Source organism: Jaculus jaculus, chromosome 6 (genome assembly GCF_020740685.1).
Source record: "Jaculus jaculus isolate mJacJac1 chromosome 6, mJacJac1.mat.Y.cur, whole genome shotgun sequence".
In the NCBI taxonomy this organism is placed as follows: domain Eukaryota; kingdom Metazoa; phylum Chordata; class Mammalia; order Rodentia; family Dipodidae; genus Jaculus; species Jaculus jaculus.
In genome coordinates, this window is record NC_059107.1 from 10,553,647 (window position 1) to 10,623,423 (window position 69,777).

General features: G+C 52.8%; 2 protein-coding genes across 3 annotated transcripts; one reads left to right on the top strand and one right to left on the bottom strand.

The window, feature by feature from the left end:
• Positions 1 to 1,137: 1,137 nt before the first annotated feature.
• On the top strand, positions 1,138 to 30,771 carry Wnt9a (Wnt family member 9A). Of its 2 annotated transcripts, none has more exons than XM_004657447.2 (4): positions 1,138 to 1,232; positions 24,499 to 24,755; positions 25,298 to 25,560; positions 27,990 to 30,771. In XM_004657447.2, exons 1-4 carry the CDS (start codon positions 1,138 to 1,140, stop codon positions 28,470 to 28,472), a joined length of 1,098 nt encoding a protein of 365 aa, XP_004657504.1. In that variant the 3' UTR covers positions 28,473 to 30,771. The 2 variants fall into 2 exon arrangements, with proteins under 2 accessions (XP_004657504.1, XP_045008905.1); XM_045152970.1 differs by having other exon boundaries at positions 25,298 to 25,548.
• Positions 30,772 to 65,288: 34,517 nt separating this feature from the next.
• Prss38 (serine protease 38) lies at positions 65,289 to 69,156 on the bottom strand. The gene is made up of 5 exons (XM_004657282.2): positions 69,012 to 69,156; positions 68,757 to 68,919; positions 67,630 to 67,901; positions 65,969 to 66,111; positions 65,289 to 65,727 (listed from the first exon to the last, which is right to left on the bottom strand). The coding sequence occupies exons 1-5, from the start codon at positions 69,154 to 69,156 to the stop codon at positions 65,473 to 65,475; spliced, it is 978 nt and encodes a 325-aa protein (XP_004657339.1). The 3' UTR covers positions 65,289 to 65,472.
• Positions 69,157 to 69,777: the final 621 nt, after the last annotated feature.

Genomic DNA, 69,777 nt, shown 5'->3' on the forward strand with positions numbered 1-69,777 from the left:
CACCAGCTCTTCAGCCTGGGTCCTGTGTGTGTGTGTGTGGTGGGGGGGGGGGGGTTAGATCTCCCTTGTAGCAGATTGGCAGTCATGGGCAGCTACTTACCCACCTACCTACCTGAACCCAACAGTCCTGCCCTACATCCCTGTCTAAGGAACTTTTAAGTATTCTGGATGTCTCCTGGTATTTGTGTTTCTTTGCTTTTCAGTTCAAGTTGGACTTTTTTGAACCACGCGACAATCGCACGACGATGAGTCACTAGATAGCTCTGCTTCCAGTCACACCAGGATCGTCCTGGCCAGAAGCCCCCTTCATCCTCAAGAGACGTGAGCTGTGGGAACAGGGTCGATGCGTGTCAGTGATTTCAGCTGTCAGCTCTCCCTCAATTTAAAGAAATCCCCAAGCTACCAGATCGGCTCGTTCGGCTCACTCTCCTCTAGGGGTTCCCGCGTCCGTTTCCTCTTTTCGCCAAGTTTTCCCGTGGAGCAGCCGCAGCGCTCCCTCCAGCTTCAGGCAGAGGCCCCTGCGGGCGACACCCACGCGAGCTGGCCTCACGCCAATACCGCTGCGCTGCCCAGGACAACGTAGCCCCCCAGGCCACCCTGCCAACACTCTGCAACACAGTTGCACCCACTCCCGGGACGCTCAGACCTCTGCCGGATCCCCCGTCTCCCGCACTCTGGCGGGCAACACCCAGCCCGCCCCAGTTCTCCAAGAGACTCCCCCGGCAGTCGCGCTCCAGCCGGCTGCAGCAGACACCCCACCCCGGCGGGCGCCTACCCCGCTTGGGCTCTCAGCATTCCCCGCCACACCAGCCTCCGACCCCTCCGCCCGGCCCCGGTTCCCACCGCGCCCACCCGCCCGGCCCTCCCCACGGCCAGCCCTAGACCAGCCCCGCGAGCCGAGCGGTCCAGGCGGCGACGGTGGCGGCTGCGGCGGCGGCAGCAGCGGGCGCGCGGGTCGGGTTTCGGCCCGCCCCCGGCGCCGGCGTGACCCCTCCTCCCGGGAGCGGGCGGGCCCGGCTCAGCTGGCCCGCGCCCCGCCCCGCGGCCCCGGCTGCGGGGCGCTATAAGAGCGTGGCGGCCGCGGCGCGCCCTGCGCGGAGTCGGGAGCGCGATGGTCAGCCGCCGCGGCGCGGCAAGATGCTGGATGGGTCCCTGCTGGCGCGCTGGCTGTCCGCGGCCTTCGGGCTGACGCTGCTGCTCGCCGCGCTGCGCCCTTCGGCCGCCTACTTCGGGTAGGTGGTGCCCGCGGCGGGCGGCCGCGCGAGGGCGGGCGAGGGCGAGGGCGGGGGACACCCCGAGCCCGGGGTGTGTGTGTGTGTTGGGTGTGTGTGTGTGTGTGTGTGCGTGTGCGCGTGTGCGTGTGTGAAGGGGGAAGCAGCGTCCGCCAGGTGCTCGGCGGGGGCCGCCGGGTGGCCTGGAGCTGTTTGCGGCGCGCGCGGCGCCTCTGTCCGCCCGTCCGTGTGTCCCGCTGCGCCCCGGAGGTGGAGGGGCCGGCGTGCCCGACGGACTTGCGCGGGGCCGCGGTCCTCCGTGACTCCCGGAGCCGCCGCCGCCGCCTTAGGCCGCGGTGTTACTGCCAAAAGGCTGGAGTCTCCGCCGCCTCTGCCCACCCGCCCCCCTTTCTCTCCTGGAGAAGTTAATTTAACAACAACAAAAAAACACGTACAAAATCCAGATGTTCCTTGCACTGAGCCCCAAAGGGGGAAGAAAAAAAAAAAAAAAAAAACCCTCCTCCAAGCTGGAGAAATTTATTTTTCTTGCTCTTTGCTTCTGGCGCGCGCCCGGGCCCGAGCTCAGACCTCGGCCCAGGGGAGCGCTTCTGGGAGACCTGGCCCGAGCGCTGGACGCCGACGCGGTCCCACGGGGTCGCCTCCTGCGCTCGCCGGTCTCTGCGCTCGCCGTGTGCCGCGTTGTTGGCGTGTCTCTTCGCCTTTCCTTCCTTCCCTTCTTCCAGAAGCCCCCTTTCCCCTGCCCTGGGATGCCCGAAACCCAGCGACCTTTAAGGAGACCTTTCCTGAACTTTGACTTCGCCGAGGTCCAGGGTGGCACCTTGCGAGGCAGCGTCCCAAGCTTTCTCCGCTTTCCCTGAGTCTCTTCTCTGCACTGTCCCCGGTGGTCTTGGTCGTCCCCTTCGGGTAGCAGCCTCTCGCCCCCCCCATTTTCCACCCCCGTCCTGGACTCCCAAGAAATGCTCCCTGGGCCGCCGCCCTTCGCCCGTCACCTGTTCGCTCGCCCCTAGTCCGGGTTGCCCCCGCGCGCGGCGGCGTGGCCGGCAGAGGGCCCCGTTGGTCCAGGAATCTGGCACACATCAGGGCAGGGAGAGGCCGGCTGGGCCGAGAAGCCCTGCAGGTGTATCCTGTTCTCAAAGAAAATAAAATATTTTCATGGGAAATTTTCCCTTTGTGTTTTTCTTTCTCCTCCTTTCTTCTCTGTCCCTGACTCCCCGAGTCTTCTCCCAGGGTCAGTTCCGTGTCTCGGTTCCCGGCGGCGAGTGGGGCGGGGGTAGACTTTCACCCAGGCGCTCTCCTGGCTTCCACTGTGGGTCGGGCCCCAGGGCCTCGGCCTGGCACGCCCCTGCACACCATCTGTGCAGCCCCGAGCCTCCCCCGCGGGTAGGAGGGAGGGCCGAGGATGGCCGTCTGGCCACAGGTCCACGGTGAGTCACGACGGCCCCGACAGCCAGCTGTGCCTTCCTCGCTCTCCCGGGCCCAGCCAAGAGGCTCTGCTCACACCAGGCTTCTGACACGCCCTGGGCTTGCATGGGCGGCCACTTTGCTTTGCCTGGGATCCCTGTCTCTGGCTCCGTGGCCCCAGAATTCAGATCCTGCGAGAGATGAGGGGCTGCGCCGCTGGCCTCTTGTCTCAGAGCTGCCTCTGCGCTTTGTGTCTCCCAAGGTCGTTGCGCTTTGCTCTTGGAGGGGTGGTGTATGCATGCTTTATGTAGATTTTCAGGCTGGGAGCAAGTCCCTGCGGTGGGTTCCCTATACGTAGCGAGTGCATCAATACCATTGTGGCTCTGTCAGCGCCTCTCGGGCTCTCGGCCCCAAAGGACCCCACAAGGCAGATTGAGCAGGTCTCAAGTATGACTCCTGTAATCTGCCCTGGCTAGGGGCGCGGGGGACAGGAGACTGACAGAGGTAGACAGAGTGGGTACCTCTTTGAAATCAGGGTCTGGGAAAAACCTGGAGGGACTGTGTAGGCAACTTGGATCTCTCCGAAGTTGATTCCTGAGGGGTGTGTGTGTACATACGTAGGTACGTGCATTGGGGGCACAAGACATGCCTTAGGCTGTTCTGTGTGCAGAAGACCCAGCCCTGCCCCAGCCAAGGGAAGAGATGGGGGTCGCTAAATCCTGAAAGGCCAGGCAAGCTCAGAGTTGGTGGGGGAGTCTTCGGGTGCTCCTGTGGGTATGGGTATGCTGGAGTGTCCCTCCCCATCTTGATTAGAGAGAGAGAGAGAGCAGGGAGGAGCTGGAATCTGGGGCTCTCCTCTCCCTTCCCCCTCTCCAAAGCTCTGCCTGGCACGGAGGCTCCCAGGCAGGAACGCGGCTCCAGTTACAGCCCAGGAACCCAGAGAGGAGAGGCTGGCCCCGGGGATGGTCACGTGGTCTCGGGAGCTCTCCCCGCCCCCTCCCCGGAGCTGCAACCCAACCCTGCCCGCTCAGGCCGCCCTTCCCTTATTGAGGCCTCTGGCCACCCTGCCACCGGACCCTCTGGGCTGGCCACCAGCCATGGGGAAGGGGCTCCCCTCTCTTCCTCGCTTGGCTCAGCTCCTCATCCCAGCCCAGCTTGGCAGGTGGCAATTCCATTAGGTTCTCCCAGAGCTGCTGACGGGCCTGTGTTCCTGGGGCCAGCCTGAGGTCACATGCGGGCTGGGAACAGACGCAGGGAGTCTTCAAGAGTGGCTTTCAGACTTGGCATGCCCCACCTCCTGCCCCACTCTGGGAGTTGGAAGATGAGAGGGTGGGCCTGAGGGCTGCACAGTCTGTGATGTTTCCCCTGTGGGTCTTGGGGTTGTCTAGAGGGAGGCTCCAGGCTGGGCTGGGCTGGTTCCCCGGACTGCTCCTGGTGGGGGGCCTGCACACCTTACAGCTCTGTGCCAGGAATTTGTGCAGCAGTGAATGAGCCAGGCCCCTAGCAGAGCCCCTGGGGGAGCTTTGGGGGCTTCCTCCTTGGTTTCTTTAAGACTAGGAAGGCTCCTTGTAAACCTCACAGCTGGTTTTTGCCTCTGTGTTTTGGCCACGTGTGTCCCACATCCCTCCGGAGACACTTGTGGGACCTTTGGCATGGAGGTGGGAAAGACACTCTGGGCAGCTTGAACCACTGTGCACAGTTTGGGGCCAAGTGGCTTTGGGGGCCTGCTTTTGAGGCCCTTTCTGCTATTGGATACAACTCACATCCCTTGAAACTCCCCCTGCTCAGTGGTTTTGGGTATATTCACAAGACTGCGCAGCCATCACCACTGTCTTAATTCCAGAACATTTTCCTCACCCCAGAAACCTCAGACTCACTCAGCAGTCACTCCCTGTCTTCCCCACCCCCAGCCCCTGGCAACCACTAATCTTTCTGTCTCTATGGATTTTCCTATTCCACGTTTAGTAGAAATGGAATCATACACTGTGTGGCCTTTTGTGTCTGGCTTCTTTCACTCGGTGTCATGTTTTTGAGGTTCATCCACATTGTAGCATGAATCAGTGTCTCACTCTCCTCATGACTGAATTATACTCAGTTGGGTGATTATACAACAGCTCTTAAAAAAAAGCTGTTCATCGGTTGATGGATATTTGGTTTGTTTCCACTGTTTGGCTATTTCTAATGATGCTGCTGTCAGCATTTCTGCACAGTTTTTTCCCCCCTTGCGTATATCTATATTTCCGGTCTTTGGGAGTAGATATCTCGAGTGGAATTGCTGGTTCCTGTGATAATTAATTCTACATTCAGCTTTTTTTTTTTAAAGGAACTGCTAAAATGTTTTCCAGGGTGGCTGCAGTATTTTATATACCCATCAGCAATGTACAAGGCTCCAGTTTTTCCATATCATCATCAGCATTCTAGTTCTTCTAATTGTGTTTTCAGTTCTATTCCTCCTAGTGGATGTGACTTGTCTCACTGATTTGAAGTGTGTCTTGTTGAGGTTTTGATTTGCATTTCCCTCATGACTAATGACATTAAGCATCTTTGGCCATTTGTACATCTTCTTTGGAGAAGTATCTATTCAGTTCCTTTGCCCTACTTCTTTTAAAAATCAGGTTATGTTTTATTGTTGAGTTGTGAGAACCCTTTACATATTCTAGACCTCTCCTAGATGGAGAAGTTTTTCTCTCTTTTTTGTTTATTTTTATTTATTTATTTGAGAGTGACAGACAGACACAAAAAGAGGCAGGGGGAAAGAGAGAGAGAAAGAGGAGAGAGAGGGAGAGAATGGGCACATCAGGGCCTCCAGCCACGGCAAACAAACTCTAGATGCATGCGTCACCTTCTGCATCTGGCTTATGTGGGTACTGGGGAATCGAGCCTTGAACCAGTGTTCTTAGGCTTTACAGGCAAGTGCTTAACCACTAAGCCATCTCTTCAGCCCAAGTTTTTCTTTTAAAAAAATATTTATTTTATTTTATTTTATTTTTTGGTTTTTCGAGGTAGGGTCTCACTCTAGCCCAGGCTGACCTGGAATTCACTATGGAGTCTCAGGGTGGCCTTGAACTCACGGCGATCCTCCTACCTCTGCCTCCCAAGTGCTGGGATTAAAGGCATGCACCACCATGCCCGGCTTAAAAAAATATTTTTATTTATTTATTTGCAAGGAGGGAGGAAGGAGAGAGAGGGAGAGAGAATATGAGTGGGCCAGGGCCTCCAGCCACTGCAGACAAACTCCAGATGCATGCACCACTTTGTGCATGTGGCTTCATATGGGTACTGGGGAATCAAACCTGGGTCATTAGGCTTTGCAGGCTAGCGCCTTAACTGCTGAGCCATCATCTCTCTAGCCCTGAAGTTTGTGTTTGGATTGGTGAGCAGATGAGCTCCCTCATCCCTACACAGAAGGTGGTGACAGCCCCCTCCCTAAGTACTTTTCTTGTCTTACCTTTAGCTTTACTGTGAGGGTGTGGAGTGTTTCTGTGAGAGCCTTGAATGGGGCCTAATTCTGGGTGCTCAAGGTACTAGAAGAGGAAAGATTCCCCAGAGGTCAAAGTGGGCAGGAGACTGCCCTACCCCTAATTTCCACCTGGGCTCTGGCTGGGGAATACACGGAACCCATCTGCCCAGGTCTTACAACCTGGACAAGCTGGCCACTGGCAGGTTTAAAAGAAGGCTGGGAAAAGCCCCAGGGCAGGAAGCTGGGCCTGAGGGCAAAGCATTCCCTTTGGAGAGCTGTGTGGAGACAGGAAGTATGCGCTGGGGGGCATTTGGTGCCCAAGAGGGGCTGCAGAGTAGGAGAAATTATGGGCCTGGGTCTAGCTGTGAGCTGGGTGGACAGAAGTTGGGGAATCCAGACAGCAGGTGTGGGAAGGCCGGAAGGTCAGGCCTGGGTTCAAAGCGGTTCATGTAGTTGTCCATGGAACCTTTGTCAACTCACAACACCCTAGGAATCCCATGGGCCCTGGCAGGGTCAGAAAAGTGTGGGTGCTGAAGGACCCAGGCAATGGGGCAGGGCAGCAGAAGAAGCAGGCAGGCTGGCTGTGGAGGCCTCTGGCAACTTGGCAGGGGGCTGGGAGTGAACAGAGGCAGGTGAGGGGAGAACTCCCTGGGCAGCCTGCAGGGATGGAGGTGAAGCCAGTATTTCTGCACGGCTCTCCCAACAACTCCTCGAACGAGTGGTCATCAGAATGGCAGTGCACGGCTTCCCAAGCTAGGCTGCGTGGGTAGTGGGAGCTACACCGGGTGGAAACCCTTTAGATCCTTCGCCGCAGCCTGCTCCATTTACAAGCCGCTGAAAGGAGGGCTCTGCCTCGGTCCCCAGACCCACACCCCAGAGGGTGGGTTGCACGGGGTCCCTTGAGCCCCCTTGTGGGCATGGGGAGTGGTGCCTGGGAGCCATGTGGTGGGATTTGAGGTGAGGCGGACAGAGCGCCACCTGGCCCCCTCAGCTGTGTGAGCAGATGTCCTGCCCACAGCCGGCGGCCGTCTGGACGAGAGACAGCTGGCCTAATCTCACTCCTGTCCTCGACACACGCTCTGCCTCCTGCTGCTGCTGCTGCTGCTGCTGCTGCGGCTCGGGTGCCCGCCCTGGGCAAGACCCGGTGGGTGCCAGGCAGTGCTTGGGTGGCCCAAAGCCCAGGCACCTCCCGCCTGTGCTTGCCCCTTGCCAGCTCCTGGGTTTGGCCATCACGGGTGAGGCATCCGAGTAATTTGTACCCTAGGAAAGAATGCACAAGTATAGATTCCTCTCGGGGAGGCCCTGAACCCCAGGAGGACGATGAGCTGATAAGAGATAGGTGGAGGGGGCAGCTAGGCCTGCCTGGCTCCTTGCTGCTGGCTGCAGAAAAATGACACCTGTTGACAGCCCTCCTGCACTCGCCCTCTGAATCCCCAGCCTGCTGGGCACCGAATCCCAGCCTGCCGGGCACCGGCTGCCTTTGTGCATTGTGCTGGGTGAAGAGAGTGCCCTGCTGATGCCCAGCAGGCTTCAGTAGGCTCAAGACAAGGCACAGTTGTCTGCAGAGCTAGGGAGGCATCTGGCATGAGCCTCTGGGTGAACGTGGACGAAGCTCGAGGGTGTTCTTGCTGAGTCTAACTCTGATGCAGTCAGGGTGAAGTCGGAGTGACCTTTCCCAAACAGCTCAACTCTCGAGCGTCATACTGCATCCCCGAGCTGAAGTCTGCTGTCAGCTTGAGGCCTGTCGGGGACCCCTTGCTATTCTGTGATGCCCCGTGGTACTCATCTTGCAGCCTAGGCTGACTGGGGGTCCTGATTTCAGCCAGCTGTGCCCACACCTGCTGGTTATGGCTCAGTGGAAGTGTGGCCACGTGCTTTAAACTCCTAGCTGCCAGGCCATTCCACCTTCTGGCTTGTGGATCACAGGCTACATGCAGCAAGCCTGAGACCACCATGAGAAAGGGGCCTGTGTGTGTGGTTGGCAATGCATGGGCAGCCAGACAGTGTGCAGCCAGGCAGAGCAAAGCTGAAAGCACACCTGTGGCCTGCCACCCCTGGGGCAGGTGTCTAAGGACAGCCTCACCATACCCACCATTCTGGGTGGCACTAGACACCCTGTTCCATGACCCATGGGCCTGGCCCCTACCGGCGAGGTCCTTGCTGGCCCTGCACCGCTGCCCACAGAAGGAAACCCAGCCGCCCAGCTGGCAGCCCAGCACCTTGGGCCTGGCTGCCGGACGAGGCGATGGAAAAGGCAAGCCGCAAGCTGCGTTTGTTTTTCTTTTCGATACCTGAGGTCGGAACAGCCAGGGGAAGTGGGTTGGAGGTCTGGCTCAGGACGAGATGCTGCTGGAGGCTCCCAGAGCCTGATACGTCAAGACCAGCTGTGTCTTGGCAGATGGGACTAGAGAGGCTGAAACCCCCCAGTTACAGCCCCAACACGGGGCTGGGCATCTGGGGGAGAGCCAGCTGCTGGGAGGAACTGCCATGTGGGGCTGTGCTGATAGCTGCAGAGGCACCCATGGCTCTGCCCGCTACCAGCCTTGTGCGTGGGGCTGGTCTGTGGCCAGCTCTTTGTAAAGGCTGTAGTTGGTGGGGGGGGTAAGGTTGCCTGGCACAGAGGCAGTTCTACCAGGAGGTTTTTGCTTTCATCTTCCTCCTAGGAGACCAGTGCACAGCTGCAGCATCACGGCGCTCACTGCATTACGGATGGGGATGGATCCGCAGCCCTTTGGGTCTGAGGGTGGTGCTGTCTGTCCAGTAGCTCCCATGAGCCTGGCTGCTCCAGGCCAATGGACAGTGAGACAGGGAGGCTGGGCCATATACTGTCGTGACCAGTACTCCTAATGTGGCATGGACCCCTGGCCTTGGCCTTGAAGTATCTGGGCATGTTGCAACCCCGAGGGCCATGGATGTGGATGGGTTCAGGTTGGAGGCTGGGTCGCAGGAAGATGCAGGGTTAATCTCAGTCCCGTCTCTCAGTGCTGGAATTTGTTTTGATTTTGTTTCACACAGAAATTAAATGCTGTCTGGCGGGGCTGAGGTTTCCTTGGCTGGGTGCTGTGGCTTCTGGAACTGCACCCTTGGCTCCTTCCTCCCTGGCCCTGGGGAGAACTGGTTCCTCAGCAGGGTGGCCAAGGGGGTGGCCTGACTTGCTGGTGGGAGGGAGGACTATGGGGGCAGCTCAGAGGACCTGCCTTCTATTGTAGGGCTGCCCATCTGCCTGCCCTGTGTGTGAATGGAGCTTGGGCTCAGGGTCAGGCCACACTACCAGCCTGGGTTATTTGGTATTTGGGAATCCGGGACTCCCCAGCTCTCAGTCACCTGGCTGGTGCTCAGAGGAAGGGCCTCAGTTCACAAGCAACCACAGCCTAACAACCTCAGGCCTGTCCAGGAGTCAGGAACAGCCCGGCTCTGAGGGGATGGGAGAACACTGGGCTCCCTGTGGACTGGAGCGATTTCTGCTCAGCTCCTGCAATGGAAGTGGGGCTCTTTGTGGAGTACCTCTCAGCGTCCTTGGAGTGGGGGTGGTAGCCCTGACCACTCAGGCCAGCCACCAGGATTCAGGGCGGTGTTCCTGTGACCCCTTCCACAGGTTCGCTGCCAGAGCCATCTGTGGGACTTAGCAGGGTGGAGCTGTTCAGTGTGCTGCCTGTATGGCCTCCCAGGCCGCATGCGTCCCATTGTACTAGAACCTTCCTTCTTCCTTTCAGTTGGCCTCATGTCTTCTGAGGTGGCTGCAAATTGAATTTGAATGACAGGGAAGGGATAGAACCCAGCTCAGGGCTGCCTGGGTTACTCTAGGGGAGGACCACACTGGGATCTATACCAAGGAAGCAACCTGGAGTCAGGTCTGCTCATGGGTTGGGGTAGGGATGCCTCTGTGCTCTGTCCCACCTTGCATTGCAACTTCAGCCTCTGCATGTCAGTGTCCTGACTGTGTGTAGAGTGAAAACATCTATAGGTTAGGCAAGATGACATGATGATACATGAGAACGCTGCATGTGTGTGTGTGGGGGAGGGGCATTAACAGTAATGGAGCAGTTTCCTCTTGCTGGGAAAAACTTAAGTTGTGGGGCTGCAGAGATGGCTTAGCGGTTAAGGCGCTTGCCAGAAAAGTCAAGAGGACCAAGGTTTGATTCCCCAGTACCCATGTAAATATGGATACACAAGGTGGTGCATTCATCTGGAGTCCATTTGCAGTAGTGTATCCATTCTCTTTCTTAATTAACAACTTCTATGATATCCCGTGGTAATGCCCTCCCTTTCCCCACTTTCCCCTTTGAAACTCCACTCTCCATCATATCCCCTCCCTCTCTCAATCATTCTCTCTTTTATTCTGATGTCATGATTCCTGTCATGATGGTCTTGTGTAGGTAGTGTCAGGCACTATGAGGTCATGGATATCTAGGCCATTTTGTGTCTGGGGGGAGCATGTTGTAAGGAGTCCTACCCTTCCTTTGGTCATTCTTTCTCTCTCTCTTAAATAAATAGTAATAAAATAAAACTATGTGTGCAACACCTGTATGTATATACATGTGTGTGGAGGTGTGCCTACATTAACAGATGTGGGTATTGTGCACCTTTGTATATAGACTGTATGTGTGTGTGCATGCACATGTACCTGTGTGTTCATGTGCATGTGTGTGTCATGAATTTGTGTGATGAATGTGTGGATGCACATGTATGTATATGAGTGCATTTGTGTATGATATTGTACATGTGTACACATGAATACTTGTATGCAAATATGTGCTTGTGTGGAAGTCTACATTGACCTGTGTATGAGTGTATACACATGTGCTTTTCTTTTTTTCGAGGTAGGGTCTCACTGTAGCTTAGACTAACCTGAAATTCATTATATAGTTTCAGGGTGGCCTGGAACTCATGGCGATCTTCCTACCTCTGCCTCCCGAGGGCTGGGATTAAAAGCGTGTGCCACCGTGCCCGGCTTATACATGTGCTTTCCTTGTAGAAAAGTACACACGTTTGTCTATAAGGATGCACTTGGGTGTATGAACATTTATATGCATATGTGTGTATATGGGTATTGAACTTTGAATTATCAAAGAGCCAATGAAATGAAGGGTTGACCAAGCACATAGAATCATGAAAATGTGAATGTGGTTTGGAGCACTTCACAGGAGGGGACAGTGGAGGCCGTCACCTACTGCAGGTCAGGTGGAAACATTCAGAGCAGCCCTTCCCTCAGGCATCTGAACCCCCAAAGTCCAGGAGTGGTCACACGTGAGAGAATTTCTGAAATCTGTCACGAGGCTGCCACAAATGACCAGACACTGGATGTGTTAATGTGCCACGAATTTGTTCTCTCCTAATTCAGGAGGCTTGAAGTCCTAATTTAGGTATGCACTCCCGTAGTAGCCCCTGTGAGGTCCTTCCTGCCCCTTCCAGCTCCTGGGACCACTGATGTTCTCAGCTGGCGAGGCGTCTCCCTCCCCCTGCTGTCTTCTTGAGGCCATCTCTTCCCCCTGTGTCCTCACTTCTTTTCTTACTCAGCGATGTAGTAACCTTCACATTGCTTGTATAAACACCTGACCAAAAGCAGCTGATAGGAGGAAAGGATTGATTTTGGCTTACAGTCTTAAGGGAAAGCTTCATGATGGCAGAGAAAAGCATGGCATGAGCAGAGGCTGAACACCACCTCTGCCACAGCAGGTAAAAATCACAGCAGGAGGGTGAGCCAAGCTCTGGCAAAGATGAGCTGGCCATGACACCCCTAAGTCCACCTCCAGGAACACACTTCCCCCAGCAAGGCTCCACCTCCAAAATTGTCTCCAGCTGGGACAAACCATTCAAAACACATGAGTTTATGGGGGACATCTGATTCAAACCACCTCACTTGGACACCCTTCACTGACTTCAGCCCTAGGTCCTCTTCCCAAAGCAGCTCCTTTCTGATGCTCTGGGTGGATGTGCATTTTGTGGGGTCATCATTCAACCCATTGCAGCATTTTGTTCTTAGCTTCAAATTGTTCATGTCAAGTATAGCGTCCAGCACATAGTCAAGGGTAACCAGGCAGGCATGGCAAAGCAGCTATAAGAGGTGCACCAGACTCTGGAGAGCCATACTTACTGTGCTTAAAGGAGAGGGGCGTGGGGCTGGAGAGATGGCTTAGTGGTTAAGGCACTTGCCTGCAAAGGCATAGGACCCAGGTTTGAGACCCCAGGACCCACATAAGCCAGATATACAAGGTGGCACATGTGTCTGAAGTTTGTTTGCAGTGGCTGGAGGCCCTGGTATGCCTATTTTCTCCCTCTATCTGACCCCCCCCTCAGATAAATAAAAAATAAATTAAAAAAGAGAGGGATGAGGGAAATGAAAACTAAAGCAGATAAGGTAGGAATAATTATGAAGAAATAAATCTATAAAAACTGACTCACAGTTTGGAAAAACTAAACAGAAACAGAGGGAAAAAATTTCAGTAACAGACTGAGAAGCAGATTTGAAACAGCTGAAGGGAATTAGCACACTGGGAGATGGTCAGAAGACATTACTCACAGCATGGAGACAATGGGGTCAGAGGAACCGTCTCCCCCGAGGGACTGTCCCAGAGCAAAGGAGGGAGTGGGGTGGTAGAGATAGCACTCCAGGCAGAAGGACACTTTCTGAAATAAAACCATACATAAGATTCCAGAAGCCAGTGTCTTTCACAGAGAATAAGAGTGAATGTCACAGATTAGTCTGTCCAGTCACTTTAGAACTGTGAACATTGAAGGCAATCTTCAGAGAAGCCAGAGAAACAAAAAACAGATGGCAGTTCTGAGAGCCACGGGACGGACACTTCAGAAGGCAGCTGGACCCGCTGCATCCCCAGAAGTGCACGGCGAAGGGTCCCTGTGAAGGGACAGGAAAGACAGTGCTCACTGATGAAATGATGGAACTCAAGCACATTCTCTGGGCACGAGTGTCAGCAAATACCCATACTACTGTTGGACTCTGGTAAGTGACAACCTGTTACAGCATTGAGGGAAGCTGAGAAAACAAGGGGGAAAAACTACTAAAATTAAAATGAGCAGAGGTGGGAAAATCCTCACCCCTCAAAGAAGTAAAAAGGCAAAAATGACAGGTGTGGTCCACAGATTGGATGAAAGAAAGCAGTAAACCAAGAGCCTGGACCCGAGGTTGCAGGGCCCCGTGGAAGGCCAAGACGATGTGAGAACGCTATGCTGTAATATGATGGTTCCAGTGAGAGACCCATCAAGACACAGGCTGTGGAACTAGACAGAATGGGAGAGAACACACTGTTACGGTTGCAGTCAGGTTCATATTGCTGGCAGAAATCACCTGACCAAGAGCAGCTTTTGGGAAAACGATGGCATGAGCAGAGGGTGGACATGTAAGGTGGACAACAGCAACAGGAGAGTGTGCCACAAACACTGGCATGGGGAAACTGTCTATAACACCCATAAACCCGCCCCCCAAAATACACTGCCTCCAGGAGGTGTTAATTCCCAAATCTCCATCAGCTGGGAACCTAGCATTCCAAACACCTAAGTTTATGGGGGACACCTGAATCAAACCACCACATTCCAACCCTGGCTCCCATAAACTGGTAACCATTCATGATGTAATATGCAATGCTTCAGTCCAACTTTAAAAGTACCCATAGTAGGGCTGGAAAGATGGCTTAGCGGTTAAGCGCTTGCCTGTGAAGCCTAAGGACCCCGGTCCGAGGCTTGATTCCTCAGGTCCCACGTTAGCCAGATGCACAAGGGGTGCACGCATCTGGAATTTGTTTGCAGTGGCTGGAGGCCCTGGCACGCCCCTTCTCTATCTGCCTCTTTCTCTCTCTACCACTCTCAAATAAATAAAAATAAAAATAAATTTGAAAAAGTACCCATAGTTTTTACCAACCCTAATGATGTTTGAATATCCCCATAATCCAAGGTCTTTTAACTGGGCCATAATACCCAAAATCCTCCCCCCAAACCCATAATGGCACAGAATAAACAATCACTACAAAAGATGCCACTGAGCATAGCAAAGAAATATTCAACCAATACAAGATTTAAACAGAGCAAACAGCAAACTCTGTAGCTACAAGTCCAACAATTCTAGTCAGTGACAAGTCTCCCGTTAAGTCTAACTAGCAACAAGTCTCTAGAGTTCCAATTCCACCCTTCCAGCTAGGCTACCCACAGTCCTGGAAAACTTCATCCGGGTTCAGAAGCTGTACTTAGCAGCCATCTCATGGTCATGACATCTTCACTGGGTCTCCATTGCAACCCATGGTTCATCCTCACAGCTCCATCGGGTCTCCATCCAGCAAACCTGCTTCACACTGCCCATGGCCGTTTCCAAAACACAAGACCATGTTGCAAATTCAATGACCTCTTTTTCCTGCATTTCTTATACTCCACAATACCAGGTAGGGTGCCAATTTGTTAATCCAGGGGGGCATAAAGCAGACTTTGAAGAATAGGACATTCCTTGAACACTCAGGCCCCTTCTAAAGAGTCTGCATTCTTCCTGTTGCCCCAGTGCAGGTCATCTGACAAATCTCAAAGGTTTTAATCTTTCATATAATAGCAGCTGAACAGGCAGAAGCTTCAGCCCAAAGATTTTATTCTGTGCCATATCCCTCTGCACACACCAGTCCATTTTTACGCAATGCAACCCTGCATAAATTCTCAGGACATGGGCATAACAGCAAGCCTCTCACACAAACTGCTTATAGCCCAGTCCAGGTAAAGTTCTTTCTCACCTTCATAAGCTAAACCTCACAGTCCATAGTTTTTACAGCATTCAGGTCTTTTAACTCTGACCAAAATAGTCCATCAAGCTGTACTTATAGCACTGCAAGGTGTCTCTTAGGCCAAGGTTTCAAATCCTTCCACATTCCACTTGAAAATCAGCTCCAAAAGACCAAAGCCACACAGTCAGGTGTCTAGCAGAAATTCCACTGCTCTAGTACCAACTATTGTTGTTGCAGTCAGGTTCACATTGCTGGCAGAAATCACCCGACCATGAGCTGCTTTTGGGTTTATTTTGGCTTACAGACTCTAGGGAAAGCTCCGTGATGGCAGGGGGAAATGCTGGCATGAACAGAGGGTGCATATAACCCCCTCACAGTAGCTTGGAGGGCGGGGGAGTGTCCTCCAGCAAGCTGTATATGCTCTGAATCAGCATCCTATATACGGTACTATTTCTCCTATAGCCTGAATTCATGGGTCCAGGAATCAAGGGGTGGAAATGGGAATGGTACCACTTACCATCACCCCAAGTGACCCATTAGCTAAATTTTTGCTTCCTGTTCTCATAATCTTGTGCTCTGTTGGTCTAGAGGTCTTGGTGCCAGAGGGAGGAGTGCTTTGGTCAGGAGGCACAAAGAACATTCCATTGAACTGGAAGCTAAGACTTCCCTTGGCTACTTTGGGCTTCTGACACCCTCCAGTAAACAGGCTAAGAAAGGAGTTACCGTGGTAGCAGGGGTGATTGATTTAGACTACCAGGGGGAAATTGGACTGCTGTTCCACAATGGAGGTAAGGAAAAGTATGTCTGGAGTGTAGGAGATCCTTTAGGGCGTCTCTTAGTGTTACCATGTCCTGTTGTCAAAGTCAATGGACAACTGCAACAACCCAATAGAGGTAGTGTGATAAATGGCCCAGATGCTTCAGGAATAGAGGTGTGGGTCACCTCTTCAGGTAAAGAACCAAGACCTGGGCTGGAGAGATGGCTTAGCGGTTAAGCGCTTGCCTGTGAAGCCTAAGGACCCCGGTTTGAGGCTTGGTTCCCCAGGTCCCACGTTAGCCAGATGCACAAGGGGGCACACACATCTGGAGTTCATTTGCAGAGGCTGGAAGCCCTGGCGCACCCATTCTCTCTCTCTCTATATCTGTCTTTCTCTCTGTGTCTGTCGCGCTCAAATAAATAAATAAAAAATTTAAAAAAAAAAAAAAGAACCAAGACCTACTGAGGAGCTTGCTGAAGGTGGAGGGAATACAGAATGGATAATAAAAAAAGGTAGTTACAAATACCAATTAAGGCTACGTGACCAGTTACAAAAACAAGGACTGTAATTGCAATGTTCTTGTCCTACGTTGATACAGAGTATTTGAACATATCTACACCAATATTAAGATTATATCACTAGTGAACTGTTGTTGAATTTATATTAGACCTATTATATTAGCAACTAAGCCTTCCTCAAGGAACTTTGTGCTTTGTGTTGGGGGGAAGATTGTGCATTTCTGGTTGAACATGGGATAGTTATACCATGTTAGGCAGAATTATGAGCTTGTTACTGTTTTCATTTGGAAATTAAGTATGATGTAAGGAGATAAGGTTTGGTGTCAAGTTGACAAGGGTTGGACTTGTGATGGGTAAGGTGTTGTCAACTTGATCTGTTTAGTAATCCACAGAAATCCCTTTTGGGTGGGTCCCTGGAATTGCCTCCAGGAAGGATTAACTGAAGGAGGAAGTCAGTGAGCCCTTCCCCCAGAGCGGGGGGGGGGGGGGGGCCCTCTCAGAGGGGAACTTCATATAAGGAAGCTTTGGGTGCAAAGAGCCCCTTCCTTCCTTCTACTGACTGCCAGAGCTGCTCGCTGCCTTCCAGCGTGGATTGAAGACCAGCACCAGTGTCAACTGAAGACCCGCATGGATGGAAACCCAGCGGCTCCCTGGGAAGCCTCCAGGCCCTCAATGCCAGACTGCTGAGGCCTCTGGTCACATGGACTGAGCGGCTACCAGGTTCCTTGATTCTCAGGCAGTGACTGCTGTTGGACTACTGTAAGCTAATCCAGTAATTTCCATTTTTAATATAATTCATTCTAGCAGTTCTGTTCCTCTAGAGAACCCTGACTAATACAACACAATTCAGACTCAGGTGAAGGGCTCGGAAGACAAAGAGGGCTGAGTGGTGACTCAGGCTGGGCATGATTCTGAAGTTGGCAATCAGGCTGTGTGTGGTTTTCTGAGGCTGGACTCAGGCTCTGTATAGTTTCCTGGGGCTCTGACTCTGGTTCTGTGTGGTTTTCTGAGACTGGACCAACACTGCAGGTTATCAGTAACTGAAATAATGGCAGTTTTGATGCCTTAAGCACCGATTTTACAGGAGAAGTAAGGCTTGAAAGTACAGCGCAGACTTCCATCATGTGAATGCATGCACCTCAAGCTGGACACACAGACTCGGGAAGACAGTAGATCCAGTCACTTGCCTTCAAGTGTGAAGCAGAGAGAACAGCTCACCTTGAGGAAGGTCTAGGAAATACCTGAGAGAAATCCATGGAAAAGGAGCTGATGACATTTATCTCCTGAGGATGTGAGGCACAGCAGCTGCTTTGGGAAATAGGATGCTCCTCAAAGGTCCCCTTGACCAAGAATCCCTCCCTAGGGATAGGCCCACAACACGTGAGACACGTGTCTAAATATGGGTGGACGAATAGATGATCACTATAAACAATCCAAGTATCCTTCAACCATTGGATAGAGAAGCAAGATGTGATCCATCCGCACCAGGAGCCTTTCCAACATAAAGAGAAAGGAGTTGTGACATGGATGGACCTGGACAGCCTTAAAGGACAGCTGCCTCAGCTCCACTTATCTGACCACCCAGAGGAGACAAAGCCATGGGGACACGAAGCACAGTGCTGGCTGCCAGAGCCCACGGGGAGTGGGACATGCCTTTTTTCTTCTTCTTCGTCTTCGTCTTTTTTTTTTTTCTCTTTTTTAGCAAAGGGCCTGAGATTCTGCCTGAGGTAAAGGCAAAATGCTAAAGTTGTGATACAATTACACATATCTGTGGATGCATAGAAAAAGTGTTTAACTGGGTGAATTTTATGGTGTGTGGTTTATATCTCAATAAAAGTGTTGACAGCGAACAGAGAAGACATGATAGTGAGGAGGAAAGCATTCCTCCAGGGGAAGCGTGGGCAAGGTTGCCACACAGCGAAGACAAAGGGATTCGTACCCAACACCAGCTCTTCTAGGGACTTTTTCACAGCACGCTCAGCAAGGTAAGAACTCAAGTGGACGAGCACAGAGAAGAGGCAGGACACACATGAAAACCACAGGAAGGGGTTTCAGAGGACTCCAGCTGTGCGGAAGACAGAACTGTCCTGACCCAGTTCTTCCACCTTCACTCTTGAAGCATGCTCCCACTGGAGGGGGGAAGGGCTTTCCGCTCCCGCACTCAGTAAAGAACATGGCAGCGTCTTGTGTGTAAACCACAGACTATGAACCTTATAAAGGCATTTTATTTGGGGATGTTATCACTCCTGGAACCCCTGAGGAAAGTCTTGGGGTAAGATTTAGGAAGGGTCTCTAGTCCATGCGGAGCCACCGCGGGGACTGAGCGGCTGGTTGCTACAGACCACCAGCTCTCCTGCTGATGGCCGACCTGCCCCCAGAGGTGTCCTAGACAAGAGTCAGGTGCTGCTGGCCTTGGAAGGGCTCTGGGTCTGGGGGTGATGTAAGCAGCAAGGTGGGGGCTTCTGGCACACCACGCTGGGCCTTCCAGGTGTTCTCGTGACAGGTCTTGGCCTTCAACTACTGTTGCAGTCACAGAGGAATGCTGCCTGGCCCCCCAGGACAGAACTTGGGTAGTCCACATGCGCTGAAAACGAGGGTACGCTGGGCTTCCTCTTTCATTTTTCGGACAAGATTGGGTGCATTCAGGGTGGTATGGCCGTAGACTCTTTATTTTCAAAACTACTGCTTTTGAGCCAGGCATGGTGGTGCACGACTTAGTTTCCAGTGTTGAAGAGGCAGAGGTAGGAGGATCACTGGGAGTTTGAGGTCACCCAGAAACTGCATAGTAAATTCCAGGTCAGCCTTGGCTAGAGCCAGGCCCTACCTCAAAAATTGAAAAGCAACAACAGCAGCAACAACAACACACACACAGCACTCTAATACTGTTTTATTTATTTATTTTGTCTTTTCTTAGATGCAGGGTCTCACTCTCGCCCAGGCTGACCTGGAACTCACTCTGTAGCCCCAAGGCTGGCCTTAAATTCATGGAGATCCTCCTTCCTCAGTCTCCTGACTGCTGGGACTAAAGGCAGGTGCCACCAACCCAGCTAAAGCTACTATTTTAAAATGGATAGACAAAATTGTGGGAGTTCCTCATGCACCGGATAAGGTTTTGAAGCAGGTCTCCACGTGGCTGGTTGATGTCAAGCTGATTGTGGTGTGCTTATCTCACACGCTGTCACTCAAAGCCTGCACGTTCAGCAGTGTTCAGAAATGTCACACAGCTGGGTGTGGTGGTGCACACCTTTAGTCCCAGGACTCAGGAGGTCCAGGCAGGAGGATCACCAGGAGCTGGAGGCCAGCCTGAGAGTGACTACATAGTGAATTCCAGGTCAGCCTGGGCTACAATGAGACCATACCTCAACCTCCCCCAAAGTCATATATTGTTGATACTCACAAATTGCACAATAGATCTCTTGTATTTCTTCTATTTAATGAGAGTTTGTATATGCTTTTTAAAATTTACTTATTTATTTGAGAGAGAGATTTGAGAATATGAATGGTCATGCCAGGGCCTTTAGCCACTGCAAACAAACTCCAAATGTATGCACCACCTTATACATATGGCTTATGTGGGTACTGGGGAACTGAACCTGGGTCCTTAGGCTTTTCAGGTAAGCACCTTAACCACTAAATCATCTTTGTCCATCCACTCTCTACTTTGGAATTTCAGCTTTTGCCTGCAAGTGAGATCTGGTCCTACACGTCTTTCTGTGCTTTGCTTATTTCGCTTGTCAGAGTGATCTTTAGTTCCATAGAGATTGCCACAAATGATGGAGTCTCCTTCAGAAGCCTGTATAGTCTTCCATAGTGCATACACGCCGCACTTTCTTGATCTGCTTAATAGTCGATGGTCACCTAGGTTGCTTCCATTCCTGGATATTGTGACATTGCTGAAGTCACATAGGGACACAGGCATCCTTGACATGCTGATTTCATTTCCTCTGGAAATATGCCCAGGACTGAGATAGCTGGATCATGCGGTATTTTTGTTTTGAATTATTTGAGGTACCTCCCTACTGTTTTCCACAATGGCTGTATTAATTCTGTTCCCATTAGCAATGTACAAGGATTCTCTTTCATCCTCATCCTCACTAGCACTTGTTTAATTTACTGTTTTGTTGTTGTTTTGGTTTTTTGAGGTAGGGTTTCACTCTAGCTTAGGCTAGAAACTCATCCTGTAGTCCCAGGCTGGGTTTGAACTCATGATCCTCTGATCTCTGCCTCCCAAGTGCTGGGATTAAAGGCATGTACCACCACCAACAGATTACTTTTTAAAAAAAATATTTTTATTTATTTATTTGAGAGTGACAGACAGAGAAAGAGGCAGATAGAGAGAGGGAGAGAGAATGGGCGTGCCAGGGCCTTCAGCCACTGCAAACGAATTCCAGACGTGTGCACCTGGATAACATGGGTCCTGGGGAGTCAAGCCTCAAACCAGAGTCCTTAGGCTTCACAGGCAAGCGCTTAACCGCTAAGCCATCTCTCCAGCCCCAACAGATTAATTAATTTATTTGAGAGAGAGAAAGAGGCAGATAGGGGTGGGAGGGAGAGAGAATGGGCACTCCAGGGTCTCGAGCCACTGCAAATGAACTCCAAATGCATGTGCCACCTTATGCAGCTGGCTTACATGAGTACTGGGGAATCAAACCTGGGACCTTAGGCTTTGCAGGCAAGCACTTTAACCTCAAAGCCACCTCTCCAGCCCCCAGCTTACTGTTTTGATAGTAGACATTCCTACTGGTGTAAATTTCATTGTGGGTTTGATTTCCATTTCCCTGATGATTCGGGATGTTAAGTATTTTTTTCCATGTACCTATTGGCTATTCGTATGTCTGCTTTGGAGAAATATCTCTTTAAGTCCTTTGCCTGGTTCTTAATGGGGTTGTTTCTTGCTACTGAGTTGTTTTAATTCCTTACATATTTTGGATGCTATCCCCTTCTCGGAGGACTGCTTCGTTGATATTTTCTCATCTTCTGTCGGTTGTCTCTTCCCTCTGTGGGTTGTTTTCTCAGCTTTGCAGCTTCTTAGCTTGGCACGGTGCCACGATCTGTTTTTGCTTATGTTGTCTGTGCTTCTAGGAGTCCTGTCCAAAAAATCATTGTCAGGATTAGCAATTGTGTTCTAGTAGTTTAATTCTATTAGTTTCAGGGCTCACATCCTCCCTCCTCCTTTTTTTTTCTTTTTTTAAAAAAATATATATTTTATTTATTTATTTGAGAGAGAAAAAGAGTGAGAGAATGGGCGTGCCAGGGCATCCAGCCACTGCAAACAAACTCCAGATACATGCGCCCCCTTGTGCATCTGGCTTACATGGGTCCTGGAGAGTTGAACCAGGATCCTTTGGCTTTTCAGGCAAAAGCCTTAACCACTAAGCCATCTCTCTAGCCCTTCTTTTCTTTTTTTCAAGAAAAGCTCTCTTACAGCCCAGGATGGCCTGGAACTCTCAATCCTCTTGCCTCCGTCTCCTGAGTGCTGGGATCACAGGCATATGCCACCATGCCCAGTTTATGTGCTGCTGGTGTTCAGTGCCAGGGCCTTGTGCATACTAGACAAGCCCTCTACCAACTGAGCTACATCTCAGCCATTTTCAATCCATTTTGGTTTGTATATTCATTGCAAAATGAGGTTTCTGTGCTGTGAACTTCTAAAACAAGATAGAAACAGGAACTCATAGAGGAGAATGGGGAACATGGATGTGCAATCAAGTCATGAACTTTGGAAGCAAGCACCTTTGACCACCGAGCCATCTCCCCAGCCCATAAATTATGAACTTTGGTTGGTCAGAAGACATTGTGCACTGGGGACATGGCTCGGTGGTAAAGTGCTTGCTGCACAAGCATAAGGACTTGCGCTTTGATTCCCTAGGACCCATGTGAAATGCCAGGCATATTGTCACATGCCTGTAATCCCAGTGCTGAGAAGTCGGAGACAGGGAATCCCTGTAGCTTACTGATCTAGCTGATCTAACCAAACCAGTGAGCTCCAGGTTCAGTGAGTCTGTATCTCAAAGAATAAGGTGGAGAGTGTAGAGACACCCGACGTCCACCTCAGGCTTCCACATGCACACAAACATGTACACACACATGTGTATCCCCACACCTACAAACATGCATGTACACAAGTGTGTGTGCCACACACACACACATACACAGAATGGAGTGAGTGGGGGCTTCTGTCCTGCACAGGAATCCTCACTCTTGCCTGGAGGGGGAGGTTCATGCCCGGCTGGGTGTCTGTGCCAAGTTGTGGACTGGCTCTGTCTGCTCAGTGCCTGGACAGATGCCCACTGGGGGCTGAATGGCAGCTGCCTTGAGCCTGGCACCAGGTGCCCTGTGTGTGGTGGGCAACTGGTTCCTTGGGCGGGGCTTGTGCCATGCAATGTTAGGCCGCAGGGGTCACCATCTGGGCTGCAAGGCCATGACCTCAGGGTAGTATACCTTATGCATGGGCACTGGCTGCCCTAGGCTACTGTGCAGGGCTGTGGAGGGTGGGAGCTGGGCAGCTTGCCTGCGCCACTCGCTGCGTGTTTGCAGAGAAGACATCTGCGCACGGGGATATGCACAGCCACGGGCAGAGGTTACCTGTTGCCGGGCTTTCCCTGCGTCTTGTGCATCTGTGCACGCCCACAGCTTTGTCTCGCCAAGCCTGTCTTCAGGTTGTTGTTCAGGGCATTGCTGTCTGTGGGTGCATTGGATGGACTCGGTGCCAAGCCTCTCATGTGTGAGGACGGTGTGTCACAGTATTCCTAGACTTAAGATGAGCTTTGTCCTGAGTGACTCATAGCGTGTCATTAACCAAAAGTGCATCGAGTCCACCCAGCTTTCCAGCATCGTGCCTCGGTCCAGCTCACTGCTGTGTGAGGAAGGCTAATGTAATCTGTAGCCAGGCAGAGTCCATGCTGAGCCTGCTTCAGCATACGCTCCTCCTTGACATGACACCTGGCAGAGCATTGGTGTCCCCCCTCAGGATCCCAGGTCACTGCAGGCTGGTGGCCTCTGTATCCAGGAGAGCTTTGGGCTCCATGGTGCCTAACCAGCACAGGCAGAAAGCAAAGTTCACAGTTCTGTTTACACCATGGGAAAGTCAAACTAGTGTCAGCTGGGGACCATCTGTAGCTTCTTCTGGAAGTTCTGGGAAGTAATGCGGACAGTTTCCCCAATTTGTCTATTGGCTTTTTAACTGTGCCCTTCCTCCTGCAAAGCTTTTCAGTCCTTTCAAGCAGTCAGAAATATTCATCCTCCATCACCTCCTAGACCCTGTCACAGAATAAGAATCCCTCTGACCTCTCATCTTTTCTTCCAGCACTTGTATGGGTCTTGTGAGCCTTGGGCCCTAGAACTTCATGCTAAGTCCACCCAAAGTGAAAGGTCGTGAGATGGGTCAGCTCAGGCACACAGTGGGAGTACAGGCTGGCTGGACCCCTGACCTCCTCCCCTGCACGTGCCCAGGGGTCGTTCGAGGGGACAGTCATGGAAGGAGCATGACCACAGGCCGTGTCTTGGATGAAGAAGCTCCCTGGAGAAGGTGGAGATGGAGGCCCTTCGGGGTCCTCTGTTCTAAGCACAGCCGTGACATTCCTGTCTGGGGACAGATGTGTCCACCCTGCGAGCTGCCTTGGTTCTCAGACCTCCTCTGGCCCTGTTCTTGGTGAGAGCTGTCCTGTGGCCTCCGATGTCTGTGGCCAGAGGCTTGGAGCCCTGGACAAGGCCTGGACTTTCACAAAGCAGCCCTCGAAGCTCCTAGGGAGACCCTCTGTTCAGCTCCTTCTGAGCATCTCCAAGCCTTGGAGACAAGCCCTACCCTTTGGTGGGATTCAGGACTTAGGTGACTGGGCCTTATCCTGTCTACCCCATCACCTTCCTGTATAAACAAAAGCCTCTTTCCAATCTTAAAGCTCCCAGTGGACAGGTGCCTTCTCCCCAGAGGTCCTGCCCTTCCCCTCCTCTTTGCTGGAGAACTACAATAGCCAGGCCACGGTGGAGGGTCCAGTCTGTGGGAGAACCCCGAGAGGAGGGAGCCCTGGATACTCCCAGCTGGTTCTGGATCTACCCTTCCTCCCTGCCAGTAGTCCTGTGCTGTGCTCTTGGGGTGGGGGATAGCAGGGGTGTCGGTTAGCAAGGACAGTCACATGACTGCTGGAGGCCATGGCCAGGGATATTGGGTGCATGGGGGGGGGGGTCCCTGTGACATCTTGTACTGAGCGGGGCAGTGCAGGGGACTGAGAGCGGCAGCAAGCCCAGGGAGGAATCAGCAGTCCTCATGCCGGCTTCCCTGGGCTCAACTTCTTTCATGGTCACACCTCTCTCTGGCGCTGCTGCTCTGCCCGGTGCTGTGGTCCTGCTGAGCCTGCTGCCTTGACCCCTTTACCTTCCCGCCTTCCAAGGCTCATTCTTGCCTCTCTGTCACCAGGCTGACCGGCAGTGAGCCCCTGACCATCCTCCCTCTGACTCTGGAGACCGAGGCAGCAGCCCAGGCGCACTACAAGGCCTGCGACCGACTGAAGCTGGAACGCAAGCAGCGGCGCATGTGCCGTCGGGACCCGGGAGTGGCCGAGACGCTGGTGGAGGCCGTGAGCATGAGCGCGCTGGAGTGCCAGTACCAGTTCCGATTTGAGCGCTGGAACTGCACCCTGGAGGGTCGTTACCGCGCCAGCCTGCTGAAACGAGGTGAGCGCCCAGCCTCGCGGCGGCCACGCCCGCTGGCCACGCCCTCCCCTCGGGCTGCTGGGGTGGCTGGTGACACCAGCTGCGTTCGCCAGGGCCGTGACTCAAGGTCCTCTGGCGCAAGGACAGATCATCCTCTCTTGGCCCTCCTTCCACCGAAGGCACAAGATCTCAGGGGAGTTTCCCCCGTAATGTTGTTTAAAAATTGGGACACGGGTAGCTTGGGGTACAACTCAGCGGCAGAATGCATCCCAGCACGAGTGAAAGAATAGACAAACAAGAACCTGAAGTCTGAGGCTGGGCTTGCCAAAGGGTGCTGCGGACAGGCTGGTAGGCGGAGGCAGTCTTCCCCCACTTTCCCAGTCAGCTCTACACCACGGGGCCCCAGCGCTTCCTGCATTGGATGTAGGGGGTGGGATGCCTGCTAAAGCACACCGCTGTCTAATGCACCCGGATGCGGGGGTGGGGGTGGCGGGGGGGGGGTGAGCAGTGATGGGGTCTGTCTGGCTGCCCAGCCTCTCTGACTAGCCCTTTGCCGACCCCAGGCTTCAAGGAGACCGCCTTCCTGTACGCCATCTCCTCGGCGGGCCTGACGCACGCGCTGGCCAAGGCGTGCAGCGCAGGGCGCATGGAGCGCTGCACGTGTGACGAGGCGCCGGACCTGGAGAACCGCGAGGCCTGGCAGTGGGGCGGCTGCGGAGACAACCTCAAGTACAGCAGCAAGTTCGTTAAAGAGTTCCTGGGCAGGCGGTCGAGCAAGGATCTGCGAGCCCGAGTGGACTTCCACAACAACCTCGTGGGTGTGAAGGCAAGCGGGGGTGGGGCGCGGATTGGGTGCGCTGCAGGGTGGTGGTGGCTGCATCTGGGAAGAACTTGGGACCCTCCAGGCTGGAGCAGCTCGGTGCGGGCGGCCACAGGCCGGGAGTGGGTGGGTGGGGTAAGGGTGAATATGTGGGACCCAGGAAGGAAGGGGGCTGCGAGGAGGCCGCCTCTGTTCTAGCCCTACAGTGCCAGCTAGGGCCCAGGGTCCTGCTTGCTTACCTACGGCGCTCGTCAAGGAGGGGTACCCAGTGGTACTCCAGGGAAAGGTCTTCCCCTTCCGCCCTCCCCCCCCCCGAAACAGGGGCCAGGGGCTGACTTGCGTCTCGTTAAAGAGGACCTGTCTGGGTCCGAGTCCCCTTGCTTCTGTTCCTCATGAATCAGGGCCCCCAGGGGCGTCTCTCTGGGTGGACAGTCTAGCCTGGAGATTGGTAGTCAGTACTCCATTTGCCAGGACAGCCTGCAGTCAGTCAGTCAATCTTTCTTTTTGTAAATTTATTTATTTGAGAGAGGGGGTGGGGCTCAACAGGTCCTCTAGCTGCTGCAAGTGAGCTCCAGACACATGCTCCACCTTGTGCAGCAGGCTTTATGTGGGTACTGGGGAATTGAACGTGGGTCGTTAGGCTTTGCGGGCAAGTGTCTTAACTGCTCAGCCGTCTCTCCAGTCCCCAGTCTGCCATCTTATCACCACAGGCTTTAATACAAGAACAGCCACAGTACAGTAGGCACAAAGTCCCTGGGAAAAGCTGGGGTTCCAGGAGCCATTCGCCCAAGACAGGGATGCACAGTGCTATCTCTGACTGGGACTCTGCTCTGAAGGACACACACCCAACTTAAAAGCTAGGGAAGAGAATTCTCCGCTCTGTGGTGGGCCTTTGGGGTGCTAGGCACAGGCATGACCAAGCTCCGCAGGGATCTGATAGCCTGACTGATTATAGCCCCTCGAGGCCGAATTCTCTGCTGAGAGGGAAGAAAAGCCCCTCGCATCCTATGCCTCACCCCCGAAAGATCCAAAGCCCCAAACTTCAGTCTGGGCTTGGGAAGAGAGGGCCTAGGCCTCCCTAGGAGCTGAGGCCTTTCTTCTCGCCCTTGCTTGACTCTGGATCCTGTCTGGGGAGCACAGCGAGGTAATTAGAGCTGGTCCTGCCTTGAGCTCTTCTTTATTGGGAAATCAGAGTTCTGAATCCCCCACTTATTAAAGCGTCGTCTGCCTCCTTTCTGACCAGCGCCTTCCCGACCGAGGGTTAAGGGGGTGGCTGGGAGATGGAGCCTGGGAGGGCAGATTCAATCCTCAAGGCCAGGCTGTTCTTTTCTTCCCTGCAGAGCCCCTCCCCCCACCTCGCCCTTTTGAACTGTTAAGGCAATGTCAGAATGTGTGAACGTGCCCCATCAGTTCCTCTGTCCCACAGCCATGTTTTAATTAAATCTGTCCGGGTTTCTCAGCAAAGCGTGGTTAAGTGGGACTCTCTGGTTGCCTGGTAAGAGAGTGGGAAGTGGCTGCATTCCTTAATCCCTCTCCAGCAGGCACTGCTGGGGTCCAACTTGGGAGCTCAGCAGTTTCTCAGGGCCCACCTGGGAAGGAGGGGGGCCTGGCTCTCCCCCTACTTCTCTGACATGCTTCTGCTCCAAGATTTTGAGGCAACACATGTGAGGACCCTGGGATAAGAGGACGGTTAGGTGATCCCTTAGGGAGTCTGACCTGTCTTAGCAGGTGTGGTCCTAAATCCTGGGACTCCCTGGCAACTTACCAGACCTGGAAGTTTGGCCCTCAGTCATGCCTACCTACTCCTACCTGTGGAGATAGGATGAGGCCACAGCCCTCTCTCCTGAAGAGTCAGCTGCTAGGAACGATACTCTCTTTTTCTTCTTGGCAGTTTCTCCAAGGTGTGCATCTCTGTCCCTCAGTATGTCTGCACCCCTGTCCCCCAGCACACTGATCCACTCTGGTGGGTGGGGTGCCCGTATGGATCCCAGAACTTAGCAAGGATATGATCAGCCCAGATGCTTACCATTCATCCCTTGTTCTTGTCTGTCTCATGAGGACTGCACTGAGTCCGCACATGGGAGAGCCTGGGAAGGCTGGGACTATTGTTAGTGGGGACAGGGATGGATGTCAGTGTGGGCAGGGGGTGTCACGATAAGATGGCCCAGATTGTGCTTACGGAGGTGCAGGAGGTCCTCCCTGGAGGCCACAGGGCCTCTGTCCCAGGCAGTACTTGCCTTGAAGGGAGGGAAGCCCGCCTGTGAGCCAAGTTTCTAAGGCTCCCTGTGCGCTGCACGTGTGCTGCCCCCTGCTGGCAAGGCCTGGGTCTAGGTCTGCATGTGGGGTGGGCAGTGGTTCCCAGCTGCTCAGGCGTCCTCTGTGGAGCCAGTCTCTGAGCCTGGCACACTCCTCACTCCCTTCACTCCTCCCTGCAGGTGATCAAGGCTGGGGTGGAGACCACCTGCAAATGTCATGGTGTGTCTGGCTCCTGTACAGTGCGGACCTGCTGGCGTCAGCTGGCACCCTTCCACGAGGTGGGCAAGCACCTGAAACACAAGTACGAGACGGCACTCAAGGTGGGAAGCACCACTAACGAAGCCACGGGCGAGGCAGGCGCCATCTCCCCTCCGCGCGGCCGGGCCTCCGGGGCAGGCAGTGGTGACCCACTGCCCCGCACGCCAGAGCTCGTACACCTGGACGACTCCCCCAGCTTCTGCCTGGCTGGCCGCTTCTCCCCTGGCACTGCTGGCCGCCGATGCCACCGGGAGAAGAACTGTGAGAGTATTTGCTGTGGCCGCGGCCACAACACCCAGAGCCGGGTGGTGACAAGGCCCTGCCAGTGCCAGGTCCGCTGGTGCTGCTACGTGGAGTGCAGGCAGTGCACACAGCGAGAAGAGGTCTACACCTGCAAGGGCTGATCCCGAGGCCCGCCGGCCCTTCCACAGAGGGTGTGGGCATTGCACACAGTGCCAGCAGAAGTCTACACTTGCGGGGGGGGGGGGGCTGAGCCCCTGGACCCTGCCAGCCCTGTTGTGTGGGTGGAGGTATTGCACACAGTGCGAGGGGTCTGCACCTGCATGGAGTGAGCCCTGTTGGTCCACCCAGCCCTGCTTCATGGGGCGTAGGCATTGCGTACGGCACAAGGGAGTCTATGCCTGCAGGAAATGAGGGGTTCTCCCAGCACATTAGGACCCTGGCGTGCAGCAGCTGGTCACCTGTCTGGGTTGGCTGTCTCCCTTCCCAAAGGCCCAGAGGTGGGGCTGGTCCCTGTCTGGCCTCCCAGCCCCCTCCGCTTGTGCCTTGGGCCTGAGCTCCCTCCCCGACCCGAGAGCGTTGCAGCAATGCTTTCTGAGTTGTCTCTGTCCCTGGCACGTGAGTCCCTGGAGTGTGGCCCTTCTCAGGGACCAGTGTGTTGACTGGCCCTTCCTGCCTCCTGGCTCCCTCTGAGGCTTGGAGGGCGGGTGCACCTTCGTGACCATGTAGCTGCCCGTGGGGACCAGGCTTAGACTGGCACCCCGTATCAGCACTGCCTTCAAAGAGACAGACCACTAGGATGGGACAGCCCGCTCTGTCTCCAGGGCCCCCTGCACAGGCAGGAGGCACTGATGCCCTCTGACCTTGAGCACTTCCTTGGAGTATCAGTGACTTTTAAATTATTGTTATTTAACTAAGATAGTAATTATTATATCCTCCATCCCCATAGGCTCCCGGGCTGTGGCTCTTCTCTCTGACCTGCCCCAGGCCCAGTCAAGCCCATCTGGGATGTCCCTCTTTCCCATGTCCCCTGTCCTCTTTCCTACCCTGCTTGCTGTGTTTGAAACCACTAAATCAAGGTGATGCTGGGAAAGAAATGAAGCAAGAGAGCCTGGCTACAGCCTTAGAAGCTTCTGGAAGCCCATTTCCCCAGCCTTAATTTTTAGGGGTGGGGCAGAGCCACTTGGTGGCCCCTTCACTGCACCTTCCAGGCAGGTGGCCAAGCGTCTGGGTCCATGGATGCTGGTTCTGGGGCTGTTAGGTTAGTGCGGTGGGCATGGCTGATGGAGGCAGGGCCAGCCTTTTGAAGGTCTATGTCATGAGGACACCCTTGGGGAGGGAGGAAGGGAGAGCCACGTACATAGTGCTGGCATCTCTGCAGGGGAAGGGTGGCAACCCTGAGCTGGTTTGGCTTGAGCGTGTGTGCGTGTGTGTGTGTGTGTGTGTGTGTGTGTGTGCATTGATCATGTGAGTGTGTGCATGCTGTACTGGTGTGGTCAGTGTCCAGCCAGGCCATGTTCCCCTATAGTGTGGTGCCTCTTCAGCTCCCAGAAATACCAACCCTAGCCACTCAGACTCCTTCAGGTGGGAACCCTAGTGGGTGTGAGCTGGGGGCGGAACGTGAGGAGCAGGAACTACTGAGCAAGGAGCAGCTCCCTCGGACCCCCAGGGTCCAGGATACCCAAGGGGAGGGGTGAGTTTTCAAAGAAAACCTATTTATGTGGATGTGGGTCTCCATCCCTCTCAGATAGTGTAAATAGCAAAGTTTATTCTCCTGTGGTTCACATGACAGCCCACCAGTGAACGCCACATCCTCATGAGGTGTGTGCAGTGGCACGAGCGAGGTCGGGCTGGGGATCGGGTGGCTGACAGGCAAAGGGGTGCACCCTATTCTTCCCAGATGTCTGCACTAATGGGTGCCACGTGGTATACTTGGTTTGACTCCCCCCCCCCCCCCGCTGCAGACTGGATGGAGCCCATCCTGGTTGTATCTGGGTTAGAGGAAGGGTATTTTTATGGCATACCACATTTAGCTCTATGTCCTCAATATTCAGAAAAGTATTTTTTAAAACAAGGCAGACTGAAAATGTCTGCCGGCTGGTTTGTTTCTCTATAAATATATATATTGAAATGTCTTGCTCAATGAAGAAGCAACTCTCCCGCAGGCTGGAGCCTCTGTTTGAACCTGCTTCTCTTCCACGGGGCAGTGGAGTGAGCTGGAGTCTCTCGTGGCGCCGGTCACCCACTCCCACCGGCTGCTGCTGGCCCGGCAGGGGCGATGGACATGCGGGGAAGCTGACTTGGTGTGGAGTCTTGTGCAGCCTGTGATCTCTCTACCTCATCTGTGTGGCGCGTAGGTGTGTACCTGAGTGACTGCGGAGAATGTATTTATTTAACAGCTTTGTGTAACAGAACCAGAAACAAATGGAAACACTAAATAAATGTATTTTAAATTATAGTGAACCTCAGTCTGCTGTCTGTACAGGGGTTTGGGGGGGACCTAGAAGGAGGCTGTAGGAAGGACCTGGGGGAGAGGAGAAAGGCTGGGCAGGAAGACAAGGAAGAGCCTGGGAATAGGAGCCAGGATGGATGTACTCTTCCATCCCAAGCCTCTGGTCTTTCTCTGCCTCCTGTGTCCAGGCTGGGTGGGGTCTGAGGCACCTCAAAGAAGTCTTATCTAGTTTTGTACCTTCCTGTAAGAACCCCCAACCCAGTTCCCACCTGTCCCTCCCTGGCATGCAGTCTCTTCTTGTCCATCACATGACAGGGGTCTTCCTGCCCTGTATCGGGGGTGTGCTCCACCTTCTACCCCTCGATGGCTCTGAAGGTGGTCGCAAACCCTCAGGCTCTACCCTGTGGCCTTAGCCACCGTGACATGCCATGCTGGATTCCTCACAGCCCTCTGCCACCTCCTGTCTTGCCAGTGGCCTGCTGCCCACCGTGCCCCAAGTTTTGCCCTACAAGTACCATGGAGGGGCTCCTGCCAAGAAATGCGGGCTACCTGCCTGATGGGAACATCCAGATTATCCAGACTTGGGAGCCACCTCTGGAAGGATGCCCCCCCCCTGCCATCCCCAGCCCCTTACTGCAGCCTCTGATCACTAAGTGACTGACAGGTGGCAGGGAGGTCTCAGGCTCCTTCCCAGTGGGAGGGGCTTCCTGGGCCAGTCCTTCTGCTAGCTGAATCCCGGCTGGGTACAGGAGTTAGTGGGCAGGCAGGACTAGCCACTGTGCCCAGCCTACCCTGCTCCCACCTGGGCCCAAAGACTCCCTCCACTGGCTTTAGTTGTGTCCCTGGGGTCCTGGCTGCCAGTTGTGCAGAGCAGGTTCCTTGTGTGTGTGGAGGGGGGGTGGTATTTGGGCATTAAGCCATTCTCTCAAGATCTGTTGCATAAGTGTATGAGTAAGGGTGTGTCTGTGCGTGGGTACCCATCATCGCGTCCTGAGTGTGTATGTTTGGGTGTGTGTACATGTGTATGCGTGCATGGGAGCCATATTCCGTAGCTGTGTATGTATGTGTGTGACTGCAGCCACGGGGTTATTTCTGCCTGTGTGCATACGTGCATGACACATGTATCTGCATGCATTGCGTGTATATGTGTGTGTACGTGTGAGTGGGGACATGGTGTCAGTTGTGTCCCACACCCTTGCCTTTCACTGCCACCCGCCCTGCTGGAGGTATGGCCACCCTTCTGTATGGCTCCTCAGCTATGGTCTCCCACTGATCCCTTGTGAGGCAGGAAAAGAGGTCTGGCCCATTGGGCCAAGTCACAGGTGGGTCAGAACACATTCGGACACTTCACAGGTGGACCCTGCAAAGTGCCTTCTACTTTGGGTGGGGGAAGAGGCTCTTATGTGGTTCCCAGAGAATAAGGGTGCCCATCTGGGCTTGCTGGCAGGTCACAGGAGTGGTTCCCCAAAGCTACCTGACTGAGTAGCCTTAGGATCCTTCACAAGTGGGGACAAGGCCCAAGCAAGATATGTAGGTATCAAGGGCCAACCAAGGCCAGCCAAGGCAGCTTCACGGAACTGGGCAGACATCTGGCTTCCCTCTTTGCAGTGGCAAGCTGATGGGGGATTAGGTAAGAAGGCAGTTAGTTAATGTCTCAAAGGTCTGAGTGTGCAGGGCAGTGGGGAGGTATTGGGTTAGATCCACCTGGCCTTCAGGGCTGACTTCAAAGACTGAGCAAGAAGGTGGAGATGAGGAAAGGCAGAGGGGAGAGCGGAAGGGGTGAGAAAGAGCTGGATGTAGAGAGGGGAGGATGAAGAGAGTAGGAAGAGCGAAAGGAAGAGGAGAAGGACAGACGGGAAGAGAGGAGGGAGATGCCGAGAAGAGGTCAGAAGTATAAGGGAGAGGAAAAGGAGATGGGGGAGGGAAAAATCAAGAGGAAGAGGAGGAAGAAAAGGAGGAGTAGATCAAGAGAGAGAGAGCAAGAGATCAAGAAGAAGTAAAGAAAGGAGGTTGGAAGGTTGGATCCTAAAGCCAGGCCAATACAAACTATGTTGTGGGCCCTGAGGACCCTAGGAGGTCTCTTTACTGTCCCGAGGGTCCTGGTCAAGGCTAAACATGGCAGATGCTTCCCACAGGGACTTTCATCAGGGTGGGGAATGCTGACCCTAGGAGATCGTGGGCAGGCTAAGTCAGCTCACTCCTGGCTGTATTGGCAGCTCAAGGCCCACAGCCCCTATTGCCATTCTAGCCTGGGAGTGCGGCCTGCCTGCACCCACATTCTGCTCCATGTCCCACGGGCCCCCACTGGGAAGACTCCTCCATCCCTGGAGAACCATCCCACAGAGAACCTGGGAGGGACTTGCCACTGCTTTTGTGGGGACGGAGGTGAAGGCAAATGTTCAGGGGCCTGATGGTGTCCAGACCCGGGGCTGTTTGGCCCGTGCTGGAATGGTGTCACAAACTGGTGACCCAGCTCCTTCCCCCACCCCTGCCTGTTGGGGGAATCTGGGCTCTGTGCTCCAAGGAGCCTGAGCTAGAACCTCCCTGTCCTCTCCCTAGAGGGTCCCTAAGGAGGTTCTGCAGGGAGAACGGGTGGCGCCCCACTGCCACATACAGAGCCCTGGGAAGGAACGGTCTGGCCTCAGTTCCTAGGCCACAGCTCTGGAGGTGGGGTGAGGGTGGCCCGGATAATGGACTAGTGTGCAGCATGGCCAGGTATGGGCTGCCGAGGGGCAGCGGTCCTGACCCTGAATGACAGCTTTGCACACAGCCCAGGAATGGGAGTGGAGGAGGGGTCCAGCAGGTTGCCAAGGAAACGAGAGCAAACAAACACTTCCTCCTTTCACTGGCCTGGTTGGGGGTGGGGGGGGAGCCTGTGGCAATGACCTCATCTGCCCACCCAACCCTGCTCCGAAGGCCAGGCTGAAGGTGGGGGGTCCTGGGCTGTTTGTGTTGGGCCCACATCCATGGAAACGGCTGCGTTGTAGAGCAGACTCCTGCTGTGGTCTGTCAGTAGGTGGCGGGGATGAGGAAGGAGAAGGGAGAGGAGAGAGGAGAGCCGGAGGCAAAGGAAGAGCTGGGTTTGGAGTCACTGTGCCTGTGAGAGTGGGGAGACCCGGCCTGGGCGGGACATGAACCCTAGGGGAAGCTGAGAGTCTCTGCAGAGCTGGGGGGGCGACGTGGGCTGGGGGTGGGGCCTTGGCTGCCTCCCTCATCTTAGGGGGCTGCTACTGTGCAGGGGTGGGGGGGCTCTCCTCTCAACTTTCTTTTTTTTCTTTTTAAATTTTGGGTTACGTTTATGTGTACACGCATGTATGTGTGTGGGTGGGTACATATGTGTGTGCTAGTGCATAAACGTGCGCGCATATGTGTAGAGACCCCAGTTGACTTATGTATTGAGACAGCATCTCTCCCTGAACGCGGGGCTCATCCATTTGGCTAATCTCTAGCCGGCTGGCCCCGGGGATCCTCCTGTCTCTGCTCTGACAAACGTGGGGATGTGCTGCGGATCTGATCTCAGGCCGTCGGTTTTGTGTGACAATCCTTTCAGCAACCAAGCCTCATGCCCAGCCCTCCCCTCAACTTTCTCGGTCAAGCTCTTGCCCGTGGGAGAGGAGAGTCCTGTAGCAGGAGCACTCTCGCGGAGGCGGCTCCTACGCAGGCCCGAGGTCCTCAAGGCTCCTCCTAGAATGGCGTCTTCTGCTCTCAGAAGAGAAGCATCTCTTTTATTTTTGTTTGTTTTTTGGTTTTTTTTTCAGTCCATTTGAAAGGAATTGGGGACAGGGAAGCTGTGTCCCTGTATGTTGCTCTTCACTCGGTCCTGGACAATAAGCACGCCCACAGGACAGTGTCCCACTTAGTCCTCCCCAGTGACACAATAGCCATTCTTTTGTATGTCCCCGATTAAAGACCCTGTAAAGGACACAGTTCCTCCCTAAGCCCTTCTGCTGTAGCGAAGATTGACTTTCCGATCCTGCCATCCGCCACGGCCAGATGTCATTGTTCTGCACAGAAGGGTCCAGGGTTTTATTTTTACCATCACCAGAGACAAGTTACCTCAGTGTGCTGTACAGATCGAACATCCCCCCCTACGAAAGTCTTGGGACTAGAGGTGTATTCCAGGGTCAGACACGTGGTATTCAGGGATATTTGATAGATGTTTGAACAACCCTCACCTGAAAATTCCAAACCCTGAAATCAGAGATGCTGCAATACCTGAAACTTTCTGAGCGTCACATAGGCTTTTAAAATTTCATTTATTTGCATGCATGCATGTGTGCACGTGTGTGTGCATGTGTGTGAGTGCATGTTCATGAGCACGTTAGGGCTTCTTGCCACTGCAAACAAATACTAGATACTTGTGCTACCTTTTGAGTCTGGCTTAGGTGGGTGGCTTGGGAATTGGACCAGGGATGGCAGACTTTGCAAGCAAGTGCCTTTAACTACTTAGCCATCTTCCCAATTTTCATTCAGGCTTCTAAAACATCAAACATCTTTGAATTATGGATTTGGGGGCTGGGAATACTCATCAGTGCTGCTAATGCTAAGTGCTTGAATTTCCCAGCTTCTCCCCAATTTGTCGGGGAGACATCACTCTTGTTGCTTTCTTTATTTCTGCCTTTAGGGACTTCTTTGCTTTCTGGATGTCAAGAGTTTTAGGCAGGCTGGGTGTGGTGGTGCACACCTTTAATCCCAGCACTCATGAGGCAGAGGTAGGAGGATCACCATGAGTTCGAGGACACCCTGAGACTACATAGCTAATTCCAGGTCAGCCTGGGCCAGAGTGAGACCCTACCTCAAAAAACCAAAAAAAAAAAAAAAAAAAAAAAAAAAAGTTTTAGGCAGAAGTGAACTATGGTCTGGTTTATGTTTTCAGAATCACTCTGGGCGATCTAGAGAGGCAGACTCTGAAAAAACATGACACTAGAAAAAAAAATTAGAGATAATTTGGGGCTTAGAAGAGAATGTTAAATGACCTCTAATTACGACCATTAGAATAAAACCTGTGGAACAATACCACCCATGGAAAGGGAACCATGAAAACTCAAGTCTATTACCTAAAATAAAAACACAGCTCATGGATTTTTTTTAAAATAAAGATTGAAAACATAAAGCCCAAGCAATCGAGTGAGAAGCAAACACGTCAGGTTTTCCTTGGCTACCTTCCAATGACAGTGGATACCTGACACTGTTCTGGCCGAGCAGTGAGAAGTTTCTACGCAGAGAAGGTCCCTTCTCTAGGGAGTACACAAAACCCAGCTGCGAAGAGCTTTTCTGCTCAGCCCCACGTTCCCCTTCACCTGTCTTCTGCCTAGAATGGGGGATCTGATGGCGGAGCTGCAGCAGCCGTCATAATGTTACGAACACCGAAACCACATGTTGAGGATGGTGGAGAAAAACGTGCTTTCATGTTCACACCCTGGGTTCTACCCTCAGCTCCAAAATTAGAAAGATAAAATAGTGGCTGCAGAGATGGCTCAGTGGTTAAGGTGCTTGCCTGCAAAGCCCAGTGACCTGGGTTCAGTTCCCCAGTACTCACTTAAAGCCAGAAGCACAGGGTGGTGCATGCATCTGGAGTTTGTTTGCAGCAGCTAAAAGCTCTGGTGTGCCCATTCTCCCCGCCCCCCGACTCTCTGTGGGAAAAAAAAATTAAAGCATAATAAAAATAAAAACATAACTAATGAATAGCAGTTTGGTTGAGTTTTCTGTCACTGTTACCCAAACCATTCTTTTGTGATAGCCACAGAAAGTACTGGACATCAGACACATTATCCACAACCAAGTTAAAGTGCAGCCATAGCTAAGCTTGAAGCCAGGCATGATGGTCCAGGCCTGTCATGAGGCTGGAGGACCATAATTTCAAGGCCTGCCTGGACAACTTAGTGAAACACTCTTTCAAAGCACAAAGCAAGGGACTAGTGAGTTGTTGGCCAGGGAAGCCCCTGATGCCCCCAAAACAATACAGGCCATGCCAATGCTCTTGGTTACACACGGTTAAATAGATAGTAAGACCCAGTTGCTGACTATACCACATGCTTTGGTTTTAGGACATTAAGAAATGAAGCTGGGGCTGGAGGGATGGCTTAGCGGTTAAGTGCTTGCCTGTGAAGCCTAAGGACCCGGGTTTGAGGCTCGATTCCCCAGGACCCATGTTAGCCAGATGCACAAGGGGGCGCATGCGTCTGGATGTCGTTTGCAGTGGCTGGAAGCCCTGGCGCGCCCATTCTCTCGCTCTCTTCCTCTTTCGCTCTGTCGCTCTCAAATAAATAAGTAAAAATAAACAACAACAACAACAAAAAAGAAACGAAGATGGAACTGAACTGGAAGCCTCCTTCCTGTTAGCTAGCTGTCATCATGCTGGGAAGTGCTGTGCAGCCTGCTGGGGAAGAAAAGTCATCAACAGTCTTAACCAGCAGTGGACCCTGTGAAGTACGCAAGAGGTTAGGATGTGCCCACTGGTGTAGCAGGGGCAGGACTATTGGGGAGGTGATCCGCTGCACTCTGATTGGACTTGAGGTCCATTGCATAGGAGGAAATTCATGCCTGGTACCGAAAACCTAGTCCAAAGCTTCTGACTGGGGGAAAGTCGTAGGCTCACCAGGCAATACTATTGTGTGGCTACTTAGTCATGTTATGCCCATCAAATTGCCCTCTAAATATTTATGTTTATGCTGCTGCTCTTGCTTTCAGAGAAGCTTTTTTTTGGTATTTTTTTTGTTTTTTGAGATAGGGTCTCCCTCTAGCTCAGGCTGACCTGGAATTCACTATGCAGTCTCATGCTGGGCTCAAACTACAGTGATCCTCCTACCACAGCCTCCCAAATGCTGGGATTAAAGGCATGCACCACTACACCTGGCAGAGATAGAGAGAGAATAGGTGTGCCAGGACCTGTAGTCCCTACAGACAAACTCCAGATGCATTCGCCACTTTGTGCATCTGGCTTTTCGTGGGTACTGGGGCATCAAACGCAGGTTGTTAGGCTTTGCAGGCAAGCTCCTTGAGAGCTGCACCAACTAACCAGCACAGAGAAGCTTCCTTTCGAAGATGTTCATTATTACTGGGGAGACTCAAAACGTGTCAGTATGTTGAGAGTAAGTGACTGCCGAGTGTTCAGCACTAAGTGAGACCTCTCTGTCATACCCTCCAAAGCTCAGGGAACATTGCAGAGAGGCGGTGGAGAGAACGTGAGAGCCAAAGATGTGGAGAAGTGCTTTGGAATGTCTCCTGGACACAAAGTGAGCATCGCATGCATGACCTCACAGCCTGCATCATTGCCTGCACAAGACTGGCATAGTGTTTGGCCCATCAACATATTGTCATGGATGGTGGAGGAAGGCAAAGAAAAATTAAAAAGACATGAAAATAGAAGAGGGGCTAGTTGGAAAGAAGGGGCTTAGTGGAAAGGGGGCGGGGAGGAGACGAAAGTCATAGGAGGGATCGTGATCAAAACATGTCACGTTTGCCGGGCGTGGTGGCACATGTCTTTAATCCCAGCACTCGGGAGGCAGAGGCAGGAGGATCACTGTGAGTTCAAGGCCACCTTGAGACTCCATAGTGAATTCCAGGTCAGCCTGGCTAGAGTGAGACTCTACCTCAAAAAAACTAAAAAAATAAATAAAAAATAAAAGAAAAACAAAGTATATTATGTTCATGTATGGAATTTGTCAACAAGAAGATAAAAAAGAAGCAAAGAACTCAGGAGTGGCTTGTTGGTAAAGTGCCTTCAGTGCAAGCCTGAAGATCTAACTTCTCTTCAGAACACAAGTAAACCAAAGCCCAGCATGCTGGCACACAGTGCTGAGGGGTAGAGACAGGCAGATCGCTGGAGCTCGCTGGCCAATCAATCTAGCCTAATTGGCAAGCCTCAGCCAATGAGAGACCCTGTCTCAAAAAGACGAATAGGGCTGGAGAGATGGCGCAGTGGTTAAGGCACTTGTCTACTCTACAAAGCCTCAAAGTTACAGCCATCCTCCTACCTCTGCCTCCTGAGTGCTGGGATTAAAGGCGTGTGTCACCATGCCTGGCCATTTTTTTAATTAAATGTTTTTTGTTTTTTTTTTTTTAAGGTGATACTCTTGGGCTGGAGAGATGGCTCAGCTGTTAAGGCGCTTGCCGGCAAAGCCTAATGACCCAGGTTCAATTGCCCAGTACCCACATAAGGCCAGATGCACAAAGTGACACATGCATCTGAAGTTCATTTGTGGTGGCTAGAGACCTTGGTGTGCATATTCTGTCTGTCTTTCTCTCTCCTTGCAAATAAATAGATAAACATTTTAAAAGGTTACACTCTTATATCCCATCTCTCCTGCCTCCCATTCCACTCAGAGCCTTCCTCAGTGGGGTTATTGGTATTCATTGTGGGGTCCTGATGGCCTCAGGCTAATCCTCCCCACCCTATGGCTTTACAATCTTTTGCCCCTTCTGTAATGTTTCCTGAGCCTTGGTGGGTGTGTTAGAAATCTGATTTAATGTTTATGAATACAAACATTTTAAGGCAGGCAAATTTCACAAAAGGTTACATCTCATACCTTTTGTATAAGTTATTTGAAAAAAAGCACTGCATAGACCAGGGTGCCTGCTGAGAAGAATTTGGGAAGTCCAGGGACAAAAGCTCCACTGGAAGAGGGAAAAAGCCGCCCCAGCGGATGGCCGCAGGAGGCAGTGGAGGAGGGCTGAGGCGTAGCAGAAGCAAGACACACAGGAGAGCCAGGGCTAAAGAGGCCATGTGAGTCCTCGAAACAAGACCAAAACAGACCCAAGATCCCATGAGTAGGCCAATGGACGTTGGGAGCTTGCAGCATTTAAGTGCAGAGCTGGCCAAGGCTGAGGACTCCGAGGACGCGTGGTGAGTGGCCACATCCGCTCCACTCCATGAGGGCTGCGGCTCAGCGGCCAAACCTCCTGTACCCAGGAGACACCCTCAGCGGCCAAACCTCCTGTACCCAGGAGACACCCTCAGCGGCCAAACCTCCTGTACCCAGGAGACACCCTCAGCGGCCAAACCTCCTGTACCCAGGATGCACCCTCAGCGGCCAAACCTCCTGTACCCAGGAGGCACCCTCAGCGGCCAAACCTCCTGTACCCAGGAGGCACCCTCAGCGGCCAAACCTCCTGTACCCAGGAGGCACCCTCAGCGGCCAAACCTCCTGTACCCAGGAGGCACCCTCAGCGGCCAAACCTCCTGTACCCAGGAGGCACCCTCAGCGGCCAAACCTCCTGTACCCAGGAGGCACCCTCAGCGGCCAAACCTCCTGTACCCAGGATGCACCCTCAGCGGCCAAACCTCCTGTACCCAGGAGGCACCCTCAGCGGCCAAACCTCCTGTACCCAGGAGGCACCCTCAGCGGCCAAACCTGTACCCAGGATGCACCCTCCCCGCATCCTCTCACTCTTTTGTCTTGCTGTCCCTTTTCTTGCTTTTTTGCCGCTTTCGTCCTTCTCTTCCTCCCTTTTCTTCTTTCTCCTTTTTAAATTTTATTTTCTTATTTGGGGTGGGGGGGGAAGACAATGGGCAGCACAGGGCCTCCAGCTGCTGCAAATGAACAACAGAGGCATGCGCCACCTTGTGCATCTGGCTTGCGTGGGTCCTGGGGTATTGAATCTGGGTCCTTTGGCTTTGCAGGTAAGCACCTTAACTACTAATCCATCCCTCCAGCCCCTTTCTCCCTTTCTCTATTTTCCTTTTTATTCAGTTTTCTTTCTTTTACCCTTTTATTTCTTTCTTTCTTTTCTCTTTATCTCTTTCTTTTCCTTTCCTCTTTTATTTTTCTTTCTTGCTTTCCTCCCTTTTCCCTCTACACCCTGTGTCCTCAGCTAACTCTCTTCATGTGAGACAGCACTATAATTTAATCACAAATGTGGCGGCTGAGGGTGGGGAGGACAGCTCAGTGGGAGCACACAGCCTGGGCATGCATGAAGCCTTGGGTTCCATTCCCTTCACCAAACGAGCAGATATAAAAAAATCCCGCAACACTGGGCGTGGTGGCACATGCCAGTAATCTCAGCACTCAGGACTCTAAGGCAAGAGAATCATGAGTTCAAGGCTAACATATCAATAACTCTAAAAAAAGGGGGGGGTGCTAGAGTGATGGCTTAGCAGTTAAGGCACTTGACTAGGAAGCTTAAAGACCCAGCTTTGATTCCCCACTACCCATGTAAGCCAGCTGCACAAGGTGGCACTCATTTGCAGTGGCTAGAGGCCTTGGCCCATTCTTTCTCTCTCTCTCTCTCTAAATAAATAAATAAAATATAAAACACACACACAACACCAGCTGGGTATGGTGGTGCACGCCTTTAATTCCAGAACTCAGGAGGCAGAGGTAGGAACATCAACGGGAGTTCAAGATCACCCTGAGACTACATCGTGAATTCCAGGTCAGCCTGCACTAGAGCAAGAGCCTACCTAGAAAAAAAGAAAAAAAAAACAACAACACCAAACAAACAAGCCCCACAAAGAATTTCCCCTGTCTGCTGATCCTGGAATCCTGAGGAACACCTGGGTAACAGCTGGACTGAAACGATTCCAGCTGACATGGTTCACTTCAGGACATGGGGTCATGTTTTACTCTCAGGATACATTTTTGTTTTGCTTGACTTTTAAAGCCAAATGGCAAGAATACATTCCGATTTCTTTCTTTTCTTTCTTTCTTTCTTTCTTTCTTTCTTTCTTTCTTTCTTTCTTTCTTTCTTTCTTTCTTTCTTTTTAAATTCATCCTCACAGTGAAGGAGGGCACAAGCTTCCCTGTTGTGACACAGGAAGGACATAGCCCAGAAGGTCAGCATCCAGGCTGCGGCCAGATGGATTCTGTTCGGTATTGAGGGCAGGAGGGCCAGAGTCAGGCCCTTGGAAAGGAGCTGGTTGGAGAGGGCAAGCAGTGTTCAGCGGAAACAGTCTAGTGATCTTTTCTTACAAGAGCCATCTGACCCACCTTTCCACTCACCTAGCCAGTCGCCAATTCATCCATCTACCCTCATATCTACCTGCCCAGCTACCACCATTCAATCACTCATAAATTCTATCCATCCATCCATCCATCCATCCATCCATCCATCCATCCATCCATCCACCCATCCACCTACCTACCCTTCATTTATCCACCCATCTATCCACCCTCCATCTCTACTCAATCCATCCACCTTCAACCCATTCATCCACTGTCCATCTCTCCATCCATCCACGCATTTGTATCCATCTATACACTCTCCATCCATCCATCCATCCATCCATCCATCCATCCATCCATCCATTCATCCATCTGTCCTCTCTCCCTTCCTCTACTCAACCTCTTTCTACCTATCCACCACCATTCATCCACCCACCCTTCATCCACCTGTCCATCCATTCAGGCAGCAAGTATTTATCGACTGTTATGTACATGCCAGCAGATGCTGAAATTTGGGGTGCTAATGTTAGTACTTCAACTGTTCAGATCATAGAGGAAAATATGTTGCGAACAGCTTTCAATCAAGTATCCTAACAGAAGCCACCAAGGAGCAAACCCTGATGCTGACCGACGTCCCATCACCACAGTGCTGTGTAAAGAGGTTCCCAGAGCGTGACTGAGATAGAGCCTTCTGCCTTTCCCTGGGAAACAGGCCCAAGCGACAGAGGCTTCTCTTAGGGGTAAGCTGCTGGGGGCTATGCAGGGCTCAAGCCCAGGAGCTACCAGCACGCAGCAGATACCATAGACACCAGCATGCACGGTTGTGCTGGCCAAGCGTGGAGGGAAGACTGCAGGAGTGGAGACAGGGTGGCTAGCACAGGAGAGTTCCTGTAACTGGGTCTTCAAAGACCATAGTGTAGCATTTAGACAGCAGCTGGGGACAGGGCCCCAGTCCAGGGCTGCTACATGCTGGTTTAGTCTGGTGCCTGGTGATAGAGTGTCTGTCTCCTTTCGTAAACTCCTCCCAGACCTGCGCGTGGGTTCTAAACAACCCGATCTGGCTTCAGCAAGAACCTGGCTGAGGTGGGATAGCTGGAAGCCCCACCCAGGCCAGCCAACACCTTGAATATGTTATCAGCCTCATGCCCCAGCCGCCTGGCCAGCCCTCAGCAGGAACCCTGTCAGATACACCTGGCCAGAGTCCCTCTTACCAAGATGTCTCCTCCTGGTCGCTCTCTAGCCTGGATGCAACGCCACCACCCTGCCCTGACTGGGCACGGAGCAGAGCTCCCGACTGCAGTTGTTCTGAAGAAAACTCGATCTTCCTGCTCTAACTAGTGTCTGACTCGGGCTTTCTTGGACACCAGTGTTCTGGAATATGACAGATACGTGCCTGGACTGATGCCATCTAGGGCTTTGGATATATACTGGAGCCCTTTAGGCTGTTCTTGTGAGCAGGATTCAAAGGGAAAGGAAAACCACACAGATTAGAGAAGCAGCCTGCCAGCTTAATTGACGATATACCAGTGGGCATGTGAATCTATTTACTCTTCCTTTTTTGCGTATGTATGTGGTATGCATGCATGTATGTTTGTATGTATGTGGGCACATGTATGTGGGTGTGTATATGCATGCACATGTGCATGTGGCGGCCAGAGATCAATGTCAGGTGTCTTCCTCAGTTGCTTTCTACCTTGCTTTTTATATTAAATTTTATTTCATATTAACTATAACAGGTTATTCTTTTTTATCCTTTCGTCCCTGCTCCTGTTGCCCTGGAGGCCCTCTTCAGCGGGGCTATGGTCTTCACTGTGGGGTCATGAAGGCCTCAGTCAGTCCCTGTGGGATAGCAGGGGGACCGTGCCTCAGGGTATTTCTACCCACTCTGTGGCTCTTACAGTCTTTCCACCCCATCTTTGGCAATGTTCCCTAAGCCATGCAGGCCTGTTGACAGTCTAATTTAGTGTTGAGTTTTCTGTAGTCTCTGGGTTTCTGTTTTGATAGGGAGAGAGAGAGAAAGAGAGAGAGGGAGGGAGGGAGGGAGGGAAGGAGAGAGAATTAGCAATCAAACTTCAGATGCATGTGCCACCTTGTGCAACCTTGTGCACTTGCGTCACCTTATCTGGCTTATGAGGGACCTGGAGAGTCGAAACTGAGTCCTTGGGCTTCACAGGCAAGTGCCTTAACCGCTAAACCATCTCTCCAGCCCCATGCCAGAATTTTATGTGGGTGCTGGAGATCCAGACTCAGATCCTCATGCTTGCATGGCAAGCACTTTACCCAGGGTGCAGGGAGTGGGGAGAGGGCTCAGCAGTCGGGAGGATAGGGAGACGGCAGAGCTCGGTCATGGTGAAGCATGCACGCTGCCCCAGTCAGTGTCGGGCGTTTCCATCTGCGAGCACAGCTGGGTGGGTGAGGGAAGGCCTGGCCTGATGGGAGCGCTAGGGGCTGGATCCAAGGCGTCCCGGGACCCGTGGGGGAGGTACAATGTGACACGTGCAGTGCAAGGAGCCGGAGCCTGGCAGACAGAGGAAGGGACACCTCGGTGGATGGGATCTGGGGGTTCCATCGAAGAGCTCTGGCGGTGGCTAGATGCATGGTGTGGTCAAGGAGCCACTTGGCTGGCCAAGGAGGAGAGGGAGTTGGTGGCACAGGCGGGCTGTGAGGCAGCGCGTGTTTGGGGAGGAGCTCATTCCCAAGATGGAGACTCTGTTCTTCCTCCTGGCGGGTCCTCCTCAGGGGACAAGCTGGCCCCAGAGGCACCCCACATCCCAAGATCAGAGTTGAGCCAAGCTGGGGTGTGGAGGCTACAAGGTGTCTATGGGATAAGTGGGTGGGCAGAGATCACATAGCTTTGCAGTGTGACTGTGAGCTGACTTGATCCTCACCATGTCCTCCCGGTTCCAGGGTGAGGCATGTCCCCCTGGGTCCCAGGGTGAGGCTGGATCCCTTGGCTCCTCTCCGTGTGTGGCACTTGTCCTCTACCTGGCTGGGCCAAGGGCAGAAGAGGTATGGTTAGTAGGGGCTTGGCCCCTTGGTCCCATGTGCACATGCATTAGACCCCATGTTAGACCTCTGTCTACTTATACTGGTGGGGACTGCACACAGCCAGGGTGGCTGGCCATGGTGTGCCTCTGACTGCACTCACAGCTTCCAGGTATGGACCCAGTGGTGGGCCATTCCAGGAACAAGCTCTAGACCCTGCAAGTGCCACCTACTTTGCCAGGTGAGGGGGTAGGAGCTGTGTCTGCTGGAAGTGTAGGCTGCTGGGGTGCCTGGCTCGGACCTAGTAAGCAGGTGACCAGGGTGGCAGCTATGCAAACTGGACAGACACGCATTTGCTTTCTAGAGAGAGGCAGGGTGCTGAGGCCAGGGTGCTGAGGTTTTGGCTCCCATGAGGCTAGCTGGTGAAATGCTGTGGGCCTGAGCGCTGCTTCCTCTATTGGATGCTTCCTGAGGTGCACCGCTGCTGGGAATCCCACGCCCTGCTGTCTGGCTCAGGGCCCAGAAGCTTCTGGGATATGGTGTGAGAACTACCCTTCCCTGTTCTCTGCCCTGTTCCGTGCCTCTCAGGGGCAGGACTGTGGGGGCCACTGAGAGATGTCTTGTTCTATGGGGAAAGGTCAGTGATTCTGGTGAGGGGTCCCAAGCTTTGTAGGCATCTGACTCTTCCTACTGGGTCCCTGATTATTTGGTTCCAGTGACCAACATCTGCAGAACCTACCTCCACATGGGTTGGGGTGGTCCCCCTGTGGTGTCTGGGGTCAGGCCTAAATAGCAAGGACTCCAACTGTGGGGGGGGGAGAATCTCCTGCAGACACCCTTCTGCTGGGCTACCAGAGGCCCCAGTGACAGAACTTCATGAAAATCACATAGAAAGTGGAAAGAAATGATAAGCCCTCCCCTCCCAGCCCTGGCCCAACCCCAGCCCACAGTGCCGGGCCCTGGGTTGGGTGGCCCAGCTCTGGATGTTAGTAACTGTCATTGATAGCGTCTGCTGCTGGTGACATTTATGGTGCCCTGGGGACATGTTCCATGCCAAATAGCTCAGCAGGGTTCGCAAGTGGAGGATGAGCATGTGAAATCTAGGACTGCAGCGGGGGCTGTAAAGGTTTTATTGTGAGGCACCTGGGAGCATGGTCCATAGGAGGGGGCTCCCCAGGCCTCCCCGGCAGCCCCCACCCCACTCACCACGGTGAAGAATGCTGTGCTGGGGAATGGTGGGTGGAACTTGGCATCTCGCTGCTTCATGCACCGGCCCAAGAGTGGTGTACAACGCATGCTCCTATGTCACACAGACGTAAAGACAACAGAGCGGCCTGTCTCTCTTGTTGAGGGCAGCTGGGCAAACCTCTACCTGGAAGTCTCCTAAAGAGCTTCTTATGGGAACAGGAACCCCAATGGGGCCACGAGGTGTTCCTGTTTGAGGAATGGTGCCTATGTGTATGTGGGGCTGAACCCATAGGAGGGACTCATGCTCAGGGCAGAGCTTGGAGGCCCTGGAAGGACAGAAGGGAGGGGCTGGGTTTCCCCATGTCCCAGAGATGGTCAAAAGCCGTCCACTGGGCTAGAGGGATGACTTAGTGGTTAAGGCATTTGCCTGAAAAGCCAAAAGACCCAGGCTTGATTCCCCAGGACCCACGTTAGCCAGATGCACAAGGGGGCGCACGCGTCTGGAGTTCATTTGCAGTGGCTGGAGGCCCTGGCACACCCATTCTCTCTCTCTTTCTTTCCCTCTTTCTCTGTTAAATAAATAAATAAATATTTTTTAAAAAGCCATCCACTAATTTGAGTCTCTGGTCACCAGGATTCCATGCCCCCCGCCCCAATGTCATCATGGGCCAGTCAGGCAAAAGAACAGTTGCTATCCAGAGGAGAGAAGTCTAGGATATAGCCTCTCTTTGGAATCCAGGAGACATGCCTCACCTTGAGACCTGGACCAGCCTGTGGCTTGGGGACCAATACAACAACACAGACACACCACAAAGTTGTGTGATCCCTGCCCAGGTCTATGGAGACACTACCTCCCCATAAACTTCTGGCTGTCCCCCATCTATCACCTTATGCTTCTGGCTGACCTTTGGATGATCCTTCTGCTGACCCCTGGCTGTAGAACCAGCTGATCCCCTGATGAACTCCTGTTTGACCTCAACTGACCCTAGCTATCTGAGCCAGCCCTGTCTCCAAGCCCCATGGATTGCTGCATTGAGTCCCTCAGAGTCTAAATGAAGTGGGACACAACCTTGCCCTGTCCGAAGCCTTGACTCCTCATCCGTGGAGGGACTGACTTAAGGGGGTGTGCCCTGGTCAGGGTGGGCAAGAGTCCCCACTCCTGTGACAGGAGAGGAAGATCAAGTGGCCAGGCCTGCAGGCTCTGGGATGATTAGCATGTCCCAAGGTACCTGGCAAGACCATGTGCTAAGACTCCAGGGCAAGGCCAGATCCCCAGGTGCTAGAACAGTGCCATGTCCCAGATCCTATAGCATGCGGTGTCCCTAGACTCTAGGGCAGGACCGTGTCCTCAAGCCTCAGAGCAAGGCTGTGCCATGTGGCTCCTCTTCGTGTCTCCCATCCTTAGCCTCGCTGGGTGGTGGACAGAGGGGAAGATCCTGCCTACTGCAGAGCCGAATGTATGAGGGGAATGGCCTTGGCAGGTGGGCACCCCTCTGCTGGACACAGAGCCACCGAGGGATGGTCAGAGACTGATTCCGGAGGTTGCGAGACCAAGAGCCTGATCTGTGATCGGCCTCTTCAAGCAGGCGTCTGAGCTCTGGCTGAAACATTTCCAGGTGGTGGGAGTACAGTTTCACAGTTCGGGCCTGTGGGACACAGGATAGAACCCCTATTCTCCTCAGGGCCACAGCTTGGCTATATGCCTCCCCCCGCCCTTTGAGATGAGCCTGAAGTTCCAGGGTGTCTCTGCAGGGCGCTTTCCTTACTTCATCCACCACATGTTCTAGTCCCTGGGGCCCTAGGGTCGGGCCTGGGGATCTTCTCAGGTGGTGTTTGGTGGTGAGGGGTGGAGGGGTGGCTGGGACTCAGCTTCAGGCCCACAGAAGCAATGTTCTCCAAGTTGAGGCTCACTTTCTCGATGTGTGGGTGGCGAAAATGGAACTCAGGGGTAGGACCAGCATGGGAGCCTCATCCCACCCCTCAGCACACACAGAGGTCTCCTGGCTTCTTCCTGACCTCACCCTGGCCAGCCTTCCTGGCCCCCCACCCCACCTGGCCGCTTCATCCAGATACTTCCTGGTCCATTCAGGCCACAAGCCAGCTGCTGACCCAGAGACAGAAAGAGATGAAGACAGAGAAATGGACACACATACACACCACACAGAGGATACAGACTGAGAGACAGAGAAACCAAACCAGAAAGACAGAGTTGAGGTGGAGTCTGGGAAGTAGAGGTTCAGGGGTGAGCTGGCTCTGCCCCACCCCACCACAACGGCCCCTTCTTCCATTTCACACGGATGCTGGAGTGAGGGTTCAGCCTGGACGATAGGGTGGAGTTATACTGCCGCTTCTCTACCCTGCTTTTTGGTCCTCCACATAGCTGTCTTGAGGATCTCTACCCTGAGTGTCTCTATCCTTTCATCTCATGCCATCCAGCCTTCTCCCTGATGCCCCAATCCAGAAACCTGGGGCTATGGCCTCTCAGTTAGTCTCCCCTGCCCCTATATGCTCTGTCCCCTTGGCCAGTGGACTGCACTGTCCTAAGACCTAGGAACCCTCCCCAGCCCTCCAGACCTAAGTTCCCAGACCCTAGTGCGCTGTCTGCAGGCAGATTCTGGGATTGTGTGTCAGGGCTTAGGGTGAGGGTTCTGCCCTTGGTGCCTTCAGAGAGGCTGCTCGTCAGGAGAGGGCCCTCTGGACTCATGGTGTTTCTCCAGCTGGCCTTGGACATGGAGGCCTCATGTGCTCCTTTATGGGGGGAGAAAGAGAGAGAGAGAGAGAGAGAGAGAGAGAGAGAGAGAGAGAGAGAGAGAGAGAGAGAATAGCCAGAGCCAACAGCCAGGAGCCCAAAGGGAGCCTAGGAACTGGCAGCAGGAGGACCACAGACCTCACAGGGCTCAGGCCTTTCTGTGAGGATGGGGGCAGGGCCAGGCACTATCTATGTAAATACTGCACTCAGTTGGATTCTCCCAAGATGAAATCATGCTGGGGTGGTTGGGGGGGAGTCTGGGGAGCTGGCCAGGATGGCTGGGCTGGCCTGGAGCTACACAGGCCCTCAGTGAGCAGAGGACCACAAGGGGAGGTGTGTTCGCCAGCTGCCAGGAGCTGACTGTGGCTTAGCCATCCCCAGAGAAGTAGCAGGCAGAGACAGCTACCAGAGGGCCCAGGGTCACCCACTGGACTCAGACCTCCTGCTCCAAGGCCTATGGGAAGGAGGGTCAGGGCTCTGCTGCCCCTGGGAGCCCAGCAAGGCTCTCATGGGATTTGGATTCACTCCACTGGATGTGATGTAGAAGAGAAGGCGTGCTGCAATTGCACCTGGATGGAGAGCAGTTCCATGCCTGACTTGCTTTCCAAAACGTCTGTGCTCGAAGGTCAGGGGACTATGAGAGGTCTTAATGCCCGCAAGGACACTAGTATTGTTTAGCCCACTCACTAAGAGCCAATTGCAGCCCCAGGCCCACCCAGCTCCCCAAACATGTGGGATCACCTCAGGGCATGGGGGCACTTTGGAGGTTAGGACACTGAAAGGTCATGTGGGGTCCCCTCAGAACATGAAGATGTTGCGGAGGAGTGGGGACAGGATTCTTGTGCCAAGTGTCTGGTGGACACTGAGACCTGGTCATTCTGCATTAGGACAACATTCAGCAGTCCTCCGGCCTAGCCCTCTATTCCCAGCAGTGGAGGCAGCCATGTCACTGGCTGCTCCTCACAGCTATGCTCTGGCCCTTGGACCTAAGTCCCTCACAGGACAATTGGTGGCCTTCCATGGTAGTGAGGGGAGGGTGTTTGGTCACTGTGGTTACAATCTGGACAGGAGCTGTATTCTCCCACACAGAGGCCATGGGCTAGGCTCGCTCTCCTCACCTGTCTGAAGGCCATCTTCCCCAGCAAGCAGGATACAGCGACTTCTTGTCCGCCCCACCAGCTTACATTCCTGGCCCAGGATAAAGGCATCTTTGCAGCCTCTGCCTTCCTCCTTACTTCTGCCTACCTGAGGATGGACAGCCCTCTGTCTTAGCTCTTAAGACAGCCCAGAACTAGCTCCTGGGGGCCAAAGGGGGCAGCCATGCCTGGCTTCCCACTTGCTCCTTCTAGACCTTTCTGCAGTGCTGTTGAGGTTGACGATGCCCCCTCCAGGTCATCACTCACCCCTCACCCCCACTCCTGGCTCTTCCGATCTTTCCTCAGTAGCCTGGAGATTCCAGATGACCCCTGGGTGGCTGCAGGCCGCTGTAGTTTAGTCACCACAGCCTGTTGTCCTGGTCCCTCTGCTTTTGCTAGACCCCAGACATAGGTCACATGCCAGCCAGCTCCCTGCAGACCGCTCCTGCCAGGGCTTGGTTAGGACTCATTCCTGCTCCCTGGCACCCAGGGCTTGCCCTCAATCACTTCCCGGCCCTCCCTTGCTCCCTGGGATCCCTTTCACTTTGGCACCTGGACTGTCTGATGTCTGGGCCTCAAATTCCTTGGGTGGGGCCGAGGGGGGGAGGTCCTCATCTCTCCTAGATGCTCTGGGGCCAGAGACAGACCTAGGGGTGCATTATGAGCCCAGGCTTGGGCTGTTACCCAGAAAGGGCAATGGACAGGTCCTGAGGTCAGCCTGGCACAGCAGCAGTGAGGGTCTAAGCGTGTGGGAAGCCGCCCCATGACAGCCATTAGCCATCATGTTTTTCTGGTTTGTTTTGTTTTTTTGCTGGTCCTAAATGTAATAGTTCTCTTGCAGCCCTCAGAAAGCTGGAAGAAGAAGGAAACCATGCACTTGGGCCTCTCCAGGCCCCTCCTGCAGGCATTCTGCTGCCTCCCTCACAGGCCCTCCTTCTCCCGCCCCTAGAATTCCCGGAATTCCTTCCCAATCCCCTTGCTGGGCTGGGGAGACCTGGCAGATGCAAGTCTCCCAGCAGTGGGGTATCCAGGCCTGGGCTCTCTCAGAGCCTCCCAAAGCTGCTTGATCCTGGTGCTCCTGAGATCCCCGCCCACACTCCTGGCTCTCGGTGGGGAAGGAGTCGTGAAGAGGACTGCTTTGGAGGCTGGGCTGGGAGACCGAGGCTCCACCACTCATGCTGGAGGACCTGATGGATCCTGGGCCCTGGGGTGATGGACCTGCTGTACTGGTATCTAAGAGTAGGTGGAGACAGAGAGAGAGAGTTGTAGGAGAGACAGAAACACAGAGACAAAGACAGACAGCCAGAGATAGAAAGACAGACTGGAGCTGTAGAGACAAGTACAGAGAGATAGAGAAGAGAGAGCCCCACAGGGCAAGAAGGAAGACAAAAACCAAAATGAGACAGGGCAAGAGAGGCAGGAGATAGAGACACTGGGTGACATGTTGACAAACAAAAATAAAAGAGACTGAGAGATGACACAGAGTGAAAGGGAGAGATAGAAACGACATTGAAACAGAGGTAGAGATAAGAAATAGAAAGAGACTGGGAAGCCAGGAGGGCCAGAGTCCCAATTGGGATCGCTCTGAAGATTTGTCCAGGGGGCAGATAGCCTGATAGGAACTTGTCCCGCCTACCTCCCAGCATGATGCGGGTTTTGTTTATTTGTTTGAGAGAGGGTCTCCTTTAGCCTTGGCTGACCTAGAACTTGCTATGCAGACCCAGCTGACCTTGACCTCACAACATCTCAGCTGCCTCTGTCTCCCTAGTGCTGGGGTGACAGGTGTATACCACCACACCCAGCTAGGGTGGGCCTTTCTTGTAGTGTCTACAAGGCCTCCACCTAGCAAGGTCCTTAGTCTTGTGGAAGACTTTAGATATTAATTTTCTCAATGTGAAGACAGAACACATTGTGGTTGCAAGGGTGTGTGTGTGGGGGGGGGATATTGCCATAGCAACAGTTGGTGATGCATTCCTTTTTAAAATATTTTATTTTTACTTATTTGAGAGAGAGAAATAGGCAGAGATATGCAGAGACAGAAATACACAGGTAGAGAGAGAGAGAGAGAGGAAGGGAGGGAGAGAAAATGGGCACACCAGGGACTCTAGCCACTGCAAACAAATTCCAGATGCGTGCAACCCCTTGTCCATCTGGTTTACATGGGTCCTGGGGAGTCGAACCTGGGACCTTTGACTTTTCAGGCAAGCGCCTTAACTGCTAAGCCATCTCTCCAGCCCCTGATGATGCATTCTTGATAGTGTCATTTGTAAGTGGACATCTGTAGATTCTCCAAGTCCCCTCTCACTTGCCTTCCTCACTGTAGCCCAAGGTGGTCACTGATTTCAGTGTACTCCCCTGTGAACCAGCTCCTTGAGACGCTCAGCTAAGGCCCTTCCAGAGTGCAGTTTCTTGATGCTGGTCTTGGGACTGGGTCACACAGCAGGTGCACCATAAACAGGAAGGGATGTATAGCGACCTCATTGGGCATCCCTCTTTCAGAATGCCTTTTGTAAACCTTCCAAGCTTTGGAAGCTCTCCCAGCACCATCCAAGAGTCTGTTCACCCCTCACCCCCACACTGTGGCATCCAATCAACTTGGCTCCCTGAAGGGCTCAGCCCAGACAAGGTCTTCCCCGCTGCCCAGGCTCCCTGCCTGCACCCTGCACGGCTGCAACCACTGAAACGTGTGTTATTTCACCTGCTAGATTCCAGCATTCCAGGGCAAGGCAGGGGAAGGTCATAAAAACGTTGCGGTAACCTATATATTATTTTTATGCTGGTGCTTAACACGGTGTCTTTGACACATGTGCGGGAGCCTGTCGTAAATCAAGCCTGGGTCCACCCGTGTGCCCACGCAGGGGGTCGCCTGGCCTCTCACACGTGTGTGCAGGCCTCAGCCGCTGCCCTCCTGGGAGCCAAGCTCCAGGCTGGCCTGGGGTCCAGCTGCTGGCTGCCGCCCCTTGCCTCCCACAAAGCTTCCCCGAGCCAGCCAAGGGGAGGGAAGTCAGGCTGGGAAGGTGTGGGCCAGAAAGGCTGAGGCAGAGCACATGCTGGATTTAGCAGCCACGGTGCTTGTGCGTGTCTGCGCAAGTGGACATGGGTGGGAATGTGAATGCACGTGTGTGTGTGAATACAGTTATGCTCAAGTGCTCATGCTCTGTGTAAGTGCGTGCTTGTGTGTATAGCGTGGGTGTGTGCTCATGCATGCTATGAGTGTGAGTGTGGGGGGCTTCTGTGCGTAGAAGTGTGCATGTGTCTCTGCTCGTGTGTGCAAGCAGGCTTGAGTGCATTCATGTGCTCATAAGTATGCATGTGTGTGTGCAAACATGACTGTGGAGGCGGTTGTGTTTCTGGGTGGTGTGAGCATTGCCTGCTGTGACGAGACCTGTTTACCTGCTGGGTCAAGACTTTTCCCTCGTCCACTGGATGGCATTGTCTGAAGTTCCACCCACCACGGAGGCTGAAGGGACCTATGAAGCTGGGGGCTCTTCTTACTAGCTCTCTGTGCCTCGGTTTATCCACCTTCATATAGAGGCTACTTCTAGTGTTTTGGGGGGATACGTTATAGACAGGCTGAGGGGCTGAAGGAAGGTAATACCTCCTTGGGGTGTTTTGTCCCCTAGAGGCAGACAGGGATGGATTGGTGGTCCCTTGGACTTACACCCTCCCCAAGGTAGTCCTCACTTGAATATGTGAGCCTTCTTACAGGTGAGTCTACACTCCCTGACTGGCCTCACCAGCAGAAATCCCACTTCTCTGGCCTAAGACCCCAGGTCGGGGCAGCATTTGCTGCCACACATGCGGCCACAGGACCTTCTGGTGTGCTCATAGGGTCGTGTCTTACTTCCCTATGCTGTGGAAGCTAGCTGGAATGCAAGTGAAGAGTCAGGGTTGGAGTGGCCCTACCTATGGAGTTCTGGGACCCAGGAGCAATACAACAATTGTGTGTGTGTGTGTGTGTGTGTGTGTGTGTGTGTGTGTGTGTGTACATGTGGTACACATGCCTTAGTGTGCATATGCCAGTGGGGTGGCAGATCATGTCCCTGGGTCTCCACCAGAGTCCTTTAAGGGTATACATTCTAGTTGCATGATGAACCCCTGAACTTGAGTGGCTGAACCTTGGTCCCCAATAATGACAAACCATCATTGTCTCTGTAATCCTCATGGGCCAGAATTTGGGGACAGCTATCTGATCCCCTGAGAGACTACCCGAAGTAGTCAGGGCTAGATGGAGAGAAAAGAACAGTTTTTGGAAAGGGGGAGAGAGGGCAATGTCTGGTGATTGACAGCTGAGTGGACCACTGCCTGTGCTCTGCATGTGTGTCACTCCAGGTGGCAGCTGGGACACTATGCTGATGAAGCAGAATGCCAGGTCCATGTAATATCTGCCACACTGTGGATACCATGGGCCACCTCTGCCTCTAGTCTATTTGGAGTTTCCAAAAAAAAGCTTCATTACTTTCTCGTTCAGATTCTGACCCCCAGGCAGGCTGAGCCAGAGACAAGACAAGCCAGAGAGAGAGGGACTTTAGGGGACCTCAACCTGTTGAGGACCTCTTGTATGATGGAAGCCCAGACCCAGGACTTCAGGTGAGGTTATGCCAGGGACTGTGGGGAGGATGTTTGACTGGGTCTGCCTTGGATCTTGCTCTGCAGACGTCCTGCAGGGTGAGGGTGAGGGTGAGGGTGCAGATGGCCCCTCACAGCTCTCTGCTGGCCACTCCTCCCCCTCCTTCCCCCTCTCTCTTTAGGCCACTGACCTCTGGGATGCCAGCAGGCCACGCTGCCCTTCCAGATTCTGCTTCTGGTGAAGGGAACTTCATTTCTAGGACGTTGACAGAGAGAGTTGCGAGCTGAGACAGAAAGGGGATCTTGAGGGGGTGCAAGGTCCTCTTCATAGCCCAATGGGTCAAGTGAAGGCATTTCTAAAAAAATCTTAGGGGAGCATAGGGAAGGAGAGAGGAAGGGTCCTAGGGGAGGTTCCATTGCCCTGGGGTAAATATGTCTGGAGTCAGGTGGGAGGAAATGAGGTGGGCACTTTGAGAAGGACAAGACAGGGGGATGATGGTCACTGGGATGGCTGTGGCTGAGTTAGGACCTTCAGAGGGTGTCCCACCCCCATAGTGGCCAGCTGCGAGTGAAGGTCTTTGACTCAGGGGAAAGTAAAACCCTAAGCAGGGACACCGTCCCTCGACTCCCCTGGCCCCAGAGCAGCCAGGACACAGGTGGCTGCAGGGGCAGCCTTGGCACCCAGCCAGTGCCCCTCCCCGCTGGCTCCATGCCCCTAGCTGAGCTGCCTTAGGAGGGACCTGCAGGAGGCATGGGGTTGAGGTGGGCAGGTGACCTCTGCTTCTTGGATGCTGTGCTCGGTTTGCCCTCCTTCCCAGGCTCCTGGGGTGTTGGCCACGCAGGGCGCAGGTGAGGTACAGACACCAGGCTGGCTGACCAGACCATCTGTGCCCTGACATCTGATGATGCCTGGCCAGGAAGGGGAGGGAGAGCCAGCCAGGGCTCACCGCCAGGCAGGCCCTACCTTGGGCTTTAGATACCTGGGCCCTGGGCTCTCAGGTTGGGTTCACAGCAGAGCAGGGTGGTACCTTCAGGCCTCGCTGGTCAGGGCTGCCGGGAACTTGTTCACAAGGGCTTTTCAGAGGTTACGTCTGAGTGTTGGGCATGGGGTGGGCAGCACAGATGAGTTTTTCAGGAAAAGCAGAAATCATGGATGAGACACAGCAAGAGCACCGGATGTCAAGAAGAGGGACGGTGCCTGGGGTCCCACATTGAAAGCCTGGGAGGAGGGCTGCAGGGGCAGGCCCCTCTCCTACAGACCACAGTTGGGGTGGCACTCGCCACTGAGGCTCTCCAGGGTCCCCCTGGCTGCAGCTTCACCCAAGTATTGGAGAGGCGGGGCTTGCCTGAGCTCTGTCAGCTGGGGTCCTAGTCTGGTCCCCCTCTCCAGGCTCAGGCAGACTGGAAATGAGGGTGGTGTGGGGGTTGTCTCTCTGCCATTGCCTGTAGCAAGCCATGAGCACACACACTCTCGCACATACATGCACACACATGGGCGTACACACATTTTATAAGGACATGGGATGGAGGTGGTGTCTGGCTTCCGCTCCGACGCAATTTATTAAGAAGGAAGACGAGGGAAAAGAGAAAGAAAAATAAATGAGAGTCTCCCACAAGGACCACACACGATGCCCTGGTGTGGCCACGGGGCAGGCCGAGCCCCAGCTGGCACATTGCTGCATCACTGCCACCTCCAAACCTGACCTCCATGGCAGCAGCAGCCCAGGGGGTGGGACAGGGGCCAGATGGGTCCAACTGTGAGTTCTTTACAGGGTTGCTGTCTGCAGCTGCCCTAGGATTGGGGATGGCAGGGTGAGGAGAGGGGTTTGGGAGACTGGACAAGTCCTGCCCCCTTGGTATTATTCTGGGTAGGACTTTGTTACCCCCTCACCCAGCAGACCTAGTGTTTGTCGCTAACATAGTCAGGGGCCCTTGGTAACCTCCCCAACACTGCCTCAGACAGAGCCTGGGTACAACACCCTGTCTTCAGGGCTCTGCATGCATGCTGGCATGGTCTTCCAGACACCCTCTCCCTGACAGGAGAACCCCCCCCCCAACACACACAAAGACCCCAGGCTCAGAGGTCCAGCTACAGTGGCTGAGGTCCACAGCCCAATCCCCACCCCATGGGGATAAGGCTAGGAGCCTTGGCTGTCTGTCCCCTCTCTCTGATGTCCCACCCCAACAGGTCCTCCTCCCCCTAGGGCTGTGCACCTGTGGGCTGTCAGGAGTCACAAAGCTTCTCCTAGGAGATGGGGGCATTTGGAACACCTGGGAGAAAGGGTGGGGTGAGTGACAGGAACCTGGCCTGAGACTTCTCCCCTGTGGGGTAGGTAGGACTTGGCTCCTGCTTCTGGGGAGGGGGGTCCCATCGTCACCATCTGAGGGGGTGGGCCTAGGCGGTAGCAGCAACCCAGGGCCCCCCCTCCCCAAGTGTGTCTGTCTCCTGTGCTTGCTTCTGAAGGAGACAATTACTGTAGAACTCTCTGGAAAAAATGTTCTCATTGTGAACATAAACAGGCGGCCCGGCCTCTGCCAGATGTTCCTGGAAATGTTTAGGACCCCAGTCAACATATGAAATTTCCATCAAACTTTTATTAATCAGGAGGCATTTGTTGTAAACCAACCCCAGCCCATTCCCTCTGGATATCCTGGAAGGGGTTGGGCCCACAGGGCCCTTCTAGTGCCTGGTCTCCTGCCTCCCCACCTGACCCCAGTAGAGGAGGGCACAGGGCCCAGAGGCCAGCAGGGACCAAGTACAGGGCCAAGTGCGTCCCTCCGTGGCCAAGGCCACTGCAGGCATGCACGAGTGGCTGAAATCCTTCCCACGCTCCCCGCTGCGCCCTGCCTAGGCAGGACCTGCATGAGTGCGGCTGGGCCGCCGCTGCAGAGGTTCTGGACGGCTCAGCGGTGATCTCTTTTATGGAGTGGGAGACTCATAAAGGACCAAGAGCCCCACTTAGGAGTTGAGAGGCTTGGCTGCTCCACAGCTCGGGGAGGAAGGGCAGACTAAAGGACTGGGAAGGAGAGGGCTCAGGAGGGAAGGGCTGAGGGGAGGGAAGTGCCGGGAAGGGGAGGGCTGTGGAGGGCTAGAGAAGGGAGGGCTAGAGAGCAGAGGGCTTGGGAGGGGAGGGGAAGCCTGAGGGGAGGCTGGGGTGGTGGGGTTACTTCTTGATTTCCTTCCTGTAAATGGATGGGGGCGACTCTATGCCTGTTCCATGGCCTTCTGGGCCAGGGCCCCATGTCATTGTCAGTGACTAGCCACCTCACAGGGTCACATGCATGTCCATCCCTGATATACTCCACCTGTGTCCTCTGCCCCCCTCAGAGATCCAGTGGACTCAGTCTGCCCTTCTGGCTAAATAAGGTAGAGAGAGGTCACCCTGACAAGTGGATATAATTGGGTCTAGGAGCTTCCCAAACAAAGCTGGGGAGTAAAGCCCCCTTGAGCTCCTTATCTGTTCTAGTGAGCCCCAAATTTCCACCCCCTGGCTTACTCCAGTCTATCCCCTCCTGCCAAGATCCTTCAGGGTTTGCAAGATCTCCTGTTGCCACCTGGGGAGCTAGCCTGACCTGGCAGCAAGGCCCCTTTCTTTCTGGGCTGACAGGGAGGAAGGAGCATCCGGCTGAATGGGTAGTGAGGAGACCTTTCCTTTTTCTCATTTCCCTGGAGCCAGAACTCTGCCCTGGCCCTCCTGCAGGTCTCAGGAGCCATCTTGGTGGTACTAAGGGACAACGTATGCAGTGTTGGGTCGGGGCTGGGGAGCAGGCCTGAGTCCGGCTCACCATGCCACTTCTCCTGCAGTTCACATTGGGTCAGCACTACAGGGGAAGGAGAGCACACGGGGGGGGGGGGGGGGGGTTGGACCCTGGGCACTGGAGACCTGTAGACACACCCCAGAAATGCCAAGCTCATTTCAACAACCTTCCCTTCCTATTGCCCTTACCCATGTAGGCATACTATTGCTCAGGAAGGGAGCAGATAGCACCTCTCAGGACCCCAGGATGGGGAGGTTGGAGGGTCAGTGTAAGGACGTTGTTCTTCTGCAAGGTTTAGGGGTTTCTGAGAGGGACAGGGAAGTATATTTTCTACAGCATACCCTCCTACTCCTAACCCTATACCTTTTTGTCTATTAGACTATTGGACGGGATCTTACACATGATCTCAGCCCTGTGCTCAGGAGACAGAGGTAAAAAATGTGGGCTTGACCATGAGGCCTTGATACCATGATGGGTGCTGTCTCTGAGCACTTGCCCTAAACTTGAAATAACACATATCTAGTGTTCATTTCCTTTTTGAATTGTTCAAAGTTAGTATAAAAAAATACAACTGATGGGCTGGAGAGATGGCTTAGCAGTTAAGCGCTTGCCTGAGAAGCCTCAGGACCCCAGTTCGAGGCTCAATTTCCCAGGACCCACGTTAGCCAGATGCACAAGGGGTCGCATGCATCTGGAGTTCGTTTACAGAGGCTGGAAGCTCTGGCGCGCCCATTCTCTGTCTCTCTTTCTGTCTCTCTCTCTGCCTCCTTCTCTCTGTTGCTCTCAAACAAACAAAAAAAAAAAATACAACTGAAATTTTGTGTGTGGATTTTTGTATCCTGCAATGTTTTAAGGTTGCCCATGACTTATAGTGATTGTGTGTGTATGTGTAGATCTTTTAGAAATGTGCACAGTATAAAATCATGCCATTTATAAATACAGAGAATCAACTGGAGATGGCTCAGCCATTAAAGAAGCTTACTTGCCAAGTCTGACAGCCTGGGTTTAATTCCCCAATACCCAGATAAAGCCAGATGCACAAAGTGACACATGCATCTGGAGTTCATTTGCAGTGGCAGGAGACCCTGGAATGCCCATTCTCATTCTCTTTCTCTCTCTTCTCTCACTGCATGCAAAATTAATTGAAAGTAAAAATACAGAAAGTGTTCCTTCTTCCTTTCTAATTATGTTGTCATTTCTTTTTCTTGCTTGTTTTCCTGGCTCATACTCCTAGTACAATGTTGCATGGCTGTGGGAAAAGCTTGCCTTCTCGTCTTGTAGATCTCAAGGGAAAATTATCTATCTTCCCCTTGAGCATGCTCCTGTGATGTTTTTTTTAAATAAAATATGCCCTTTAGGGCTGGAGAGATAGCTCAACAGTTACGGTACTTGCCTGTGAAGCCTAAGGACTTGGGTTTGATTCCCCAGAACCCACACAAATCTAATACATGCTTCTGGAGTTCGTTTGCGGTGGCTAGAGGACCCGGTGCACCCTTTTTCTCTTTTGCTCTTTTTCTCCCCTTGCAAATAAATAAACAAATAATTTTTTTTGAGGCAAAGATGGAAGTTTTTATTCGGAGGAGGGGGAGGAACAAGAGCTGCCAGGACTGACTCTCAAGAGTGGAGCAGTCAATTTGGGATTACAGATAGTGGGTTATATCAGTTGGGGGAAGATGAGGAAGGGAGAAGTAAAAAAAGGTTTTTTTAGGGGCGATGTAAATCTAAGATAGCCAGGGTGTGATACCAGACCAGTAACCAGGTGACCTGGAAGATAAGGGGGGGGGGGGAGGAAGCCTGGGGGCATTGTTAGGCAAGGAGGGAGGGATTAATGGCTGGGTGGTCCCTTGAAGAATGTGCATGATATACTCCCTGGTATGTCTTTGGTGACTCCATTTTGGGGAAGCCCACCTTGACCTAACAGTCCAGCCTTTTGTTAATGACAATGGACCATGGTTTTTCTTCTGTAGTGTCTTCATGCTGACCATAGGGGGCAACGAGCTCTTATGGGGATGCTGGATAAATGTGGTTGATGGGTGTTCCTTCATGGCAGTTCCTCCATGGCTAAAGGCTGGTAGGAGATAGAGGAAGACAGGTCAGTAAAAGTTAGCTGAATTTTCAGTGGGTGAATTGGTCCATCTGATTTTGGATGCATCTCAGAAGGCAGGGGACCAGAGCAAGTAGCAAGAATAGTCCAGATATAGGCCCTAAAAGTGGCAAAAGCCAGGGCCAGACTGTCCTAAAGATGTTTCATGACTCAGAGGGAATTGTGTTCGTACCTGAAGCTGGTTAGCCAGGTTTTTTAGTTTCTTAATTTCTACCTCTGCCTTGCCTGATCAGTTGACATAGTAACAGCATTCCTCATTCAGAAAAGGGCAGGTCCCCCCCTTGTCTGCTGTCAAGAGGTCTAGGGCTCGGCGGTTCTGTAGCACGACTGAGGCCAGAGAAGTAAGTTGCTCTTATAGCAGTCGCAGGGCCTCAGTGGATCCCCAGACTGCGGTGCTCAGTTCTGTAGAAAGCCTTTCATAGATCAGGCTGTGGCTCAGGCCTCCTGTAGCCAGTCCTGTGGCAGTTGTAGAGGCCGCCAGGATTACCCCTACCATCACAGGCAAGTGAACGGCTCTTTTGTAATGATGAGCCCACTTAGGAAGAAGGACTGCCAGCTCTCCCTCTGTGTACATGGTGGGGCTAGGTACCAGAGTGACTGGGGTGCAAGGGCCCTAGTGTGTTCTCAGAGAGATGCAAGTATACAGCATGGAGTCACACCAGAAATAAATTCCCTTAGGTAAGGTGTGGTTTGTCACAATAGAATTATTCCTGAAAGCTCCTGACCAGCATTGAGAGATGTCCTTATGCCAGCAATCAAGGCAGTTCAGAAGAGACAGTGGGATAGGGAACTTGGAGAGAGGACGCCAGAAGCAGGGAGTGTCTGAAGCAGAGGTGACATTGAACAGGGGGAATGCAGTAATGAGGGGGCGCTCGAGGGCAGTGCACAGGAAGCAGGCAGTGTGATTGGTAAGACTGAATTGATTGAGGAGGGAGAGAGAATTAAGGATGGACATCCAGGGGGTGGGGGAGAAGATTAGATCACGCAGATCTTCCTGGAGCTTGCCATGGGCCTGTTTGATGCCCATAACTGTCTGGATATGAGCATTTTGGACAGTCACTGGAAGACACCTGTTATAGAGAAGGAGAGGGATATGGGCTCTGTGTACCCTGTGAGAAGACAGAAGGGTGAATAAAGAAACTTGTTACTCTTGTCAAAACCTCAGGTATAAAGGGAGATGAGCATTCAGAGGTGAGAGATACAGGGCTTGGGGCAAGAGAGAGGAGGCAGAGGGCCATTTTGGGGTTAAGGGAAGAGTAGTAACATAGCAGAGTTTAAGTTTGAGAGTGCCCATTGGGTAAAATATTTTTTTAAATATGCTCTTTAGGGCATAAGAAAGGTGGCTTGGTGGTTAAGGCACTTGCATGCAAAGCCTAAGGACACAGGCTCGATTCCCCAGGACCCACATAAACCAGATGCATAATGTGGGGCGCATGTATCTGGAGTTCATTTGCAGTGGCTGGAGGCCCTAGTGTAATAAATAATTTAAAAAATATATACCCTGATTGTGTTGTGTTCTTTTCTATTTTTTTTTTTTGGTTGTTTTCTATTTTTACTGAGTGCCTTAAAAATTTATTTGCAAGAGAAAATTTATCTGCAAGCACACACAGGGAGAAAACAGGAAAGAGAGAGAGAGAGAGAAGGGAGAATAGGCACATCAGGGCCTCCAGCCACTGCAAACAAACTCCAGATGCATGCACTACTTTGTGTATCTGACTTTATGTGGGTATTGGGAAATCAAACCCTGGTTGCTAGGCTTTGTAGGCAAGTGCCTTAACTGCTGAGCAATCTCTCCAGCCTTCTATTGTATGTTTTTATAATAAAACGAATGTTTGCTGGGCATGGTGGTGCACGCCTTTAATCCCACCACTTAGGAGGCAGAGGTAGCCAGATCACCATAAGTTTGAGACTGCCCTGAGACTACATAGTGAATTCCAGGTCAGCCTGGGCTAGAGTGAAACCCTACCTTGAAAAACAAACAAACACACAAACAAACAAAAACACACACAAAAACAGAATGTTAGATGTATCAAACACCTTTTAAAAAAAATTTATTTATCTTATGAGAGAGAGAGAGAATTGGCATGCCAGAGCTTCACTGCAATTTAACTCCAGATGCATGTACCACCTTACACACATATGCAACCTTGCATGTGTCACCTTGTACATCTGGCTTACATGGGACCTGGAGAGTTGAATATGGGTCCTTAGACTTCACAGGCAAGCGCCTTAACCACGAAGTCATCTCTCCAGCCCCAAACACCTTCTTTAATTGTTGTACCAGTTGAAATGTTGTCAAGTTTTCCCCCTCATCCTGTTAATAGGGTGGTTCACAGTGATAATTTTCTGTATCTTGAACAACCTTTGAACTCCTGAAGGTCTGGAGTTGGGTAGGATTTCAAAAGAGTGGTGCCAACAGAGATTGTATTAGTCTATTTTGTGTTACTATAACAAAATATTTGAGGCTAGATATATATTTTTAATATTTTATTTTTATTTATTTGACACACAGAGAGAGAATGGGTACACCAGGGCTTCTAGCCACTGCAGATGAACTCCAGACACAAGCGCCCCCTTGTGCATCTGGCTAACATGGGTCTTGAGGAATTGAACCTGGGTCCTTTGGCTTTGCAGGCAAACACCTTAACTGCTAAGCCATCCCTCCAGCCCACTGAGGCTAGATATTTTATAAAGAAAAGAGGTTGGTTTTGGCTCACAGCTTCGGAGGTTCAAGCTCAAAGGTCTGTACCTGATGATGTCTTTTTTTTTTTTTTTCTGGCAAGTCCCCTGGCAGTGAAGAGAATCATGTGGTGTGGCAAGAGACCATGTGTATGTGTCCTTCAGTTTTTAAATTTATTTTTGTTTATTTTTACTTATTTATTTGAGAGTGACAGAGAGAGAAAGAGGCAGATAGACAGAGATAGACAGGGAGCACCAGAGCCTCCAGCCACTGCAAATGAACTCCAGATGTATGTGCTACCTTATGCATCTGGCTTACGTGGGTCCTGGGGAATTGAGCCTTGAACTGGGGTCATAGGCTTCACAGGCAAGCACTTAACTGCTTAGCCATCTCTCCAGCCCTTCCTTCAGTTTTTGTATATAACCTCTGTTGTCTTCTTATATACCTACTAGAATTCAGTCATGGGCTCCATCCTAATGACCTTACCTAGTCCTAATCACTTCTCCAACTCCAATCCCCATGAATACCACAACTAGATTAAACATCCACCCTCTGCATATCACAATGGGAATTATTCCAACAATAAACCAAGGGAACTCTCCATGCTCCAATCACACCTAAACCATAGCAGAGGCTCTATCAGGGGAAGCCCTTCCTATCACAAGAGATACAAGTTGCCCCAAGGCTCTGCCAAGTCAGAGGAGCAAAGTGTGGTCTGCTGGGGCTTCCGAAAGAGGCAAAAGGATGCTCTTAGCAACATGGAATCAATCAGTTCTGTGCTATAAGAGACACTGGCATGAGCAGGTGTGGTGGTTCACTCTTGTGATCCCAGCACCTGGGAGGCTGAAGTGTGATGGTCACCAGGAGTTTGATGCCAGCCTGAGCTACAGAGTTCCAGGTCAGCCTGGGCTAGAATGAAATCCTGCCTCAAAGGGAAAAGGGACACTGGCATGAATGTCTGACTGGAGACTCAGGGAGGATGTCGCGTTCTCCTAGGCAGCTGTCTCCAAGTGAAGCTCAGATATGACTCAGCGAACAGTCAGGTTTATAGCGCTCACCCTGAAATCAGAAGTTGCTGTGGGCTGAGAGGAGACGGACCTCCAGCATCTTCTTGCCAGTGATTGGGCATGCGGCTCCTCTCCGGTTTCCTGGCTAGGTGTCCACATGGAGCCAACAAGCGGCCAGGAGAACACAGACCAAGGCCGGGGTGGGGTGGTGGAGGGAAGCTGCTCATGGGCTGGAAAGCAGAGGCCCCTGAAATCATCCCTACAATAGTTTTCCCAGGAAGGGCATCTTTCTATCTCTCCACTTGTTATATGGAATTTAATCCCTTTGAACCTTCTATCTACTGGGGTTAGTTTGATTAAAAAAATTGTTTAAGTGGTACTTTCATTACCTTTATTTACATGGAATGGCGTGTTATGTTTTATGATGTATACGGAGTGGGCTAGAGGGTCTTCATAGATGCTCCTGTTTGCTCCCCAGCACCGGGATCACAGGCACAGACTGCTGTTGGCATTTCATATAGGTACTGGGGAGCAGAACTCAGTTCTTCATATTTGTAGGGTAAGTGCTTGGCCCATGAGCCATGTCTCCAACCCCAAAGTAACATTTTGAAGTAGTCATCCCTCAGGATCCAGGCAGGATTGGCAGCGGGACATCCTTCTATATGTTCTGTTTTTCTCTTGATAAGTCTCTTATATAGCCTAGGCTGGCCTCACACTCATGATCCTCCTGCCTCAGGAGTCCCAAGTGTTGGGATTGCAGGAGTACACCACCATGCCCATCTCCTCTCACACATCTCTAAGTGATTTATAATCCCTAATATGATGAAAATGCTGTGTAAATAATTACTTTTTGGTATTGTTTAGGGAATGATGACAAAACAAACAAATCTGTTCCTGTTCAGTAGAGAGGAAATTGAAGGTTTTTTGGGGGGGGCAATATTTTCAGTCTGAGGCTGGTTGAATGTGAGGACACAGGGCCTGCAGATGCCAGACGTGGTGTTTTGGGACTTTCTGCTCATTAGTTTCTGCACAAATCCTTCCAGCTCTGTCCTTCTCCGCTGCCTGTTTCGGCCCCTGTCTATTCTCAGCTCCTGTCTTCGGCTTTCTTAAGATTGTCTATTGTTGTCTACAAAACTCTTTTCTGATGATAGGTTTAAACACCTTATTTGTGACATCTCCTCTCACCATGGTTGGGCTGTACTCACAGACTTCATGGGTGACATTGAGTAACTCTCTGTTTCTAGAAAGGCTCAGTTAGGAGTGTGTCTCCTTTCATACAGTAGGCACCACCTGCCATCACTGGCTGGCCCACCTTCTGAACGTGGGCCCCACCCTTTGCAAAGGAAAGAGCTTGAAACAAGTCTGGGTAGAAGACCAATGCAGGAGTTTTGAGATACTTGCTTCACAAATGTTTAATAACCTTCTGTCTCACATACATGCAGCTCAACTTCTTGGCTGTTTCCAGCACCCCCCTCTGTCTTTCTGGTCCACCCTTGACCCTTCTCCCTTCTTTTGGCCCCTCATAGGCCCAGATTCTGGGACCACTGTCCTAGATTGATGGCACTGTGTGTATGGGGTAGGGGTGGTAAGAAGTGAATGGGATAGGAATGGGGCAGGAGCCACAAGGAAGCCCAAGGGAAGGGTCTCAGCCCTCACACCCCCAGCAAGCCAGCCAGCACAGTCACAAGGATGTGGAGGGCAGCTCCTGGGGATGGGGAGATGGAGGGTATTGGCTGAGAAGGAACTGGTATGTTTTCTATGCTATAAAGGATCCACTTCATGAAATGGGAGACTCGGGCATATACTCCAGGGTACAGGGGCTGGGCACACCCGCGACCCCAGCTCACGATTCCAATTTGTATCCAGGTCTGGTTCAGTTCACACACCAGAGGACCCCCAGAATCACCCTGAAAAGAGACATTTTCTGTGATCTAGAAGTCCAGACCTGCCCCTCATGTGCAGTGAGTGGCCCATAGCCTCCACTCACATAGCACCCCCCCCCCCAATGCTGCAGCTTCTAGAGCCACAGGACCAAGGACTCATGCAAGCACAGGGTGATTACACATTGTCCCTCTGTGTACAGCCACCCCCACCAACCCCTACCTACATCCACAGAGCCCCAACTTTGACCCACAAGTGGAGATGTACCTCACACACGTTTTTCACATTCTTGAAGTCTAAGGCACACAGCATGTCCGGCAGGATGAAAGATACATGTCCGTAGAGTCTCTGACAAATCACCCTGGGCATAAGAGGCAACTGGACCTCCTGCAGATAGTCTGTGGTTTGGCCTGTGTGGGAGAGGAATGGCCAGGTGAGGGCTCCTACCTGCAGCTAGTGAGCTTCTAGCTTCTACTGAGTGGGAGCCAGGGACACTTTTGAGCTCTTGGCAACAAAAGGACAAACCTGGAAGAAGCCTCCCCGCCCCTCCAGGAGGTGCCCTGCCCACATGCAGTAGCTCTCCTAAGGCAGGGGGAGCCTTATTCACACACAGGAGAGGCCTTGTCCACACACCACTAGGGGTAGGGTCTGTTACATACTCTGTCCCTTCCCCGCCCCCATGATTATTTTCCATTTCAGTACAATTTCTACTGACTTATTTTAAATATATTTTGGTTTCTTATTTTTATTTATTTATTTGAGAGTGACAGACAGAGAGGGAGGGAGAGAGAGAGAGAGAGGGGAGGGAAGGAGGGAGGGAGGGAGGGAGGGAGGGAGGGAGGGAGGGAGGGAGGGAGGGAGGGAGAGAGAGCACGATTGGGCATGCCAGGGCTTCCAGCCACTGCAAATGAACTCCAGACGCATGCGCCCTCTTGTGCATCTGGCTAATGTGGGTCCTGGGGAATCTAGCCTCGAACTGGGGTCCTTAGGCTTCACAGACAAGCGCTTAACTGCTAAGCCATCTCTCCAGCCCATTTTAAACTTCACTGATTTTTCTCCTCAGCTGTAGTCATTGTCATTAATTCCAAAAAGAAACTTTTCCAGGGCTGGAGGGAGGGCTTAATGGTTAAGGCGTTTGCTTGCAAAGCCAAAGAACCCAGGTTCGATTCCTCAGGACCCACATTAGCCAGGTGCACAAGGGAAAGCATGTGTCTGGAGTTCATTTGCAGTGGCTGGAGGCCCTGGCACACCCATTCTCTCTCTTCCTCTTTCTCTGTCAAATAATTAAATAAATAAATTATATATATATACGTGGAAACTTTTCCATCTCTGACAGGGCTTTTTATTTCTAGGATCTTTAGAAGATTTTATTAATTGAGAGAGATAGAATGGGCACACCAAGGCCTCCAGCCACTGCAAATGAACTCTGGATGCATGTGTCACGTTGTGCATCTGGCTTACATGGGTACTAGGGAATAGAACCTTGGTCCTTAGGCTTTGCAGGCAAGCACCTTAACTGCTAAGCCATCTTTCCAGCTCCCATCTCTAGCATTAAAAAATATATAAATATCTTATTTTATTTAGTTGAGAGCAACAGACAGAATGGGCACATGAGGGCCTCTAGCTGCTGCAAATGAATGCCAGACACATGCACCACCTTGTGCATCTGGCTTATGTGGGTCCTGGGGAATCAAACCTGGGTCCTTTGGCTTTGCAGACAAGCACTTTAACTGTTAAGCCATCTTTCCAGCCCCTTAAAACTTTGTTAAAAAATATTTTACTTCATTTACCCTGTCCCTAGCATTTTTAACAGACTATTTCCTTACAGTTTTCATCTTCCTGCTTGAATTGTTCTCCTACCTACTCTGGCAGATGCTAGAGACTACCATCTAACACTCTACTCCTAAGAGACTTTGCTTTGACCTTACCTTGCGGTGAGATTAGTCCCCATCCAGTGGACCAGCAAGAGAGGTTGGCCAAGCTCATGTTGTAAGGGGGCAGACAGACAGGGAGCACCGAGTCAGAGAACAGGATAGAGCTCTTCAGTTGCAACAGTGCCACGTCTCCACCGGTGGGGTGAAACAATTGGTAGGTGGGGTTCAGGATCACCTGGTTCACTTCGAACCACTGGGTGTGCCTGCTGGCCCCGCTGAGGTCGGTGATACCCACATATACGTCAAAGGCTTTGATGTCCTTGTCCCTGCCGGCCAGAACAGAGGCCCACTGTTTGTAGCCCCTTGAAAGCACACAGATAGGGTTTGAAGGGTGGGCAGGTGTAAAAAGTCAGCCCCTGACTGCAGCCCAGAGAGGTCCTAACTGGCTGTCTGCCACAGCTGCCATCAAAGACGTCCTGACTTGAGCCCCTGAAGACTGGGGACCACCAAAACCCACGCTAAGGTCCTCTCTCTCTCAGGAAGTCGGCCACAGAGGAGCTGGACCCTGTGCATCCAGTGGCTGTGGCAGATCTGAGCAGGAAGACTGCTCTATGTTCTGTGAATGGTACTGTGGGGAAGGCACAGCCTCTAGTGTGGGGACCTTGCTGTCAAAAGGCCAATCGGGGGCTGGAGAGATCGCTTAGTCAATAAGGCGCTTTCCTGCAAAGCCCAAGGACCCGTGTTTTTGACTCTCCAGATCCCACTTAGCCAGACTGGCAAAGGTGAGGCAAGTGCAAGATGGCACATGCACACTAGGTGGCGCAGATGTCTGGAGTTCAATTTCGGTGGCTGAGGTCCGGGTGTGCCAATTCTCTCTTTCTGAAATAAAAGGCCAACCGACAGTGGGAGGGCCCTGAGGGGGAGACCAGCTGCTCCTGTTGGGACGCAGGGCCCGGTCTGTAGAGAAAGTCCACGCTCGCAGGGGCTGAAAGCATAAATCCAGGCCGGTCCATGGGCACCACCAGCCTGGGGCACAGGAGAGTGCGTGCGCTCGCCCCATAGGGCTGGGCGCTTGGGAGCAGAGCAAGACCCCCCCACACCAATGCAGGATCGAAGCCAAGCCACGGGGCCTCTCCTTCGTCCTAGTGCCCCCCACCACCGGGCCCCCCACGCCCCCTCACTTGCTGAAGCAGTGTGCGGCTGACAGCACCCAGTACTCGTTGAGGATGGTGCCGCCGCACGTGTGAAAGCCGGAGTAATGCAAGCTGACTTGCCACGGCCACTTCCCTTCCGGGGCCGGAAGTCCACCCACGACCTTGCCCTGCACAGCACGCTGGCCACAGGCTGGGGGGGGGGGAGACAGAACACAGAACGGGAGCGAGGTCAGGACGTGGGCGGGGAGGACAGCCCTTCCAGCCCAGGGCGGAGAGGCCTACCCACGTTCCTGCTCAAGGAGATCCCCGGGCTCCTGGAGGATCCAGGGATGTCTGCTGAGACCCAGGCGTAGGGTCCCAGCAGGAGCCACAGGAAGCCCAGGGCCCAGGGCCCCAGGGCGCCCACGTCAGACGTGCGGGCGGCCATGAAGCCCGGGCGAGCGCGGCTGACTGGGGAGCTCGGGGCGCCTCAGGCCGGCGCGCGGGCGAGGCTGGGCACGTGACGCCCCGGCGGCCCGGCCGGGAGACGCCAAGCGGTGGCGCCCCCAGCAGGGGACCCCTGGCCCGGAGCTAGTGCGTGGGGCCAGCCCGCAGGGGGGAGCCTGAGCCCTGCGTACGTCACGAACCCCCCCAGCAACAGACTGAACCCCAAGCAGGCGACAGGGGCCCAGCACGTGGGGACAAAACCCGCAGCAACCGATTGCATCCAGCTTGGTCACTTGAGGGTAACTTCCCCACGCCATGGTCAGACCTGGACGCACTGGGTCCGTTGGAAGGATATCAATGTACTCAGCTTTCTCTGGGCAGACTGAAGTGTGTTAAATCATCACTTTTCATACATGTACCACCCAAGCTATCAAAACCTTCCCTCTCTCTCTCTCTCTCTTTTTGTAAATTAAGGCTTTGTTTATGCACAGTGAAGTATACCTCTTCAAGTTTGCATAGGCACCTACAGTCCTGCTGTAGTCAAGGCAGAGGGTTCCACAGGACTCAGAGATACAGTAGAGAAAAAATACATATATAAACATTACCGAGAGATGTTTAAGTC

Bases quoted from the DNA above. Each gene is read 5' to 3' on its own strand.
- Wnt9a (XM_004657447.2), top strand. From the start codon at position 1,138: ATGCTGGATGGGTCCCTGCTGGCGCGCTGGCTGTCCGCGGCCTTCGGG. The intron at 1,233-24,498 runs GTAGGTGGTGCC...CTCTGTCACCAG, and splicing joins CCTTCGGCCGCCTACTTCGG to GCTGACCGGCAGTGAGCCCC. The intron at 24,756-25,297 runs GTGAGCGCCCAG...TGCCGACCCCAG, and splicing joins CGCCAGCCTGCTGAAACGAG to GCTTCAAGGAGACCGCCTTC.
- Prss38 (XM_004657282.2), bottom strand. From the start codon at position 69,156: ATGGCCGCCCGCACGTCTGACGTGGGCGCCCTGGGGCCCTGGGCCCTG. The intron at 68,920-69,011 runs GTAGGCCTCTCC...CCCCCCCCCCAG, and splicing joins CTCCTTGAGCAGGAACGTGG to CCTGTGGCCAGCGTGCTGTG. The intron at 67,902-68,756 runs GTGAGGGGGCGT...TCTGGCCGGCAG, and splicing joins GCCGCACACTGCTTCAGCAA to GGACAAGGACATCAAAGCCT.